General features: G+C 35.9%; 1 protein-coding gene across 1 annotated transcript; it reads right to left on the minus strand.

Moving 5' to 3' along the window:
- Window positions 1-4,329: 4,329 nt before the first annotated feature.
- LOC131037845 (1-phosphatidylinositol-3-phosphate 5-kinase FAB1B) lies at window positions 4,330-39,690 on the minus strand. Its single transcript, XM_057970078.2, has 11 exons — window positions 38,072-39,690; window positions 36,350-37,162; window positions 35,927-36,080; window positions 35,489-35,833; window positions 8,483-9,475; window positions 8,036-8,367; window positions 7,793-7,919; window positions 7,512-7,676; window positions 5,439-7,337; window positions 5,050-5,316; window positions 4,330-4,950 (listed from the first exon to the last, which is right to left on the minus strand). Exons 1-11 carry the CDS (start codon window positions 38,710-38,712, stop codon window positions 4,606-4,608), a joined length of 6,081 nt encoding a protein of 2,026 aa, XP_057826061.2. The 5' UTR covers window positions 38,713-39,690; the 3' UTR covers window positions 4,330-4,605.
- Between the last annotated feature and the right edge of the window lie 32,399 nt (window positions 39,691-72,089).

Below are 72,089 nucleotides of genomic sequence, written 5' to 3' on the forward strand. Positions count from 1 at the left end.
TTCTTGGAACCAACTTTCAAAATAGCTTTTGGAATGAAGAGACGATATTTTGATTGATTATAAAAACCATGTTGAGGCTCAACAAAAATTTTGAAACCTCTTTATGTTCTTGCATTTCCTTTTCCTTTGCTTTGCTTCTCTTTAAACTTTTGAAAACTTGAAGTAGAGAATAAGTTGTGAGTTGGGCTTTGACTATTTCCCCTTGAAGCTTTGACTATTTCCTTTTTCTTTCTTTCCCAGCTAGAGTACTTGAGGTTTTGAGTTATGAGTCAGAGCCCGACAAGGTGTAGGTGTTGAGAACCTTGTCGACTCTTGACTATTGTTTCGAAACCAATTTAAGGCACTGCCTAAGTAAAGAAAACTTGGGATTTTCAAAAGAGTTTTAGATACCAAGGTTAGAATCAACACTTTTCAAGGAAAGGCTTGTGAGTAGGCAGAGTGGAAGTGCATAAGGCTTTGTTGGGGACCACACGAGTTGTGAAAACTTCGTCAAGGCCCGATGGTAGTTGCGAAACCACCATAAAAGACCGAAGTTTTACAGAAGATTTAAGTGTTCAATGACTTGAGAAGATTTTAGTGAAAAAAAAGACTTCTAGGATTTAAGACTTTTTCAAATTGATAAGTAAATGAAGTTTCTAAAGGAAAGACCAATCTAATACAACATTGTCTATCTACCTCTCATTGTTTTGTTTGTGGCATGCCTTTTTGTTGTATAGTAGGAAGGAGGATGGTGGGGGGTGTGACCCATAGGGCTGCTACTACTCTCCCCCACCCCAGGGGTTTACTACCTTATGATACTAGGGGCCCTCCTAGAACTATAGTTTAGCCGAATTGCTCATGCGCCGAATTGCTCGTGTGCCTATCATGTTATTGAAACTTTTGGATTAACGGCTATGACTATAAGGGTTTGAACTATTCAATTTGATATACTCAACTGAACGATAGGGCATTGAACCAACCTCTACTCTATCTCTCAATGAATGATCTATAACTTTCATGGTTATGGGTATCAATTGTTTCAAGTTGCTTAAATTCACATTTTTTGTGGGTTTGATGAGCATAATAGTTTTTGTTTTTGTTGTTGTGAATGCAATTGTTCTATTGTTATGTTGTCACAACATATTTTGATGTATTTGATAACTATTATGAATCAAATAAGGCATTAGAGTTTATTTGCCATTTGTTGAGCCCATTTGTACATCTAAATTATAAATAGTAATGAAAGAATTCTTGAAAAATCTAGGTCTCACAAGTTCTTGTCAAAATAATCAAATCTAAAATTTACTTTGCCAAATTATTTTTGGGTTCTTATAGCCGTAATGAGTAAAAGGTGGAGATCATGTTTCCTTGGCTACCGACCAAAAATGTTTCAAAAATGTTTCTAAGGCAAGCTCATGCTTATGTATTAGGTAACAAAATAATGTAGATAATAATTCCTCCATTGAAAGGAAAAGTATAGAACTGCACAACCCAAATATATGTACAAGCCCCTAACGCAAAACTTGCATCTTCTTTAATATTGCTCTCAACACATTCTCTTTAATTCCCACTTTATTACAAAATTATAAATCCAACTTTTTAAAATACTCAGCATTTTGAAGTCGGTCCAACAAATTATTGATTTGTAATATAGTGTACATGTTCTTCTTGGTTACCTCATTCAAAAACTTAATAATCAATACATAGAATAATTTTTTATTATTACATTAACTATAAGATAAACAAATTTAAAAGTGTTCTAATAGAGTTCACTATGGCCTAACAAAGACTACAAATGCTCTCTTGCACTATTGCATCTATTAGTGATCGTCTATAAAATCAATGGTTGCAATAAAGCAATTTAGTTCACTATGGCCTAACAAAGACTACAAATGCTCTCTTGCACTATTGCATCTATTAGTGATCGTCTATAAAATCAATGGTTGCAATAAAGCAATTTAGCACTAAATGTTTTCTTGCCCTGTTTGCATCTAGTAGTGATCATCTATAAGATTAATGGTTCAACAAAGCAATTTAGCATCAATTGAATCATATGTTCCGCCAACTTTAAAATGCTAACTATTTAAGCACTTGTATACGTGCTCAAAGTGTTGAGAAACGAAGGAAACTATAAACAACACAAAAGCTTAGAATAACACGAGATTTGCCATGTAGACCTCAACGAAGGAAAATCCAAAATAGTAGCAATTCGCCTTCTCCTACTAATATTTACGTTGTGTTAATAGTTTATTAACTTATCCAAGCCCCCCAAGGACATGGACATTCACTATATGAATATATTCACACTTGCAAAACTTTGCAACTTGATCATTTACACCCCTGCTACACTCGACTGAATGCCCTTTTCACTTCCTTCCGGACAAAACTACCACATATAACAAGTTGAAATTGCCACTTGTGAGTGTAACTAACATGGATACATATTGCCATGACACATCCACAATCACAATAACACAGAATTTCCATGTTGCAAATGGCAATTCGACAAATAAAACCCTACTACAAATGGTATGTCATTATCAAAATCGAACATGTATTTGGTGTTTTCTTTGTAAGACCCCACCCAATTCAGTTTTTTTAAATCCCAAGGTTATCTAGATCACCAAAGAACCCTCTTCAACCACATAGAACCATGTGCAACTTCCATGCTTCATTCTTTTCTGAGATTGTCAATTTTAAGAGTTTTGAGAGTGACGTGTTAGTCTGATTGACTAATCAAATTAGTGGCTTTGAGGTGAAATTTTACGAATTACTAATATCCAATACAGATCGTTACATGTCACCGTTCGGCCAAAAACAACTGCACACAGTTTATATCTTGGAAAAGAAACCAACAAACACGCAGGACGATTTTTCTTTTGCACAACCTGCCGACCATAAAATTGGTTCAGCTGGAGATAGGGTCTAGCAGGTGGGAAAACATCACATCTTGCTGTCTCTAGTGCATCTTCAACAGGGCTAGAAAATCATCGAGGTCATACTTATATCCACATCACATCAAGTCTGTAAAGTGTAAATTATCCTGTCCATAAAACAATGTAAGTAAGGCAAGTCGACAAAATAGATCCACTTAGGAAATAGAAAAAAAGTGCTGTTAGCAGGCTGTCTGAGCTGCTACCACAGCAATAGTGGATCATGTTTCCATTGAGGACACAGCATGATGTTTCCTTAAGCAGTGAACAACCAACTCATAACTGGTGTGGACAAAGGAGAATATAACGACTTAGTTATAATAAAGCATTATGATAATACTACAAATTCTGACAAAATGCAAGTTTTGCCTAGTTGCTATGAATGTCAAAAATGAAGAAATTCAAACAAATATGGATTTAATAAAAGTTGATTATGGCTCTCCAAGGTAGACAAATTCCTCATCCATGAAAGTTGTCACATGAAAATACCGACAATTTCCAATCTATAGCAAAACCACAACCGAGGAAGCGGAACTGGCAGAAGCAATGCTGATAAAATAAATGTCTGTCATTCCAGCACAAGGGTAATGATGCTACTATTAAACATTTGATTAGTCCATGAGGTGAATCTAAGGCAATCCCCTTGTTTATTGCCTTAACACCGGCCAAGTGAATATAACAAAGTTACCCAAGAGCTAGTAATAATACCACTCTGATGTCCCTCCTCTCAAGGTGCTCTTATACTGCTCCAACTGTGCTCTCCAAGAAGGGTGTTATTGGTCCAAATTTACTTTTTAAGAGAATTTTACTTTCCGTATAAACCCCCTCCCAAACAGAAGCATTTTGTAATTTTTCCGGTGATTCATGTTTGACTGATTAAACCCAGATTGCTTAGGTTGGCCCTCTTTCTGGGATGATTAACCCTATTTTCTGAATTCAGAATCTTCACTGATCAGTTGATAACAAATGCTTGCTAAAGTCGACATCCTTCCCTTGGCAATTCAGCCTTGTTTTTCTTTACTCAATTTAATACACTAAGTACAGGTTTGATGATTACTTCCATTAATTTGAAGAACCAGCTGATTGTTTACAAATTTAAGTTTATTTTGGGAAATAACTGCTTGATTTGCAAAATGATTTACCAATGCAAATCATTTGGAAAGAATTGAATGGCAACTAAAAAGCAGAAAAATGTCATAGGAAGAACTGTATGTTGATAATATGAGAATAAAGTTGGTGTCCTCATCTCTCGAACACTTGCATGTATGGCCACTGTTATCACATTGTTTAACCAACTACAATATAACTGGTACGGAAGCAGGAATATGTTGGAAGTTCAAACAATTTTGATCGGGATCTATTATTAGCCCAACAAAGCACTGTTGCATAACAAATTTGAGAGGTGATGCAGCAACTCAAAAAAAAACAGAGCTCCAAATAATACATTGTAATCATCTACACAATTTTCAATGGCCTAATATATCGACAGCCCTACAACTTAATGACAATCTGAAAATTAATGGTACAAAGACATTGCAAATGAAATCAAAAAATTGGGACAAATCCTAGGGATAGATAAAAAGCTTCTATGATTCCCATTAGCTTTTCAAGGGGATTTTTTCAATGTACAAAGATGAGCAAGGTCATTGTGCTGGCCGTGTAGCCCTGCATGATGACTGCCTGATAAAATATACTAGACAAGTTGGTCTCCTCCATCATCTCTTGTCAAAAATGAAGAACCACTTTCAGTTACATCAGTATGCGAAGGAGAGGGGATGAAAGCTGGAGGATACCACTGATCAGGGACCATCAGAAAATAATGTGACATTGCCTTGCGGAAGCGCTTCTTGTATTGCTTTGGAGAAATAACTGTAGGTGATGTGTTTTTAGGACCACCAAGAATACCAGAGGCTTTTACCCATGTCTCCAAGTGTTTGTCCCACGTATATTGCCTCATAAAATCAATAATACCTAAAACCAGCTCACATCGATCTTCATCAACTCCAACAAGCAGTGAATAATCCATAACATCAATTGACTGCATTAACACCATATACAAAATCATGTGACTTGTTAAGCCAAAAAACAATAAATATTTCATATATGTCAAATACAATTAAAGAGTAGCAAATCTTACCGCTAGAAATGAAGTATCATTCCAGACAGCTCTCTCCAGAAGGCGCTTGGCTTTATTACCGAGAAATATTGGAGCCGTTGGCATAGCCTCTAAAAGGTTTTGGTCCAAAAGAACTTTATTGCTTCCTGTTGAATCTGAATTGTAACGGGAGCGACCAGAGCCTTTGAGATCATACACTCGTGTGACATTCCTTCGAAACAAGAGATTCTCCATTACCATCAGATCCATCCTAATCTCTCTGCCACCTTTTGCATGCTTCATGATGACCTGCAAGATGAGCAAATTATGTAGTATCAAGAGACAAAAAAGAAAAACAAGCCCAATAAACTCTTTAAAAGATCTCCGAGGGCAATATCTAATGTAAAATACACAATAGCAAGAGCACTTACCTGATAAATACCAAGGATCTTTGCCAAACATGTAGGGCTTCCAGAACTTAATGAGTCTGTGAGATATTTGAAATATTCCGGTGCAAACTTGATGAAGGAATCCAATTCTGTCCTTGTTACTTGCTTGATAACAAATCTATCATCTAAAGATTTTGCAAAAAACACATTACTCTTACCACCTTGTGCTCCCCATTTCTTGCAGCGACTTAGTGACAGTCTAAAGTCTGTTTCTGTTGGACAACACTTTCTTCTAAGGGCATCAAACTCTCTTGCAAAGTAACATGTTACCGTGTACTTGGTTTTTCCAGGAAGACCCTCATCAGTAAATGATACTTTTACATGCACTGGCCTTGATAAGTCTGAAATCCCACTATTACTGCCTTTCAAACTATATGAGTACATATCCTCCGATCCAGAACCTCTCTCTTTCGAAAGAAAGTCAACTAAGTCTGAGGAGCTATCTGAGGAAGAAATAGGATATGAGATGCCTATCGGCATGCCTAATGATTCTGCATATTCCTTCTCCTTATCTCTATCTTTCTCTTTTTGTTTCTCATTATCAGGTCCATTGTCATATAGGGAGGCCTGATATTCATGTGATGACAGTGCATATGATATTATGCTTGTAGGCTCATCATCATAAACAGCAATAACTGTGTTATTGACACCAGATGGTAGAACTAGCCTTCCTCCATTACTACCCAGATTACTAAACAAGGATACAAATTTAGGACTGTAGCCAATGAGAGAATCTAGTCTAATTGACCCTAACACAGTTCCCTTAAAACTTCTGCTGTGCCTTTTTGATAAATTTGACAAAGGAGCTCCAATCCAGCTTCCGAAATCTTCAGACTGATTGCATAATTTGACTGGTGAGGTAGGTGTGCTTGTGTCAGACACCTCCATTCCACCTTTATCTTGACCATTTAAGATAGAGTCACATGTAGTCTTTCCCCCTGCCACAGTTTGTTGGAAGGGTTGGAAATCTTTTCTAGCAGCAGGCTCACCTCCACATGCAACGACAGTCCCATTCACAGGAGAGATATCTAGCACCTGTGATGTCGCAAGCATGGCTTGAACACTTGCCGACTGACCCTCACCTGTCCATGCTGCATCTAATGTATCAGAAAGATCAGCCAAGACCCGAAAATGTCCCTCTACAGGCACTGTATGCATTCCATGATCACCCTCTGAATCACCTTGGCTGTATTTACTAGCAACTGTTTCAACAGACATCTTTTCAGAAACTCTGGCATGAGTACAACATTCACCATTCTCTACATCTAAATTATCAAGCATACCCTCAGTTATAGCAGACAAATCTCTTGTGCAATGATCTGAACATTCCATATCATCCACATTAGGGGTCACTCTGTTCACTGCCACTTCAAAAGTTTTGACACCATCATCTAATTTTCCATTCATGCTGCAAGATTCCTTTAATTTGTTATCAAAGGGTTTGTGGAAATCATTTGCCAAGGCAGGTTGCACCAATCCATCACATATAGCATTTCCATCACCAGACTGAATAACTGTACTATGCAGATTCCCAGACATGTCAGCTTTGTCCGGGTTATTTCCGTCAAATTTAGAGTCAAATTCCTCAATCCCTGGACAGCCAAGGCCACCAGTATTGCAGTTCCCTTTAGATGTGATCTGGAGTTCTACAAGCTCTTTTAAGCTGGAGCTGTCTTTTAAATGAGGAGTCCTAACATTCTCAGGGGGATTAGATTCTATCCTGACATCTTTTGTTGTAAGTGATGAATCTAAATCCCTAAGCTGGCGATCCCATGAATAGGATAGACAAAGAAGATACCGCCTTAGACGATTTAGCTCTAAAACATCAGCAACGGGTTTCCCTTGCTGCCAATCACTTGGGATGGCCCTTTGCAATATTTCCTGTTTAAATTGATAGATGGCATCATACAAAGTATTAATTAAAGAAGCGATTTCTAATTGTGTAGAAAATCCTCCATTACAAAGTAAATCAATACAAGTTATTCTACATATCATCGCATTAAACATTTTGACATAGTGTAAACAACATCAAATTAGATCGTCAACAATGGTTACCTCAATAGCAGCTTTTTGCATCTGCAACAGTTCTTCCAGTTCTGCAATTTGTCTTCTTGATTCTGAAACTTTTGTATACAATGATCCAGAACTGGCAATTTTTTGCCCCATCTCACGGAGAAAGTCAAAGACTTCTGCATAAAACAATTCCACTTTATCTGCAACCTGCTCACATGCATGAACACGTCATTTTGGATCTGATCCTTATATGACAACCATGAAAGGCATATCAATTAACTCGGAAACATTCTCCCAAAATTATAAAACCTATATTAAAGTACCTCCTTAGCTTCTTTCCTAAGCCATTCTTGTTGATTGGGGTCATTGAATTCTAACTTTGAAGGTGGTAAATACACCGATAGAACATTGATGGAAGAATATCGGAAGCATGCTATCATACTTCCAAACCTGCCACATTGAGTTAAGGAAGCAATTTAGGGCAGAAAGTATATAAAAAGCTTCCGAGTACTATCAACAAGCTCAGAAAATTAAAATATCACAAAACCTAATATTTAGTGGTATACCCATAAAAGCGCAGGCAGTCTCTATGTAAAGAATGACCACAGCTGGCAACTCTACTTGCTGCTGCATGATTGGAGAAACTGAGCTCTAAGAATTTTCCAAAGGATAATCCCCATGCAGCATCAGACATTACTACTCTTCGGGTGGCTTCTGGAACTCCATCTTTACGTGCACATTTGAGACAACGATGCCACATCCATATTTTTCCTTCACGTTCACCAGGCAATGTCAACAGTAGAGGCACACGCTTCACAGATATTGTGAGGCTACCCTGACGGTGTGTATAGCAAAGGACATGTGCCTCTGATGGTTCACCACAGCAACGACGAGGTTCCTGCATGTATTATATTGTTACACCCAAACTAATTATTACTGTACAGTTCAAAGTTTCCCAGATACCAAAAATAAGACTAAATAGGAAGAAAAAGAAGGTGCAGCAGACATTCTACCTGACCAAATAAATCATCCCGAAGGTACCTTCCAAGAGGTTTGTCAAAACTGCCATAATACTTAATGCGAAAAAGTTGAGATCGCTCACACACTGTCCCCTTCAACACACAACGACTTGATAACAAAACCAATATACTTTGATGATCAGATGGGGAAGGTGGAAAATCTTCTTTTGAGAGAACTTGTTCTTGATTCCTATATCCTGCATTTTGCTTATCAAATTTCTTGGAATTCATTTCATTCTCCACAATTTCTTGATTCTCCTTCAGCAGTTCCAAAGATGGTTCCTCTGCAGTCATTTGAAAAGCAAGACAAGCTCTGGAAGCAACAGAAGTCACAAAACCATTCACTGTATTTGAAAACTTTGCCTCCTTAATTTCAAAATCTGAGGTGATTTTTTCAAATGCATCTGAGTCTACTGGAGCCCCCATTTCATCCAAGCCTGCCCTTAGCGATGCTGACAGAGCAGATACACTACCTAAAGGAGCAGATAGAAGAGGATGCCACTGACCTATTGGGAATACATCTTGCTTTTCCCTAGTACTTTCATCATATGCAGATTCTGAAGATGTCCTAAAACCAATTCTTGTTTCAACGGGACCATTAGAAAGGGAACTCGATTTATCGGTCAATTGTGACAAAGACCCAGATGAACCATTTCCTTCATTATCAAGAATTGGAGATTTAGCAGCCAACAAGGAGGGATTTGGCATTGAATTGTCTACTTTAAAGGTTTGTAATTCTCCTGAAAAAATTTGCTCTGGAACAGGAACAGTGAATCCAGGGATTGTAGAAATAGACCTATCTAAACTAGATTGTTTGTCTGGCAAGGCAACTGTTATTGGAGATTTCAGAGGAAGCTCTGGCAAGGTAGCACCTTCATCTGCAAGGAATGAGGTCTCGAGGGCTAAATGATAAGCAGCAAAGACTGTATACTGAAGAACATGCTTGATTTTCTTCAATTCATCACGATTGGAACCCATGAGTAAAACCTGAAAGTCAAGTGTAAAGCAAACATTATTAATAGATATTGACAAGAAAGCAAAATATAATATTGTGTCCCTTAATTTCTGCAAATGATTAACAATAAGAATAGCAATCTAGACAAAAAAATTCAAAGCAGTGAGTTTGATGTAATATGAAAACCTGATTTTTCATGTTAGCAAGCATCCCAGAGATAACACTTCCACTAGGAGTTAGATTTTTAAGGGATATGAAGCAAGGCTGCAATAATGCTGTTAACAGTTAACTTATAAATCAGCAAAGATAAAGTCAAGCTCATGTAGGGGTAATTTGCGTAGTGCCACAGTAATTGGTAGTCCAATAGATTACCAACAAAAGAGACAGGAAGCCCCTTCAGATTATAAATGACAGGTGGTCACATGTATAATTATGTTGATATTGAGCAATGTTTTCCCTTCTTGATGGCAAAAAGAATTATAACTGTAAATACAAGTAATCAGGTACTCACACCACTTAAATTATTCCATTGCATGAAGGGCTCTTTATTTCCCAAGGATTAAAGATTATCAAAATATATAGTTCATGGTATGTTGTTATAGCTAAAGCCTCTTTGTAAAATACATGAGAAAGAACCATAAGGATTTTTTCCTCTCATTAATGTCAATAACATAATATGCCCCCCATATTTGTGACTCCCAATGGCAAAATATATTAAAGACCAACCACGAGAGGTGTAAATGTGAACATGTGAACGTAATCGGAGATGTCCAGATATGACTGAAGCATCTTGCTGGTTTGACAAATGTTTTGAAGCTGTAATCAACTACTCATTGAAGGCAACATAACTATAGCATAAATCACAACACTCCGTAATATTTAGCACCTTCACAATCAATCTTCTTCATTGGTTAATTATACATTTGGAGGAACATCTGTCCAGTTGGAATTATATTCATGTATCTTACAAGATATTTTCCATCCCACGTGCTTCTCTTGTCAGGCATGACTCTCACATATGACTCTATATCTTAAATACAGTGTGTAGCCAAAGGGGTTGAGCTCAATCCATTAAAGCACTGGGTTTCTCATTGTAGAGACCCAAGTTCAAATCCCCAAAGTGACATTTGATGAGGAATTCTAAGTTGTGAATCTTGGACTTGCATAGTTGGTTTCTTGTGTGATTGCCCAAAAGAAGCTAGGTAATAGTCAAATGTTAAACCTTGAAAGGAGCTGTGTATTACTCATGTTAATGCTCGGAAGGAGCTAACTCTTAGTCAAATGCTTGCATGAACTGTACAGTTAGCAAATTCAACTTGCACTTTATCAATGGCTATGTATTCCATAGTAGTCTTTTTTCGCATATGAACACTGGCATATCAACCCCTATGAGCAGCTCACCCAAAGTGCACAGAATATTCCTAGATCCACTTTGAAAATTTAGCTAGAGAAATGAATGTACATTCAACCATAATCTCATCCAAATATGCAGTCATATTCAATGGTATAGGAAAAATACCTACTGCAAATACTCAATAACAAAGGAACACAAGGTATATCTGCAAACAAATATGATGATGGAGCTCCAATGTGAGAACTGCTACTTTGAAAGTGGGTAGAAACAACACTTCTGATGAACACATCACCAGAAAATGCTCATAAGCTGAAAACAAAGATAGATGGAAATATCCAAGATGCCAATACATGCATGGGTGTGCATGCTTTTCTCATGCACATTAAACATAGCAACAGACCTCTTAATTACATCTAATGTTTCTAATCCACTTACCAACTCACACCCTTGCCACTAATAATTAATAGAATATCATCCCAAGTGCAACACTTGGTGCACATTTACTATATAATAACCATAACTCCATGCACACATACTTTTCACATAATGGTCCCTATACATGACCAACAATACGTCAATTAATCGCATGGTAGATGCCCCACCAACAACTCTCTCAAATCAATCATGTCTTTTGTTATTGGAAGAAGCACATGTTATTACCATTGACACGTCACTGTGTGGGCATAACATTTGCCCAATCACATCACACCAACCTGCTTTGCTTCCATTCATCCAAAAGGTTCTCAAATATGCATTGTTCAATTGTCCCCCCACCCCATCTCTTCATTCAACAGAGATATCCACGCATTGCTACATGTGGGTAGAACCTATAACATACTCATCAACACATCAAATCCATCATGCACCATCAACACATGCTGAGATACTGAACCTGCATGTGCTCCCCATCATCCTCATACAATCTACAAGGAAGCTGTCAACCATCAAATTCTCTCATCAAACAGCATTACCCCTTATCAATCTGTAAAACTTATACCTATAATCCATAATTTCAAAACTCACCACTAAGTATAAAGCACCAAACCCACTTTTGACTTGCACTTGGCAACTCAACAAATTAAAAAAAAATACTTCAATTCATTAACTTGGCATAACTCCGTTAAGCAATTTACTCAGCTGACAAAATAAGTCATGAGTTAGGCAAGTACTCAGCAAATTCTGAAACAATAATGTAATCTATAATTGGGAGAGTCTGTGTGGTATCCACATCTCATTGGCATTCCCAGGCAACCAGCCACCATGCAGGCCTATATAGCAATGAAAAATGGATACATAGCTCAAACTATGTCTCAATTGGCACAAGCATGGATCACTTTTCAATTCCACACGTAAAATTCATGAATGCTTTAACCGTTAAAACAGCCACATGGAATGAATCTCTGCAACAAAAAGTCTTTTACAAAGGAATAAGCCTTGCGCACATGCACATCACCCTCAAAGAATATGCTAATAACACACATGTAGATACAAATCATTATTCCAATTAAAATTGATATCATGACTTCCTCACCATCCATTGTCCTATACAATACAAAACAGTTCATCTCTAGCTGATTCTCGCCAATGTGGCTAGCATCCAAGGAATTATTGTGCTTTCTCTTAGAAACAGAAAATTTATAAAAAGAACTGCTCCACTTCCACAAAATACACAATAAACAGTCTCCGAATTCAACTTGCAAACACCTTTTTCAGCATAATTTCACATATTTCTTAGCATAAAATTTTATAATGTGCAGTTCTTAACAAGATGCATGAGCTTGAGGAGTACTAACAACTAGTCTCTACATTATTAAAAGCTAAAACTACTACCCTATACCTGCACAAGCATGTGTATGGATGCCCATGCTAACAACTTGCTCTTACTTTCATGCACACTCTATCATAACAAGTACTTGAGCTTGAGAAGTACATCAACTAACATGTGATAAAAAGAACTAAAGCTGCACCCACAAAATCTTTATTCTATCAATGTGCTGTCACGCAATTACCTTATTGCCATAAGCATGCACAGATGTGGACTCTATCTTGCTCTTCCTTTCATGCACTCCCTAATCTTGACATGCACTTGAAAGCTCAATGCGAAAAATAAAAAATTGCATGCACTATATCCTCTTCTCCATTCGCCATTTTCACACAGTGAATTTCTTCAAATGATTCCTGCAAGTCTGCTTCTGTAGTAGCCATAATCTTGCACATTTCTAACATTATTCTTGTAAAGCTCAAACCTCTTCATACCTGAGCAGAAAGAGCACTTCAGTACCCTTCTAATCCTTTGCCATCATTGTCCAAACTAAATGCTTTCATAGTTCTCTTCAATCCACTCTTATTGCATCTCACAATGTTGTCTCTACATATAAATAGCCACAGTGGATCTGCAATGTATGTCACTGAGAGACCCAAACCATCAGGAATATTCTGGCACATCTTACAAATTGTGCTCCTCTTAGACATGCACCCATTTGCTGGCTATTCTTGAGACTCCTAATTTGCAATCCATCATATGCTCATAAACCATGCAATGATATCATTCCCCCATCAATTGCACCCAACATTCCTGCAACAATCATCTTGATTCAACACATATACCTTCAGTATGTATCAGTGTTACAAGACTCAGACTCGGCAAGCTGATTTTTAACCTGGACTCAAACTCAGCACCCAACTCGGCCAAGACTCAGCAAATTGAAAAAACCCTCAAGTATAGAGATTTTTAAGATTTAAAACTTGCTTCATTCAGCCTTTAGTAAACCAACTTTAAAGTAACAATAACATAATCAAATAGAAGCTACTTTCATCACATATACAAGCATACAGCAATCACATGAGTAATAAAAATGGACTTTAGCTAAAGAAAACAACATTTTTAGATATATAAATATTGTCGTGTGTTTAAGGTGTACAAAACTCATAGATTACGACATCCATAGCATAAAAAGCAAAAATCACAATATGGAGTCATAAGCTATGATAGAAAGGAACTTGTATCCCTCAGCCCAACATTACTAGCTCTATGTGGAGTCATGTGCTTGTATCTCAAATAAGTCTACAAATGCTGCTACAACCTTAGAAGTGTTACTTAGGATAGGGTTTGACTTGGCAAACTAAAAGTATAAATGTAATTTATTTACAAGGAATTTTATTGGGACAAGGTAGAAAAGATAAAAAATGTTCCTCTTCCATCCAACATGACCCAAAAAGATTAGAATTAGAGCAAGGATTTGGGAGTAGCACCCCTAATGAAGTCAAGAGGCTATGCCTCTTGTGGGGTTCCCGAGGCAACACCCCCAATGGTGTTGTGGGTCAAGGGGCAGTGCCCCTTGTGAGAGTTGGGGGGCAACACCCCCAATGGTGTTGGGGGTCAAGGGATAGTGTCCCTTGTGGGGGTTGGGAGGCAACACCTCCAATGGGATCAAGAGGCAGTGCCCCTTGTGGGGGTCTCTAGAGGCAACGTTCCCAACTAGCGAAATCCAAGGCCATCCTCCATAAGTCCTCAAAAATCGTAGAAAAACACTTTACTTTCATTTCATGTTTGAGCATTTTCATTTTTTTCTCTTTTTTGAGGGGCAGTGCCCCTAACGAGACCCAAGGCCATCCTCCATAAGTCCTCCAAATTCTTCAAAAAAATCTTGACTTTCATGCTTTTATGTTTAAGCATTTTCATTTTTTTCTTTCTTTTCTCCCCTCATTTTCACAAACCCAACTAAGACTTACCCTGCAGGACTGACCGAGTACCCCAGTCACAAGTCCACAGAACCTATTTTGCTCTGCCCAACTCAGGATTTGCCAGGCATAGACAATTCAGAGGAGTCTTGTAACACTAGTATGCATCTCATTCCACTATAACTTCTTGTGCATCCTGACATAACACATTAAGCATTCTCTCTTTTTTCTTCATGCCTACAAATGCCATATCTTGCATGGATTTCAACATTCACTAATATCTTCTACTAGAGAAATACATCACCATGTGCCATAACATCAAGCACCAAATTTTTGAACTGAAATTTGCAGAAACATTGAAAATTAGAGATCTGTGTTCCAACACCCAGGCAGATACAACACAGCTCCCATTGTGGGATTTAAATATACTGCAATGTGAGATCTCAAACTGTCTTTTTGTCTTGAACACTGAAATTTGTCAAAAGGATGTACTATGCACACAGTTCAACATATTTTCCTGCATATCTAATGTTCCTTTTATCAGTTTCACAGAGTAAATCGTCATTCCATATCTAATCAATCCTGCTCCAAGATTAATCAGATTCACAGAGTTGATGATTACCACACCAACTACCCATGTGTTCAGGCTCCTTATGATATTGATGCACCCCAAAACATTCTCAGATGAAAATATTCTTAGCATGCTCCCCCATGTGGACACATTCCTTGCTTCTTCCAAAGCATCCTTCTTCAACATTCCTATGTGTGCCTGTAGCCACTATGCTAGGTGGCAGGCACATCTTTCTATGTGTTCAGCAACTTGTGTACTGAACATACCATCCAACACAGTCTTCTTCCATGTCCGCAGAAAAAATGCCTCATTGTGCACCTAGCTTTAAATAAACACATTATGTTCACTGGTATCGTTCATTAATTTATGATATACACAAAACAAACATTTTTGAACACTTGAAGAACATTAATAGTCATTTTTACAATCTTCTCATACTTCTGTCCTAGACATGAATTATTTATTCTAAAAGATCTCATCCATGATAATACAAAACATGCATTGGACAAAAGCACTTACAGAGTCACAGACTATTGAGAAGAGCTTTTACAAATGTCTTCTGGTGGAAATCTATTTCTCAAAAAAAACAAAATATGCATCAAAATTGCAAATATTTTCCAGGATCACTAATACAAAACATCCTCGTGCTTTTTAAGGGAGATAACAAAATTTGATTTTTCTTTTTATTAAAATGAGAGATAGATCCACACGAACACTGCAACAGTCGCCAAGAAGAAAGCAATGTAGCGGGGTACCTACTGCCAAATTGCAACCTATTGGGCAAGCCAATTATCCATGTCAGATCTGTTTCTTTCTTTGCCATTTCTCCACCGCTGCAATTAAAACAAGATGGGCTCCCAGTAACATAACCAAAATGGTTCCCAATTTCCTTGAATATTGTGACATTTGCCAAGCATTTTTTGTAGTCATTCACACATGAATGCTAACACATCAACCCCTAACTGCAGCTCGCCAGAAATGTACAATGTGTTCCAGAACCTATCTGTGAAAGATTAGCTATGAAGATAAGCATACAATCCATCCATAATTATATTCAATTAATGCTGCAGCCATATTTCATGTAACGAGATAATGATCATAATTTAATAACTGTTGAAATATCCAACAACAAAAGAAACAAAGATATATATTCAAAATAATATAAATATGTAGCTTTATTATGCAGATTCCTACAAGCTAAAATGATGGCCACTGTTGCCTATGATGAGCAAGTGATTAGCTGAAATAATAATTCTATGGTACTCTTTGCCTAGGACCATGTGTATGGGAAACTCCAAGATGCCAATAAATGCATAGGCAGTTTGCTTTATGTTTTTCTCATGCTCAGAAAATAACAACTATTCCGCTATATTAAATATATCAAACCCATTCACACCTACTCAACTAACCATCCAAATAACACTCATACAATATATGGTGTTCATATTTTACATTACAACTTACAGGCATATAAATTTTATAAGTAAGAACTCAATACATGACCCCTTTGCAGAAGCAATTGGTTAAACACTATGGATAACCAGAACATTACAGCATAGACAATGAAAAGTTAATAGTCACTTGAGACAAGACAATATTCCAAATTTCATTTGATGATGGGACTCAAAAAACAGTTTTCTAATATGAGCATGTGTTTTTCCATACAAAATTATTGGTAACTGCACTTTGTGTCACTTCTAGTGATCATCAAATTTTGTTGGCATTTGTGTCAGTAGTTGTACTTGTATTTAGGTCAGGTGTTGTATTTGGTATCTTGGTGAGACAAACATCACGCCCATATGTGTGCATTTACCATTTGTGTCAGTAGTTGTACTTCTAGTTTGACCTAAAATAAACCATATATAGTATATACCAACATATGGGTGAGTTATTCCAGATTGATATCCGGGGAGATATGGTGGACAACACTCTAAATTGCTAGAATTTGAGTGTGTTATTTACAGAATCAAATTATAAACAAGAAATCAGAAACTAAAATATCAAAAAACATCCAACCATAAATCCCAAAGATATATAAATTATATATCTAAATGTTGCGTAAGTGACAATCTGTTTAACAAGATTAATGACTATCTATCTTGCCTAATTCAATCAATGTACATACATACAAAATGGATGATACAAAAAGCTAAGGAACCACAGTATGGAAGATGAATGGTTGATCTTCCACACATGACTCAGCTTGAGCTGCAGGGCACTGCACCTCAAGCCCGCCAACACAACCCCTCAGGTCATATGGGAGGGTTCTGCCTCACAAAGAAAAGGGGCAAAGTTGAGTCTGCGGAGATCCACAAAAATGCAGCAATGGAAGCAAGAAAGTATAGTTCTCAACTAATTAAAAGATTGGTTCAAATGTTGATATCGACCACAGTTTTGAGTTCAGCATTGCTGTCAACTAGAATCAGAGTTGCTACATGAATCATCGATAACCAAACATTGGTAGCAATAATGAATTTCAATGGTCCATTTATATGTGGGTCAATCCAAGGCATTTGTTACACTGAACAACCCAGTCACAATAGCAAGCCACAATCAGAGATGGTATTTTTTTTTCAGGTCCAGGGTAGTCAAACAAATCTCGAAGACAAATTTAGATTCCAAGGAGATAGTTGAAAGTATTGAACTTCTCACAAGGAGATAGTTGAAAGTATTGAACTTTCAGGTCCAGGGTAGTCAAACAAATCTCTAAGGCTTCTGACAATACCTTAATTTTTCCAATACTTAGAATCCTTCATGGGATTTCGGCATCTAAAACTTGTCATGGAGGTTTGACATATTAAACTTGATATGGACCATCCATATCTGCCAATCTTCCACATGCCTTTGACTAGAAAACTTCAAAATTATGTCATTCAGACACAGATAAACAGAGCATATATCTAATTTCATCACGATATAGACATAATAACAAGATCCCCAAACTGCTAACTCATTCAACAAAATTGTGGTCTTCATATAATCTACATAGGAACTCAGAAACCAAACTCAAGACAACAGAGTATCTAACAGATTTATCGAGTGGAACTTGTATGAAACATCCCTTATTCTAACTGTATAATGTTCATGTACCAGGAAGATTTATGATGATGGCCTTACTCAATTTTGCCAGTTTACAAAGAGAAAAAATCAAAACTCTTATATCTCCTCTCCTAGCATCCCATACTCTACTCCCCAAATTCTTTCTATCTCACTTTCACCATTGACAATTTATCTTAATAAACTACTTAGGATACGACATAAATCAATAGAATGACATTATTGACTTGACTCTTTGCTTTATACAAATGACTCATTTACAAACAATTGCTGCACTGTATTAAAGTTTACATCTTAAACAAGACCTATAAGGACAAGATTAAACAAAAATTAACTTGAACAAAGTAAAAAAGTTGAACTCTTTTCGGCATATGAAGGGGTGTTTAGCAATCCTCAAAAAATTTATTTGAACTTAATTTGATTGTTTTGACAATTCATTTCAAGCTGATATGTCACTTTAAGACCGTTGTAAAGTGATCTAATCACTATTAAGTTATTAACATGCAATAAGTGATCGCAAACAAATAATATGGATCAAATTTAACAACCAACAAGCATCATAATTTCATAAATGATTAAATCATCTTGTGGGTAAAGAGTTTCAAAAACAAGTTGCTACTTCAGGTATAATTCACCAAACTAAAAATTTGAAACCAATTTAATTTTTCTTAAACCACCACACACCATATTTCATTCAATAAATCTGCAACCTCAAATAAGCAGCAATACAAAGAAAGCTCTCTATTTGTCATTGATGTGAAAATCCAAAGAATTGAGAATCAAATATAAAAACAGAGATTCGGAGAAAGTCAAGACACAAAGCATGTGATTTTATTTTATAGAAAACCAAGGCATAAAGCATATGACTTTATAGTATTACCTAATGTTGGATATACATATTGGTGGACAGAGGTGGAACTGTCATGGCAGCATCCAGCCAAACACTACTAACTCAACACTCACCTTAACATATCATTTAGTTATTAATAGAGATTAAGGTAGTTGAACCACTTAACCACTAGTCATAACTGCTACCATTAACCATCTGTCCACAAATCACTTGCCATGTGACATGTATAATATAACTTTACATAGAGAGATCATCATTAGCTAAGAGGGACACAGATTTTATCTGAACCTGTCAAGTTCACTGAATCTCTCTGGAATGAACCCTGAACCTGGGTTTAATCTAATAAAGACAACAAACCAAGTTTAGAATACATAGTAGTACAACTGATGGATCCATGAACATGATACAAGACATACAAATGAAAATTTCAGTCAGTCAAAAAGTATGGAAAAGACTGAAAGGGCTAGTGAAACAAGATGAATAATATGATTAAGCAGTAAATGTAAAATGTAAAGCTAGATTTTTTAGGCCCCCACAGACGCATCATGCCATTTTGATCTATAAGGACTTTAGCCAAGTTTTCATCTCATTGCTTTCTCTGTTTTTATATCTGATTTTCTATTGTTTCATTTTTCCAATTAAATAGCAAGTAGAGAACTTTCTTTGAATTGCTGCTTATTTGAGAATAAAGATCTGGCATCCTCCTGCCTTACATCTGCTAACTAAAAAGTTCATAAAAACAAGTCTATCAGACTCATCAAAAAATAGTATATCAAGCATGACTCCAACTAGTCATTTGTTCCTTTCGAAACATAAAAAATTAGAGACAGATAGCACTCCACTAGTTGCTTTATAACTCAGGGAGCAGCCCATGATTGGTACAGTAATACTCATACCAAATAAATGTATGTAACCTACATATAGCAGACACTTCACACAACCTTTAAAATGCTATGAAAATAAAAAGACAAAAAATAACAACTGCATATATGTGATAGAGCTTAAATTGAAAGATGCTGTGTAAACAGAGCCCTGGCCATGGAGGTACCACCATGTCCATACATCCTCGTACTTACCTAAAGGAGTGCTAAAACTCTGATTTATTTAAGATATAAAATTGCCAAACATACCCACCACTATATCCTCTACATTTGGATTTAGGAAGAGTCTAGTGAATTCTACACTTCAGACAAACTTTAAAATGCTTTGAATAAAGATAAAAAATAACAAAGGCATATTGTGATAGAGATTGCAAGACGCTGTAGGTAAACAGAGCTTTGGCCATAGAGGTACCACCATGTCTAAAGCATACTTTTACTTGTCAAGAAAAGTGCTAAGACTGATTTGTTTAAATATAAAATTTCCAAACTTACCCACCACTGTGTCCTGTATATTTGAAGTTGCGAAGAGTCTAGTGAGTTCTACCTTGTACCCATCACTAACTTCAACATCTCTACACAGTGCCACCCTTTTTTTTCACAATATGTTGTCACTCTCTCGAACAAAAGAAGTGTCTTAGTGTTGTAATATTTGGGCAACAAGCAAATGCTATAAGATGCAAGGGTCTGGTCATCTTCATCCAGCAATCAACTATAGTTTTTTCATTTGTTTTCCAAAATGTTTTCGTGGAGTCATACTCTTTAGCTGGCTATTAGCTTATATATTTTTTCTAGCATTGAGTCCATGTCATATATATTGCCAAACACAATTGACCCATATTTACAACCTTGATCATACTTATGATAGACTCAATGAAATAGACTCTAGCTTGGGCAATCAAAAAGCAATCTCTTATTTTTATGTATTTAATTTTTAAAAAACTCTAGAATATACACCATGTCCATTTTTCTGATTAAGCTTAAAATAATATTTCAAGTTGTCCCGATGACTTTATCTTATGAAAAAGGCAACTCGAATTATTTTATTTTATGTTATCGGGCTCATTGGTATGGGGTCCCAGACTTGTACCCAACTGTCCCAGGAGTGGGAGTAGCGATGGGATCTCCCCAAGAGTGGGTGAAACACTCCCTAGAAGCTTCCAGGCACTCCTGCAGGTCTGCATATGGGATAAGCTGCAATTATTAAAAAAACACTTTTCGAAATAAAATCTAAAAAGCTGCCTAATATCTACAACTCGCCCCACTTTACAAACACAACGCCATTTCACAAAAACAAATTCTTGTTGAGCCACTTTTGCATTTTGAAAGATAGTTGTCTTTTACGAAGGAGAATGATCACAAAGTGCCAAAAAGGTGAATATAACTTGCACTAAGAGGATCTGGTCATCTAAAGTAAGCATTTTAACTGATTTTTTTAGTTTTTAAATGAAAATTTTCAAGGTGGAAAAAAAATCAAGTTAAGATCTTTTATAATATTTTTGGTGTTTGTTTTGAACTTTTTTTAGTTTATACATATTGTAGGGTTGCACTTTTTTTTTCATTTAAAATATGATCAAAAATATCCTCTGTGTAAATATGTTACGATGCTTAATCAACTTCCAGGAGGTGGGGCTTTTATTTAGAATTGTAATGTGTGGTAAGAGCTCAATAGTTGAGTGAAAGCTCACTTATGTTCTATAAGTAGGCATGGAATTAGAATATGTTAAAGACAAAATAAGAAGGGGTTGCCAAAAGAAAAATTATGACATTCATTAAAGAATATTAAAAAGCGATGCTATGAGTGAAAAAGAAAAAACTAAAACCTCGCCCATCAGAAAGGAAAACATCAATAAAGGCACTTACAAACATGGTTTTCTTCCTTTCATGGAGACGCCCTCTATCCAACGAGAAGATCCTTCCCCTCGTTGCAAAAGAGGCCCATTAGTTAAGGCACTTCAAAATGAAACAAGCAACATTGTAGAGGAAAATATTGCATGTTGCATTTATGCCAATTTTCCTTTCAACTTGGTGAGATCACCATATTGGCAAGACATGGTGACGGTAATCAATAATGCACCTTCTAGTTTCATGGTAATCAATTAGGGATTCTCAGATTGAAAAATGAGTGTCTATTATTTCTAATGGATGGAAAGATTCCAAAAACCAACCTTTAATGAATATTATTGCAATGTTCCCCAAAGCGGCAAAATTTTTAAAGGCAGTTGATTGTGAAGGGCAAATGAAAGAAACAAAATTCATTTCTAAGATCCTTATTGAGTCCATAGAGATGGTGGGTACTAAAAATGTTATTTGAGTCATTACAAACAATGCGAAAAAATGCAGGGCAATACATGCTTTGGTTGAGGAAAAATATGCACACATATTTGGACACCATGTACCATACACTCCCTTAAATTGGTGATGCAAGTAACTGCAACTCAAATAGTGAAAGCTATATGCACTAACGTTGAGGAGATCCAAGTGTTTGTGACAAACCATCAATGTCAAAGGGCATTTTTGAGACTTCCTCGAATTTGGAATTGTTGAAATTAAATTTATTTAATTAATTTTACCATGTTTACTTATACTTTAATGTGTTATTAACTTATTTTTTACACGGCAATAGGTAATTGAGACCCAATATGCATCACACTGTCGTTTTGAAATGACTTGTGAGGTGCAAGAGGCATTGGGCGCCATGGTCATTACCCACCAATGGTGTATTTGGAAGCAATCAAATTCAAAGAGGGCCCACAAGGTCAAGTCATTGTTCCTAGATGATTATAGATGGGCTTATGTGAACTGTCTTGAGTTTCACCAAGCCTATCATGAGTATGATTAGGTTTGCTGATATAGAGCAGCCATGTTTGGAGGAAAGATATGATGGCATTAACTCCATGATAGAAAAAATAAAGCTCATAATAGCACAAAAAGAGAATGACACCAAAGAACATTTTGCCAAAGTGTGGAAAAAACCATTCAGCACCACCAGAAGAAGATGTACACACCATTGCATCTCCTTGCATATGCATTATCCCCCAAAAGCTATAGCACAAAGATGCTTTAGAACTGCACCATATAGAGATAGTGAAAGATAGTGAAGTTGCTAATGGGTACAAGTTGGCATTCCAAAGAATCTTCCCAGATCCAGATGTGGTGGATAGTGTTATGAAAGAGTTTGGCAAGTTCATCTCAAGACGAGATCATAGTATTTGTGCTCTTTGAGACCAATACAAGGAAGAAGCTCATACATGGTGGTACGTCCACGAGCAAGAAAATTTGTTCCTCCAGCATAATGCAATCGAGATTCTATCACAAGTAAGCATTTTTTTTAACATTTGTAAACTTTAGTACTTACCATTCTTTAATTTCTTTAGTACTTACCATTCTCCAGTTTCAACAGGTTGCAAGTTCTTCAGTTTAACAAAATTGAAGTAAATACTCCATCCACTCAGTAAAGCATAACTAGTTGGCTGCAAGAAAACAGTAGACTTGGTTTATAAACATTCAAACTTGCGTCTCCTATCACATAAGCAAGATGACTACGAGGAAGGGGCAACGAAGAATTGGGATATAAACCCTAAGTGTACCAACTTGGATGCATCTATTGTAGAGCTTACTAGAGTTGGATGCATATGTTGTAGAGCCTGCTAGAGTCAATATGGATGTCGTCCTAAACATATGTGATATATGACATAATATTTAAATTTTGAACTATCAATTGACATTTATCTTTATCACTATCATTGATCAATGATGAATGGTTGTAGCTAAACATACCATACCAAAGAAATAAAATTGTTGTACCAATGTACCAAAACCAACAACTTAGATTTTATTTAAAAAGAAAGGTCCAATGTAATGTTGAATGGTGGACCTATAAAGTGTAGTTAGGAAAAGGGGTTGAAAGTGATGTTTTATAAAAAAGCCTTTCTACACACTTCTAAAATAAAGACTTGGCAGAACAAGGGAAACATGAAATATAATAGCCAATAAAAGGCGAGGTTTGGTACAGAAAAAAGCATCCATTGTATTGTTGCCAAAACCCCGTTCTCAAAGATCAAGCACTAGAATTCATCTCTTAGCCAAAGAATGAAAAAACTTTTGGCATTGAAATTAGAGAATGAAAACCCTCTTAGTTTTTGGATTGAATTTGGAAATTAAAACACTCATGCACATTGGAGGCGATTCATATGGTGGGTCAACTCTATAAAGAGTAAGTAATACTTGTTTCCAAGCTGCCCTACCAATCAATTGTGGTGCAAATCATATGGGGTCAACTTTATAGTGAGGCAAATATTTATCATCAATAGTCATGTTATACATTTGTTTAAGGAAGTCTGCTGCCTATAAAGCTGCAAGTTTATATTGTACAGCCTGTTGTACAATCATGGTATGCAGCCATACAGATTAGTTGTTACTTTGAATCTTTTGGGAAGTAGCAAATCAGTATGGTTTGATATTGGAATCTCATTTGCAATATTTGATCATTACTATAAATTCTGTTATTTAGCTAATTTAAAAGAACATGTAAAAACTTTGGGGTTCTCCGCCAATTAGTATAATCTTGTATTGTTCTGGAAGACTTGTCACTAACAGCTGCAGACTTTATACTGTTATAGTGTAATTTGTGTGCCTCACCGCCAAATTTAGCATTTATTTTGTAGATTGTTCTAGAAGGCTTTCCGCCAAAACTAGCTTCAATTATTTTAATTTTCAATTTGAATTAATCTAGAAGGCTTGCCACCAGAATAAGCATTTTACTAATTCCAAATTTTCTTACAGTTGCAATATTGAGTTGTGTGGCTTGCCACCAACAAGCATTTTAGTGTAATATTGTTCTAACTCTTGCCACCAACAATTATTTTACCATATGCTCTCACCTTGCCCACATTGAGATCTTCGTGATCAAAAGGTGTTAAGAAAAAACTAAAAATATGACCATCCACCCAACAAAAATCTAAGAATATGACTGCTGTCCACCCAAAATAAGGCAGCAACATCCAAAATGATCTAAAATGGAAATTACCAAAAAACTATAAAATAGGGCCTCTGATTTCTCTTAATTTTCCCTCCACCAGATCACAACTTGAGCAACCCCTAAAAAATTAACACTCCCCTCTCCACAATGATGTTGTTTTCCATCAACTCCAACTTCACTTTTCAGTAATTCAAACTTCACTTTTAGAAGGGCTCTGTAAAAATGTCTATAATCTGATCATCTTAAGCAAGAACTTCAACAAATATCAACACCCTCTTTCTTATAGAATCATTCAGCAATAAATTTGTCCACGTTCTCTTCAATACTCCCATTGATTGCATGCATGGAATCAATCTATGATTCCATAGCAAGTTTAGAAATTGTTTTCACAAAGCTTAATCACTCTTCCATCATGGCATCTTGCCATACCTACTTGATTATATTAGTAAGAAGCTTGTACAGGCCACCATCATAAACTCCTCTAGCCAAAAAGTGGACCAACTTAAAAGCTATGCTTTTTAACTAAGTTGCCAGTCCGGGTTCAGGTTCGAAGAACCAGTTTGCCGGTACAGCGAAATTTTGAAATGGGGTTTCGGTTTGTTTGGGTTCGTTAGTACAAAAAACATGTAAAATTCACACACACACACACACACACACACACACACACACACACACACACACACACACACAGATATATATATATATATATATTATAATGTACATTTGTATTGTATTGTATTGTATTGTATTCTATAGTACTATATTATTTATATTATAATATAATATATTATATATATTATATTATAATGTATATTTGTATTGTATTGTATTGTATTATATAGTACTATATTATTTATATAGTAATATAATATATTATATATATTACTTTATAATATATATTATTATATATTATATATCATATATATATTATAATATTATACATCATATATATTATAATATTATATATCATATATATATATGATATATAATATCATAATTATATATTATAATATTATAATTATATATTATAATATAATATATTATATAATAACATATATTATTAATATATACCAATGAACTATAAGTTTATAAAAAAACTTTAAAGTTTTAAATTATCCCTTGACCAGTAATGAATTATCCGCCACTCATATCCTCCTAGCCATGTTTCATGTGAGGTCGAAGGCATTTGTTGATCCTCATTTGAGGATTCAATTCAGCACTTTCCGAGAAGCATCCACATCGGTAATGTCTCTGATTTGTTAGACCGTATGTTTTTACCCACAGGAAAGTTAAGTCAGAACCAACACAGGGTAGACTGTCGAACTGAACCTAAACACGAATCGAATGTGAACCGGGACCCATCTCGAACATAGCTTTTGAATAATTGCTTATTGACCATCAAATAACAATACATTGTATATCTATCATGCAAGAAATTGAAAAAAGACTATTCATCAAACCAAAATATACTAGACATCACCTAACTCAATAGCATCACACGAGGGCATGCGGAAGGAAACAAATTTTGTCCTAGTAACAAGATATGTGGCATCATCACCAAGTTCTACTTGTATTCCAACCTTCTATCCCTGAAGAAGGCTGAAAGACTTCTTATTGAAGATTTGTGCCTTGATTTTCGATGTTCGCATAACATCCTACACCAAAAATAGTGTCAATGGATCCACATGATATTGTTGTGGGAAGTCTACTTCAGCTTTTCTACACCGTGCAAACCCCTGCCATTGCTACTTGGATTTTTTCTTCTCAAGACACTAAGATGTATGGTGGCAAATTTAGTGGCATTGAGAACACTTCACATGACTAAAGTCTTTCTTCATCATGTTCAAAGAACCTAATTTTTCTCCATGCCCTTCTAACCATTCCTTCATCCTCCTTTCTTTCCATTGTTCCTCATCTTCCTAATGAAGGCTAGGTTCTAACTCTCTCTTGTTCTAGCTGAAATAATCTCCAATCTAGTCTATGGGTATCAAAAGCTAGAAGCTTCTAGTGAGAACCCATTTAAGGCTATGGGTATCATCTCTTCATCCTCCACCATAATCCTAATCATCACAAGTTGATCATTGAGTTATACAATCTACATTAGGTAGGTGGCTACAAGGTTTGTATCCTCATGCATAGGCACCAAGTTTGTTCTTCAGCAACATCTTCCAAGAGATTTTCACTCTACTAAAGAGCTATGTTGTCTGATTCTTCTGAACCTAGTCTAAATCTTGTACCCATCTACTCCAAGCTTGGGACCGACAACAAGGGCACCCTGGGAGTGTCCTAGATACACCAAGTTCCTTGTGGGTATGTAGTTGAGTTCTCCTAAACCTAGCCTCATTCTTGTACCCATCCAAGCCGATCTTGGGAGCAACAACAGGGGTACCCTGGGAGTGTCCCAGCCAAACTAGGTTCTTTATGGGCATACCCACAGGGGACCCGGGGTAGCTAGGGCACTCCCAGGGTGCTCCCAAACACTCTGAAACAACCCCAAGCACTCTCACATGCAGGGAAAGACAACACGCACCCAAAAACAGTTTTAAAGTGTTTTTTTTAACTCTAAAACATAAAACTGATGACTGCCTCAAAGAAGTACTAGATTCTATGAAAGATTTTATGCTATTGTGATTGTGACAACCTTGGCTTCTACATTAAAGTTGCTAAGAGTCCTGGGACAATGGAAAGGTATCAAGACTTTGTCAAGATTATCTTGTCAACGTTGAGTTTATGTTGGTGGAATTACTGATGCTTTGCTCTTTGTGCAAGAATAACATCAACCCATTCTCTTCTTGTGAAACGGTTCTTGTAATCTTAGTGTTGGGTCATGGGTTGTAAAAATCAAAACTTAGTGAAGTCATTAGTTGTAATTAATCTTGCCATTGTATTTAGTTTTGGTGTTGTTGGAAAAGGTTTGTTCAATGTTTCCTTCAAAGTAGAACATTTCTCTCTAGCTAGGATTTGTTTGATCAAAATCTTGTAACCTTACCCTTTTCACTCTCAATGAGTCATTGATCATGCCCTAACTCACAAAGAAAAAGTGAAATAGTGATATAAATTACTCTTTCCACCTTGAGTTTCATCTACATTTACAATAATTACTAGGCATAATAGTTAACAAGTGTATCCAATCCTCCACTCCGATACAAATAAATAGGCAAAGAACTTTCTCAAATTTACTGTCTCAAATTCAAACATGCAACAATTTGAATCTTTGCCAACATACCAACAAGATCAACTTCAAGATCCACTAGACCTCGAACTCTTATCAAATTTTCAAGAGTGGTGGTGCGATATGGGCCGAACCATAGGACCACCATGGTTCAAGTACACAATTGCAACAAATCTCTAATGATCATAGAACAACATTATATAATACAATCATACCCAAACATACCATACCCAAGAGAGAAGAAATTGTCATACCGGTGTACCAAAACCAGCAACTTGGCTAAAGAGTGATCACAGCATTAAGCATCTCCTTTGCTGAATTATTTTCAGCAATGCAAGAAATCAAATGGTCCTTCACAAAATCCAAGATGATACAATTTGCCTTGGCCATCTTCCTGTTATGATCAGCCAACTAAGCAAAATCAATTGGAGATGTCAACATGATTTCCACAAAAACCCACAGATCTACTTCTTCCAACAACGTTTACAGCCTACACTTCCAAGGAGTAAAATTTGAAGCTTCCTCTGAGCAATCACACTCACTAAACCAAGAGTAATCATGTCTGCACTTACTAGAACGTGCTAAAACTGAACAAATCAGTTGAAATAAAATCAGACCAACAACCTATCATAGGTGCAGATCAACACTCCAATCACTGCAGCAACTACGGCATCTCACTCTACAACCTCTCATCTCCAAATCTCTTCAATCACTAAAGAAGACTCTTGGGCATCACATCCAATAAAATAAATCAGCCACCTTCTCAAGTCAAAAACAACCTCCCAATCATTGGAGAATCCAGGGCATCAAACCAAACAACCTATCACAGGTCCTTACACTTCACACAGTCACGAAACAATTTCAATCATTGAAACTTGGCCATCACAGCCATCGATATTTAAAATCCTCCGACAATTCCCTGTTACATTCAGCAATTGTTTCTAAGTTAAGGCGATTTTAATAGTTTTTTTGAGTTGATTTTAGACTGTTCTCAGGCACTACTGCTTTATTCTGGGTAGACAGCAGTCATATATACTTTTAGACTTTTTATGTCTTATTCTGGGAGGTCAACAATACTATATATTTAGAGATATATTTGGTTAAAGACATCTAAAAATAAGACATTGTTTTTGTTGTTTGATCACCCAAGTTGCATTCTATTTAGGACCCTAGGCGTTCATTAGTTTGCATCATAACTGCAAGACCAAATTCTAAATAATCAAATATTTGAACAGGAAGTGTTACATATTCTGATTTCAGTATTATTTTAATTTTCTTCTTCTACTTTCAAAAGTTTGTGTATGCAGATTTAGCACTTATATTTGCAAGTATGATTGAAAAAGTGAGACAGTTTATGTCAAACTTTAGGGTATAGAATTCACATAGCATATTCTGAATTCTAACATGGCATTTGCATTCAAACTCAAATGGTATGTAAAGGGATTTGGAAGATTGTCACTTAAAAATGATTCTAAGGAGAAACAAAGGGACTGTTCAATGAAATCTATCACGGATATATTCTTTTAAGTAACACGACAACAATTTCTACACTTTAATTACGTTCAATCACTCCAACAAGATAGAAAATGATGGTTCATAGAGTGACAATGGCCAAAAAGAGCCTATCAATGAGGACATTTAAAGGGACTCTGAAGAATTCATCAGCTTTCTATCCGATGTTTGTCACACTTTGTCAATTCCTTGACTGCTAGAAGAAGTTGAGTTGGTCACAGTTTCTTCCACTCGGTAAAAATATATAAAATGACCTCTACAAGAGCAAAATCAGTATATGTATAGAGCATCCTCTATCCCAATAAAATTTGATGAGGTACGGGCAGTTTTATATCGGCTTGAGGAAGACAACCAAGGAGATTGCATTCAGATTCACTGTTTGTAAATTGCATACTATTATTTTTTTCATAGATAATACCGAGTATCAACACTGTGAATAGGATTTGGCATTGTTGTACCTATATTGAAACATTATTCATAAATATGCTGTATTATTGTTCTGTTTATTTCCATTTTTATTACTGATAAAATCGATTATCCATTGTTGTAAAACTTCATTTTAATATTTACAAGATTTTCTTTTATTCAATGGCAATAAACATGCATACCAACTGCATTGTTATTGATCAATTTTTTACTTAAATAATTTTCTAGAGGAAATCCTCTATTGCTCAAAACAAATATGCTTGAACAGGCCTATCACTCATTGATTTGGTGAAGGCATTGGTGAAAGTATATTGAAACATTATTTGTAGATATGTTGTATCACATTCCCCATTTATTTCCATTTTCATCGATGTTAAAATGAATTGATTACCTATTGTAAATCATCTAGTTTTGAGGAACGTCGTTCATGTCTATTCTCTAGATTTTGCAGGGATCATCTAAGCCATCTCCAAAACTTGTTCAGTCACCACCCTCATATATGCATCACAGATTAAGACTAACATTGGCTTGTAAAAAATTATTATACTCGAACAGGCCTATCACTCATGTACTTTGTTACCACAGTTACAGCTAGGCACAAGCTTCTATGTAAATGATGTTTGTGCCCGTAATTAACAGAGAACTAAGTCAAAAGTTAATATTATATTTGGTCCCCTCTATTTTATTAAATAATGGATAATTAAAGCTTACAAACTGATTAAGCAAGTGTGTACATAATTCTATAAAAAGGGAAAAAATCCAAAGGAACTGTAAAGTTCTATGGGTATTCAACAGGGATTGTATGCCTCTGAAAGACAATCGATCTCTTAGATAATGAAACAAATATCAAGATTTTATCTGTAATGTGAAGGAGGGTTTTGAGCTATTACAATCGATAAAGGCACTGTCTTGGTATTGATGTTTGCCATATCAGACTCTTTGGACAATATCATTTTCCAGGCATGCCTTTTGTATCATATGACTTTCAACAGATATAGTCAGCTAATTCATCAACTGCAACATAAATGTAAATGTGATTATTAAATAAAGCAACTGTTCTTTCTTTAATATAGTTTGCATATATTGTATTAATATAGAAAAACGTGTTCAAAACTTAAACCCAAAGTCAGGCCATGAGATTTGGCAGAGTGCATATCTTGAAACAAAAATTACATAGACAGCAGAGAGTAGATAAAGTAATTGAATCTATGTGTACCGGCATCTGTCTGATCAATTCAATTGCCCACCCAATCAGATTGTGAATCTGCTAAGATCAACCAAATCCATAAGTTTACCATACCCTTTGGCAAGGATTATGTTCTCCGAATAGCTGTAAACGACAAAATGGAGGTCTCAGGCATTACAAGAAGCTATATCCCAGTTCCCCATGTCTTTGATTGGGGTTTAAACAACTCTTGCTTTTATTTGGTTTACATCAATCTGCTCTTTTGCATTATACATATGCACACAAGGCACACTGTCGACATCAAAGACTGCATAGATCTCCCACACAATCATTGACTGGATTGGGGTGAACTCAAACCAATACCTGAACCACATTTAGCTGGTCCCCAGCCTTACTTCCTCAGGCCATCAGTGTCCTTAGTTCATTTCATCCATTCATCACCAGCTTCTGACCACCACCTAAGCCAGCCATTCATTCAGTCTATAGGTATCATTGTTTGCTACAAAATATGCATCTACGAATACAATACAGTATAAGCCTGATAACATATTTCAATACATCATAAGCCTAATAACATATTCCAATACAGCATAAGACCGATAACATATTCCAATGTATCTGAATATGAGCCCATATCTCGGTTGCATCTGTACATCCAGATGGCTAGGTCTCTAAAGCCATATCTGGATTAAAGTTATGAAAAAACATACAAAAACTAACAAAAAAAAAAGAAAAATTGAAACAAACTGTTCTAGACATTATATAGATCACAAAAAATATAAATAACCTAGGGATGATAAATGAGAAAACGAATCTAGCCTTGGAAGCCAACATAGCTTGAAGATTATGTACTGAAAGTGACTCTTTTAAGAGAAGAGTTCTAAAGAAACGGTACCGGTATTCTCTATGGTTCTTGAATATATCTTACAGCTCAAAATCATCATAGAATAGAACTTGGTCACCGCATTCGCCGAATTTTCGGCTTCAGGTTCGATATCCAGCAAACTTATAAAAACCATATGAAATTCGCAAAAATTTGTTAAAAATTCGCTGGATAACAGGCAGAGGTTTTTGCCATCGGCAGATGACCACTTCGCTAATGCCGTCGGGAGGTATGCGGGCCGCAGAAGGGCCGCAGGTCGATGATATGCTCGGTCGTCGATAGGGTTTGTAGCGGCGTCGGGAGACGCAGGAAATAAATTTATAATCTTGCCCGATACCATGCTAACTAAAATGTCTGACATCTTAGTATAATGTTGTTGCCCAATATAATATAAATGTTAACTAATATATTAACATTTATTATAAAAGTTGTAGATTTAACATTAATATACTAAAAATTAAATATTTTTTATTATTTATATTTAAAATTTGTCAAATTTAAATTAAAATATATAATTATAATTAAACAAATTTAATTTTGTTTATTATGATATTTTTTAGATATATTATTTTTTTTTTTTTTAAATCAAAATTATATAAAGTGAATTTAATGGCGATTTTATTTTCGAATTTTTTCCTCCTGCCGAATTTCATCCGAATTTTATTGTTTGGTTATCACAAACCCTCTTCTTTGTTGGCAAGTTAGCAGAAAAGACTGCCTCTTATTGAAAAGAGACTTGGATTTGTAGCTCTAAACTTGAAAGCCTTGGAATCTTTGAGAAGCCTGCAGGGTTGGTATTTTTAAAAGAAAGTGGGAGATGAAGGAAGAGGAATCAAGCAGTAGTTACCACTGACACTTCAGGATGCTGCTGGAGGTCTCAACAAACTTTTACCCTCTATTTCTTGAAAGCTTCAAACTAGTTAATATGGATGGGCTCCAAGTTTGGCGACTGCTGGTAAAGGAAGAAAGTGAGATTGCTATCATTCAGGAGGGTGCTCAATTTGAGGAAACACCCAGCATTTGATTTGGAATAAATAGAAACTCTCAAAGGTCAACTCCTTTCGGTGGTTAGGCTTTCAGATAAAGATCCTTAGTTAGTCCACCTTAGCAAAAAGAGATTTTTACAGCCCATTTTGGTGGTCTTTGCTAGAAAGCAACAGACAAGATGCTAAAAAACTTCCAATCCACTGTCTATTTGCTAATATTAATTATGGTCCAAAGTGATTGAATAGTCCTGTCTATCCTAGGTTGTACTAAAGAGTCTGGAAGATGTGAGATGATCTTGTCTTCTAGACTTCCAAGTTGAATCCTTCACCTCTCAAAAAAATTTGGAGCATAATCTCTGCTGTCATTTGTTAAAACCATTGGAAAACGCCAAGTACTCACAGCTTTTTTTCTTCAAACGAGTACCCTCACAATTAACTCACAGATCAGACAAGCCAATTTTTTGGCAGCTCATTGCAATGGAAATTGGCGAATACTTTCTGAGTTTTGATGAGTCCATCAAGAAAACTCGCAAGGGCACAGTTATGGCACGGGCACTATTTGGACATGGAAAAAACCATCTTCCAGCATTTCAGGTTTGTTGTGTGAAGTAGAGTGAAAATACATGATTTTTTGCCTCCTTAAAAAGTATAAAAATGGTATGAGCCATGAAGTTCTGTGTGATTTCAAAAGTCTTCATTTGGGCTTGGTACACATCAAAAAGGAGCATATCAATGTTGTAAAGGAATCCAAATTACAAAATACTACAAGTAGAGTAATGTCATACTCCAAACATGTGGACAAACTATAATGATGATAATAATCAAGGCCAACAAGACCCCTTGCTAGTCTCGTGCCAATTAACTAGAACCCTTCATGTCATGCAATGGTAATACAAAAATGGCCACTAGAAGCAGATGGCAAAAGACTGTTACTTATAATGAACAACAGGCAGTTTTCTTTATATGATGAGATAAAAGACCTGCAAACAGTGTAGCACAAGATTAAGCTTAATCAGAAATACACTATAGTATCAACCGAAGTCACAAGGTTTGAATTTGAATTCGAATTCGACAGCCATGAAATTCGGATGAAATTCGACAAGGGAAAAATCAAAAAAAAAAAATCGGATAAAATTCGCCTTCTATATTTTTATTTTTTTTTAAATATATGTATACTTCTAATAAATTATCAGAATAGCGACCCTTGTTGGAGAAAATCCGAGGGCAACCCAGCAGTTGCAGACACCCATGACCCAATAGATACAAAGCATATACAAAGAATACCCACGACCAGCTGAGTTGTGTTCAGAGGCGGATAGCAGTGCTTTATAGAGGAAATTCGATTAAATTCAATTTTTTTTATAGAAGTTTGAAATTCGATTAAATTCAATTTTTTTTATAGAAGTTTGAAATTCGATTAAATTCGAACCTCATCCATGAAAACACTTTCTTAAGCGAGGAATTTTCTAAAAATAACTCCCAAAGAAACTATTTTTCTTAAATGGAAATTTCCATTAAATAACTCAAGTTAGAATCAAAGTTGATTATTGATAGCATCGAAAAGTTATTATAGAATCATGCAATTTTCAGTAGGCCACCATCAGCTTCACCCTGAAAATGAATCCATCATTTAAGACTTGAGTACAAAGTAAAATGTAATTCAACATCAATTCACATTACACCTTACCCATAAAGTAAAGTGCAGGGTGGATAAGAAAACCAAAAACTTGCTAACATCAAGAATTAAGTTTATCGCATTGGTAATTAATAAAGCAAAATTACTTTATACAAGAGAACAGAATCAAACATATACCTCTGCCAAATGCAAAATGCCATGGGATAAATAAGATAAATTCAAAACATAATATAAAGAACAGTCATGTGAAAAGAGTCAAAAAAAAGTACAGTAATACATGGTAAAATGCATAGAATGGACTTGCATCATATGCTTTAATCAAATCAAACTATATGCAAAACTAACTCAACTTTTAAAAGAAGACAAATACATAAAAATAACATTGCAAATTATTTTTTATCATGTGACTGCCTTTATTCAGTGACCTAAAAAACCAAGTACAGAAAATCTCGCACAATAGCAAGCAAGAAAAGCTTATAATGTAATTTATTTTACACCTTACTTATTCATTGTATCCTCAACCACAGTACATATACAAGAAAAATTACTTTAGCTTTTGCAGGGGAAGTTAGGTGCTGACATACTCTAAATATTGATTGTTACATGATACAAGAATTTGCAAGACCGTAAAATATACTATTTGAACAGAAAAGGAATATGCATTAGACAAAGTCTATTTAAAAGGACAAAATATATGAATGGCATATCAGAAAAACAGACTATAATATGTAAACAGCCAAAACCCATGAAAAAGCATAAGAGAATTATGAAATGGCTCTTCAACCTACAAAATAATGGAATAAAAAATCCTTAAATAAATTAAAAGCACAGCAATGCATGAAGATCACATAATAAGAGCATAAACCCCTCACCGTGCATCCCAAACGTTTTGGACAACCCTCAAAGAACATCAAAGTTTTTGTTTGTCTCCTTCCCACTTGGCCTGCACTTTCATGCTCCTCTAAAAATTTCTCTACATGAAATAGTTCACAGTGTCCCACTTTAGGTGCAGCAAGATTGTCAAGAGAAGGGACAATTTGTGCACCAGTACAGCGGGCTATACGCTCCAAAAGTGGCTTCTTGACATTCAATACCAAAGATATTTCCCTTGTCAAGAGATATTCTTGTGCATGATGAGAAACTGTTTTCTCTACCAGTAGCACATTAGGATGGTGTGCCTCTATCCTTGACACAGTCATCTTAAGATGGTCCATCTCCTACAAGCATAGAAAAAAAGAGCTTAAGATGCAGATTCCGATATGTATTAATTAATGATAGGAAAATGCCTGCAAGGCCAAGATTAATCTAACCTGCTGCAGCAGAGTATCAAGAGATGACAGCTGGTTTGAAATGCGTTGATATTCAAGTGCTCCTGCCAAGAGCAGCAACCTAGGATTTTTGTACCTTTGTGTCATACGCTTATGCTTTACATTCTTTGAACAGACGACTCCCTTAACGACCTTGCTGTTAAAGGATAATCCTTTGTTAACATTCAGACAGATCTATAAGCAACTACAACATGCAAAAAAGGTAACCAGAGAGCAGACAATTAAAGCATATCAAGAACAAAAACAAATATTTGGACCTTCTTGGCCCAGGGAAAAAAATGAGAGCAACAATTATCTTTCATTATGATGCCCAAAAAGGTAGACAGCAAGTAAACAAACTAAAGAATATTAAAAACAAATATGTGAGATTTCTTGCCCCAAGCAAACAATAAAAACATACATCACCTTTCACTACGACGCCCAGAAGCTACGCATTTGACCTTCACATAGAGACCAGGATCCATTCCTCCTCCTTTGCTTGTATCTGGCTTGACAAAAGTTGCCGCTTGCCATGATAGTGAAGTGACTATTTCAAGCCAACTTTCAGAATCATTCTCCTCACCTACAAACACCTCCTCTCCTTTTAGCAGTTGTGCAACAAGTGCTCTGAAATGCCCATCCACTACTGATCTCAGAGCATCCCTGTGTTCCTCAATTGACCTGTCCTTGCTCTTATATTCATTGCTGCTAAAACTACCTGATGAACGTGGCAAACCCCAACCTCCTTCATCATCGTCATCATCATCATCAAGCATACTGCTTTCTATTTCATCCTCAGCATCTACTGGTTCAGGTGGCATCCATATTGCACCATTATTCTCAAAATCAAAAGGTTGTTCTATTTCTGGGCTTTGGCTCTGAAACATAGCCGAATCATCATTGCAATCATTAACATTCTCAGTATCCTCTGACTCTTCTCCTGACCTTTCAGATCTACCAGACATTTGGCGTTCCACAAGTGTATCAGACTGAAAGCTTGGAATTTTCTCAGATAGGTTTTTGCCATAATTTTCATTTTGGTTTAAACCTTTGTGGTAGACTGAATGTTCCATAGAATTCTGGAGGCTCAAACTATCATCCGCATGAATATCATGTAAAATGTATCCACGATCAAGATCTATACTACCATGGTTTCCAAAATATTCCTGTGAATCTTTTAAGACACTTTGTTGGGTGTCTTCTAAGTCTTTACCATATTCATCGCGTTCGTCATCACTCCTACATCACAGGGATGTTGCAAACACCCAAAGTGAGATACTAATGACTTTTTAGATCATCCCAGAAAAAAACCTGCATTGTATCTAGCACACAGATTGATGATCCTTTTTAACCAAAAGTAAATAAACATTTAGACTGTAAGCAAATGAATTAGGCAAAAACTTTTTGTGACTTATATCTAGTATACATTTTCATGATCCTTTGTGGTCCACCAACAAAGTTGCTTGGCTATTTGTGCGGCCCATCAGCGTTCCATTCAAGCAGCAGGGTAAAAGTTGTTTATGTAAGTGATCCAATAAGGGGAAAAGGGGACAAGGCCAGGTGCATATTTTTAGTATAATAGTTACCTCTCAGACCGTGGCTTCTGAGATGAAAGTTTTCCCAATAAGAGAAAAAAAAAGTTAAAAATAAAAACCAAACAGATAGGCCACACCACTATAAAACTTAAGAGCCTGGCAGATAGGCTGCACCAATATCATTTTTGCGAGACCAACAGATATGTCACACCGATATCGAATTTAACTACATCTTTTCTCAAATATGTGCCTCTAGTATACATATTTTCCTTATTTTTGAAACAGACGAATATAAGACTGTTCTATACTTCTCAAAGAAAACACCCCCACCAAACAATTCAATTATCTAAAAGCTTGCATCATGCCTTCACGTTTTCCCTGCTACAAACATCTCAAAAAGATATGTAAAAATGTCAAATGGGATAACCTCAACTGTTGGGGGACTTTCATATGGAACCCCAAATCCCAGGTGTTGCGATTGTACAAAACATCACACCCAACTTTGGAGGGGGCGCAAGGACACTCCTCAGTCATGGAATCTAAGCAAAAAAAATCACCCACGGACAGAATTTGCTGAACCAATAAACAAAAGAAAAAGTCTCTATTGATGTACCTGCTTGGAGAGGAGGCTCCTCCTTCAATGGATGATACAACTCTGCCATTGCTTTGTAGGTGAGGAACACCCTGCTCTCTTTCCAGCAAAGCATCCTCCATTTGATGTGCCTTAACACGAGGGCTGGAAATATGCTGATAAGGCCCAGTTGGATATGGCATGGTAGAAGCAATATTTGTTGTAAAGCTGTTACCACTATGACTGCTAGAATTGCCACTCGTTCCTGAATGCGATGACGGGCTGTTTGCCAATTGTGTTTCGTCACCATTACCATTACCATTCCACTGAGACGGTGATGCCGATGATGATGATGACGACGATGTTATTATCTCCCGGGTGCAAATCTTGAAACAGAAATTGCAAACTCGAATTCTCTCCCCTTCTTCTCCACTACTACGCCCATCCGATGGCACAGGAATTGTGTTCTGTGTGCACTTCCTGCAAAACACACGGCCACAAATTCGGCAGTGGTGGCGGCGATTAAATATTGTGAACTGCGAATCACATTCGTAGCAAACCCTACAGCTGTGATCGGGCATCCAAAAGTCCCTCGAGATCTTAGATGGATCGGCCCTCCGCGGTATCCATGCCCTCACTCTCTCAACAAAGTCCAACAGCGTAGTGCTTTCTAAATTTTCCATGAAAATTTCTACTCCACCTGTTCTTTTCCCTCCCCGGCATGATGTGCTAATCACTTCTCACTGTCTCCATTCAAGAAATAATATAAGAGGCCACTACCTCCTTGGCAACAAAGAGCGCACAAAATTTCACCAAATCAAGCGCTCAATATCTACTCATCATAGCCAATTTTCTCCTGTATATACTAAACACCCAAAAAATCTCACAGTTCCTGCTCGGATTCAATCCAGGGTTTCACTTTCGCCACAAAAATCTAACAATTCCTACTCGGATTTGACTCCGGAGCTTACCCAAAAGAAAACTTTACAGCAGCTCAAGGAATCATTGTAATTAAAGCATTTCACTACACACTATCTACTATATATACCACGCACTTGTCAAAAATTCTTTCTTTTAACTAATCTCAGGGTTTTGAAAAACAACCCTAGCATATACGCTAACCTCAAATTATATTGTATCCACTGCGTCCCTGACAATAAAGAACATAAATAACCATTCTTCCCTGTTTGCACCAAAATGAATCTCTGATAATTCTACCCGGATTAAACACACAACCTCCCATAACGACTCCGCATCGAGATTACAAACCCAAAAAAACCTTCACTGCTTAATTTCTGTCCTGCTCTCCGCAGTTCCCGTGATCGCACTCTCAAATTGATTTCAATACACTCAACTACATCAGATAAAGATCAGTGCAAACCCAACAATTATATACAGATTTCCTTACATCCGGCTCATTGCTTGCACGGAAAGATTTCTTCTTACTAGGGTTTGAAGAACAATAAAATTAATTTAAAACTTCAAAATTCGGACTGGTTTTGATTCACAACGGCTTCACTGTACCCAGCTACAACATGAATCTGTCTTTCATTCCTCCCAACAAATCATAACTTCAGATGTTTTTTTTCACTCCTAGGTAATCCCACTTTTCAATTGCTTCGCATCTCATTTGCATCTCTTCTGTTTTTGTTGGCAGTTTTTATAACTTCTTTTTTAAAAATCGTTATTTTTCCCCTCTTTTTTCTGTTTTTGTTGTTGGTTTTTAATTAAATCCTTATTATTATTATTACTATTACTATTTTCTCTCTCCACCGCCTACTGAGAGGATGTGCCATGTGTAACATGGGCATGTGACTGAGTATGTTAAGTGTGGATAAAAAGAAGGGAGAACAAATCAAACTTGCCTTTAACTTTTTGACCCACACAACAACTACCTACCTAAATAAAAAGTCAATAAGTTACTTTGTTTGTGACTAGTTGGACTTAGACCCATCAAAAGTGCTTTTTATGCATTCATCTCATGATGGTAAGGAGAAGGATATCTCACCAACAAACACCATTTGCATCATGGGTGGGAAGACTTCTTTTTTTTAAAATGCTTTAATTAAAAAACAAATATTGATGTATTATGACTTTGCATGGTTGCATACAACTCTTTGGGTGTTTAATATCATAAAGTGAGTGGAAAATTGAGCATATTAAAAATTGTGTTTGATAAAGGAAGTTATAAAGTTTTAAGGTTATCTGGTTGGTTGTGTGTGATTTGAAAATTAGGTTGGATGAAGTTGGATAAGTGGGGTTGTGGAAAACTATTTTAATTAAGATGGTGGTTAGTGGTATTAAGATAAGAAATTGATATATATTTATAGTAATTTATTGTGAATAAAGTTGTTAACATATCAAGAGTGTGTTTTAGGTGATTCAAAGAATCTTAGGAGTCTTTGTAGCAAGTTGAAAATTTTATCTTAAATTAAGGATGGTAAATTTGTCACTTGTTGCAATTGGTAAGTGCATAGATTAGGCATGTCTAAAGTGACCAAAGCGGCATAATTTAGGTAAAGTGGAATATGAAGAGTTTTGGATCTTGAATTTGCTTTATCAATATATGTTCTTCCATTTTAGTGTCTCGAGAGGATAAAGAGGTGTGATATATTGTGCAAACCTAGAGTTGGAAGAGTTGATTCATGTGATAGCTTTCATTTTGTATGCTCTTTATGAAATTGCAAGTGAAAATTTATAGGGTTTCATAAAAAATGTGAAAGAGTTTCAAAGCATTGTAATGGCTTTAAGTATCCTCATCAGCATTATAACACTTGTATGATTGACTAAGAGAGGGGATGGAGAGCAATATACTCACCCTTGTGTTACTATTTACTAAGTTGTCATTAGTTTTATGTCCAAAGTCATTCTATATACCCTAGTCGGTTATTACTACCGAAATATTCAGTCGGTAAGCACAGAGCAGTCAGTTACAGAAGTTACAAGTCACAAAGTCTAGTATACACCGAGCTGTCTACCGAGTAACGTTCTATGACTACCGAGCAGCAAAGATGGCATACTGAGTTCATACACACCGAGTAAAACGAGTTACCAGATTCATTGAAACTAGACACATATGTGGAAACGTGTTACAGAGATCGAGGAACAAGAAACCGTTAACACATTGGAAACTGCACTTATAGATTTTATATGATTTTGAGGACATATGTCCAATGAAATAATTTTGTATGGTTATTCATTTAATGAATCATGTTTGTAAGATCGAAGCATGAACAAGATCGTCATTACAAGAGATCTATTTATACAGCATGAATTGAGGATCAAATGTGTGTGTGGAGCAAGACTTATGTGAAAAAAAAAAATCATGGGAAAGCACTGAGTGTTATGACTGTTACGATTAACAGAGATACACAAAGGTCACCAAGAAGGATTTAAGAGAACAGTCAAGGAACAGAGTAAACATAAAGGTTTACCGAGTAAATTTATGGGTTACCGAGGTATGCTATAAGCAAGGTAATCTCATTTTGAGCACATAGAATCTGCTATAACATTTCAAATGTGAAGTTGCAGATATTTTGTAAGATTTTGATTGTAATATTTTGAGTTGTAAGAGAAACCTTTAACAGGGTAAAAGACTCTAACCAAGTCTATAAATTGTAAAGCCTTTAACCAGGTGCAGCATTTAGAATAAGTGTTGTAAAATCCTTTAGCAAGGTAGATCTAAAGATCTTGATACTCCTAACAGGGTAAGCTATCAGAAATAGCTAAACATGTAGCTCTAACCGAGCAACCTTTATTATTGCAGTAGTGAAGTTGTGGGTGTCATTCCCACAGCAGTTTTTCTCTCTAACCAAGAGTTTATGCGTAACCAAAATGTATGTGTTATGGAGTGAATCATGTATGATTGTTATTTATTTGTTTTAGCATTATATTATGTTACCGCAGTTTTTAGTTTATGCTTAACAGTAAAGTTATTGTTGAAGAAAAGATTTGAAGTATTGATTCACCCCTCCCCTCTCAGTACATTAGCTTTCCATATTGGGCCTAACACCTTGTTGGAGTACTCGCCCTTTAGGATTTCTCTAAGTAATTGGTGTTTCAATCTTATGTGTTTCCTTATAAAATTACTCTCTTTTTTTATGTTTCTTATATGTTGCATCATGTCGAACATATGTTGTTGTAGTTTACATCTTTGAAATGTGTTGAAATAGTTGTTTTGAATGTTAGTTATTGAGTTGACATGATGTTACCTATTATTAGTAATGGCAAGGATATTATCTCCTATGTTTTTATAAATCAAGTGGCATCAAAGCTTTGATAAGATCACAAGATAATAATTATGCATAGGATGTGCCATCCACAAGGTCAAGTGGAAGTGGAAATTCGATTCCTTATGAACTCAAGATTGGCACAAGAGTAGTTAGGTTGATGGAGAGAGAGGAAAGAGATGGTGAATGAATTTCAAAAGACTTTAGAATAAGATATTAAGGATGAACCTCAATTGAGAATATCAATAGACTTGAGAGCATCATATTAGCCTTGATTGAGAAGCTAGGAATTGTTATTGTAAGTTTGTAATTTTTAGCATATTTTGTTCCTACAATTTTATTTAAGCTTTCTTAGATTAATAAAGTGAGTATTAATGTTAGCAAAGAGTGAGGCGTTGGCATCTTCCGCGGGAGTTACAATTCCTATTTTTTAATTCTCGGTCATATTTGTCATGTCCTCCCTCTTACCATGTCATATTTGGATGAATTTGTTATTTCTCTTACCAAGGAATATGATGATATCATTTAGATAGGAACTCTTAAAACTTGTAACTCACATGCCCAATTTTTAACCAAGACACAAAAGAATATAAACAAATAGGTGATAAGGATAAAAAATTAAAATGGCAAGGAGAGAAAGGATAAAAAATTAGCTACCACGATAGCTCAACCAATGAGGCTCATTCTTGAAAAGGTGAGAAATCTCATAAGGAAAAGATCAAATGTTCCTATTGCAAAAGACCTAGTCATGATGAACATGAATGTTTAAAGAAATAGATAGATCACAAAGAATAATATTAGTGTTCTTGAGTTAGAAAAGTAAATTTCACATAAGGGATCTACAAGGAAAAAGATAAAGATAATAGTAAGGGAGAAGGAAAGGGCAAGGCCTAGCATTGACTTTTAAACCATCCACTTGGGTTCTTGATTTGATTGTTTTGCACCGCATGGCTTCTATTGGCATTATGAAGGAATTGATTATGTGTCGCATTGATGTTTTGTCATTGATGTCAACACTAGCTGTTATGGTTGGTTACCGGCACTAGCTGTTATCGGCAGACAGGTTTTGGTTACTGGCAGAAGAGACTATCTATTGGACACTTCTGGCATGTTTGGATCAACAAAGCATGTTTGATTTTATGTGTTACATGCTTCTCGAGCATGGTTTGGTTAGTTGGTATTGACTTGGTAATCTGATGCTATCATACACTCTTGTAAACCCATACCGGCATTGGTTTAAGGTTTAACCGGTAGAGCTTTTACTAAGAATTCTTGACAGGATGCATAAGTGGTGTTGGTGTGGCTTCTAGATGGATTTCAGGATGCTGAAGATGTTCTCTGATTGTGCTTCAACTGCTTGAAGACATTCCTTTGGTGTGGTGGACCCATAATAGGTTCAGTACCTATCTAGGTTATGGACCGGTATCATGTTAACGTGTACTCTACACGTTATCGGGATGTTTTGGGATGTTTTATGGATTATTTATTATTGTTTTGGTCTCAAGCCGACATGGCATATCATTGTAATATGGATGTATGTAATGATCTTATTGTACTATCTTTTAGGTGGCCGACCTAATTGGTTTAGGCCTTAGGGTTGGTATAAATTGATGTAAGATCCCATTATAGATCGTGTGGAATATGTACAGTGGTCGTGAAATGTAATATCATATGCGAAGGAAATTTGGTTGATCATAGGTGATCAAATTGGGTTCAAGGAAGAGGTCAAAGGCCTCCAATATTGAGCTTAACCGAGACTGTCATCGGGCATGGTAGATGTTATCTCTGGTAGTTCACTCTACTGGATTGTTGTCCAATTATCTTGAGGTGGTTATAACCTCTTCGTAGTCAGTGAGACTCTTTTGTAATGAGCAGTACGCTCTAGGCAGTGTGTCTTCCTGTATGTGTAGGCCCCTCATTGTATCACATACTTTCTGCAGAAGTATCATCTAACTGTGGGTAGGCTTCCCATCGTGGTTTTTCCCTTTCTAGGTTTTCCACGTACAAATCATGGTGTTATGTGGTATGGTTGCATTATGTTAGTTAATTGTTTTATTCTTAAGTTTTATTGCTTACCAGCATCAGTTTCTGGTATTTTGGTACTTAATGTATATGTGCTCCGATTTAAGGTTGTAAAGTGGATTAATTGATATAATATGTTAACAACTGATTCACCCCCCCCCCTCTCAGTTGTTCACCGGTTATTCTAACAATTGGTATCAGAGCTTTGGTCCTCTTTTGCAGAAGCTTAACCGCTTGAGGTAGATCCTATGGCAGCTAATACTTCTAATCCACCGGCAACTATTTTTAGAAGAGAAATCCCTAAGCTTGATGGAACAAATTATGGGATATGGAAAATATGAATGGAGACTCATCTTATATGTCTTGGCAAGGATATTTGGGAGATCACTAAGAAAGGATACACACCTTATGATCCAGCATTTGGCAATCCTGCTCCTGCTGACTTGGACAAGAATATTGAGAATGATTGCAGAGCTAGAGAAGTGCTCTTGTGTGCACTTACTGATCAGCAATCATGGGATTAACTGATAAATCATCAGCAAAGGTTATGTGGGATAAATTGCAAACTCTGAATGAAGGCGATCCTACTGTCAAAATTGCTAAACTTGATGGTTACCGGGTAAGGTATGAAAACTTGAAAATGGAAGATAAAGAAAGAATTGTTGTATTTATGGAAAGAGTAAATGAGATTGTCATGGGAATTCAATGTTGTGGAGTGAAGATGAAATAGTTTCCAAAGCCTTGAGAGCCCTTCCACCGGCTTACAAGATGAAGACAACTACAATTAATGAGCTGAGAACAATGGCAAACACTTTAGTTAACAGAGACATTCTGATTGGGAAATTTATCTGCTTTTGAGCTTGAAGAATTTGGACCCTCTGGAGCTACAAAATCTGAACCTGCTTTTCATGCATCAATATCTACCGGCAAGAGTGATTGGAAAGCCTTATATGCAAAGGAATTGGAAGATATGAGGAAAGAGGATGAATAATTTGAGCAACTTGAAGACTTATTTGCTAGAAGAGTACATAAAGGATCGACAGGAAGTAAGTATGAAGGAAAAGCACCTTTTAAATGTTTTGCATGTAATAAGATTGGTCATTTTGCATCTAGATGTCCTGAAAGAAATGCAAGATTTGAAGAGAGAGTTAAGCAATCATTTAAGCCTAATCAGAACACATATAGATTCAAGAAAAGTAAATAATGCTACATAGCGGATGAGGAAGGAGTAAGTGATGACTCTGAGGATGAACCGACAGCAGACTCTGCTAGTGGATCCGGCAATGGAAAGGAATGGGTGTTCTATGCTTTAAAGGAAGATGAACCGACACCGGCTATAGAGAATGAAGAAAAGGCCCTGGCAGCAAAATTTGAAGACAAGGATGAATGGGTAATTGATAGTGGATGCTCACATCATATGACTGGTGATAAAAGAAAAATGTTGTCCTTACAAGAATACAATGGCGGTCAAGTCAGATTTGGAGATGACAAATCATGTACGATCAAAGGTAGAGGTATTATTTCTTTGGATGGCAAGCATAATACTGATAATGTCTAATATGTAGAAGGTTTAAAGTATAATATTTTGAGTGTTGGTCAATTGGTGGACAAGGGTTTCCAACTTCAGTTTAAAGATAGAAAATACAAAATCATTAACAAGACTGGTTTGGAGGTTGCAATCGGTATTCAAACTAGAGTTAATATCTTTCACTTGAACACTGGTAATAAGACATGTTTGATTGCTCATATTGATGAGAGTTGGTTATGGCATAAGAGGTTGTGTCGTGTTAATTTTGATTGTATTGTTAAGATAAGTTCAACAAAGGCAGTTAGAGATATACCTAAGATTATGAAACCTCATAATCTGATATGTAAGGAATTTTAATTGGGAAAGCAAGTTAGAACTTATTTTAAGAGCATACATTATAAATCTATTGATGTACTTGATTTGATTCACACTGATTTATGTGGTCCAGCAAGGACTAGAAGCTTTCAAGGTGATAAGTATTTCATGTTGATAATTGATGACTATTCTAGAATGATGTGGGTGACTTTTCTTAGGGAGAAGTCTGAAGCTTTTGAGAAATTCAAGGTCTTTAAAGCAAAGGTAGAAACAGACACTGGATTGAAAATCAAATGTCTAAGATCAGATCAAGGCGGTGGGTTCACTTCTCATGAATTTAACAGTTATTGTGAGACAAATGGAATTAGGAGACAGTTATCTACACGTAGGACTCCTCAGCAGAATGGAGTCGTGGAAAGGAAGAACATAACCATTTTGGATGCAACAAGAACTATGATGATGGAAGCCAAATTGCATCACTTCTACTGGAGAGGAGCAGTGAGTACAACAGTCTACACATTCAACAGAGTTCACATCAAAGGTGAAACTGGTAAGACCCCTTATGAACTATGGTTTGGACATACACCTACTGTTAAATATTTCAGAATTTTTGGAAGTAAATGCTATATCAAAAGGGATGATTCAATTGGAAAGTTTGATCCTAGATGTGATGAAGGGATATTTCTTGGTTATTTAATTCAAAGCAAAGTATATAGATGTTATAACAAAAGATTGCAGAAAATTGTGGAGAGCACAAATGTGAAAGTGGATGAGCAATACAGAAATCACTCTATATCATATGATAGGGAACCTGTAGTGGAAATGATCATAATTGAACTAACAATGCCTCAACAGGTATAGGAAACTGAGATAGTTACACTGACACAATTAGAAAATTCAACTGTGACTGATGATCAGATCAGTGAACCTGAAGTTCAGAAGACACCAAGGTATGTAAGGTTAAATCACTCTGAAGATAAAATCATTGGAGATAGGAACAAGGGAGTTATGACAAGAAGGAGACTCGAAAATGAAGAAGTGTGTCTTATTTCTCAACTTGAACCGGCATCTGTTATTGAAGCTTGTAAAGATAAACATTGGTTAAAGGCTATGGAAGATGAATTAGATCAGATAGAGAAGAATGAGACTTGGACTTTAGTTCCCCGACCTAAAAATAAGAATGTTATTGGAACTAAATGGGTTTTTAGGAATAAACTAAATGAAGATGGTCAAGTTGTAAGAAACAAGGCTAGATTGGTTTGTAAAGGATATTCTCAAATGGAAGGAATTGATTATGGTGAAACATTTGCACCTATAGCTAGAATTGAAGTTGTTAGACTATTTCTTGCCTACGCAGCTTATAAGAACTATAAGGTCTATCAAATGGATGTTAAATGTGCATTTTTGAATGGTGAACTTGAGGAAGGAGTATACATTGAGCAGCTTGATGGATTTTCACTAACAGATGATAAAGATATGGTTTGCAGATTGAAGAAAGTTTTATATGGACTGAAACAAGCTCCTAGAGCTTGGTATGCAAGGCTGGATAAATATCTTTTGAAGCTTGGTTTTACTAAAGGCAGTGCTAATAGTAATTTATATTATAAGATCATTGATGATGGTATTCTGATTATTGAAGTATTTGTTGATGATATCATTTTTGGAGGTGAAGATAAATTGTGCATGGAATTTTCTAATAATATGAAGAATGAATTTAAAATGTCCATGATTGGTGAGATGAGATTTTTCTTAGATTTTCAGATTAATCAAACTGACAAAGGCATTTTTATCTGTCAAACTAAGTATCTGAGGGAATTGTTGAAGAAGTTTGGTATGGATAATTCCAAACCGATAAGTACTCCTATGGTGACAAGTGAGAAATTATCTATCAAAGACACATCTACACCAGTAAATTCAACAAGGTATAAGTCTATGATTGGTGGATTGTTATATCTAACTCAGACTAGACCAAATATTATGAATGCAGTAAGTATTGTTTCAAGATATCAAAGTAATCCTAAATAAAATCATGAATGTGCAGTAAAGAGGATACGGTATTTACAAGGAACAACAGAATTTGGCTTATGGTATTTTAGAGACGATGACTTCACTTTATGTGCATATACAGATTCAGATTGGGCAGGTGATACTAATGACAGATAGAGCACTTCTAGTGGAGCTTTCTTTCTTGGAAAGAATTTGGTTTCATGGATCAACAAAAAACAATCATGCATTTCTTTATCTACTGCAGAAGCTGAGTATGTTGCAGCAGCAACAAATTGCACTCAAGTCTTGTGGATGAAGCAAATGTTGAAGGATATCAAGGCAAATTATAGTCAAGTGGTAGTTATCTATTGTGATAACTCTGTAGCTATTGACATGTCTATGAATTTGGTATTTAACTCTAAGACTAAACACATATCAATAAAGTATAACTTTCTGAAGGACAATGTAGAAGAAAAGGAAGTTAAATTGGTTTATGTGAACACTAAAGAATAGATTGCGGATATATTCACTAAACCATTGTCTAAGGAATCATTTGAGTGTTTGAGAGACAGGTTAGGGGTTTTTGCTCCTCCAGCAGAGACTTGATTGATGTGGTTTGGCATCAGTCTAACATGTATTATCAGAGATACTATTCATTTTGGCACTGATGTGTGGAGCTAATACTCAGGGGGAGTAGTCAGCTTTGAGATTCAGAGGCTTACATTCTTGCTTTGATATTTTTGTCAGATTTATGGCATTGATGTCAGAGGGGGAGAGATAGTGATGTGAAAAATAAATTCAGAACTTTATAGAGATATCATTTACAGGGGGAGAGTTATTGATATTCAGGAGATTATTGGTTGTCTTCCACAAGGGGGGACTTTTTTGGCATTTATTGGTACTTAGATGTTTTTTCACGTCAAGTGTTGCCATCAATGTCAAAGGGGGAGATTGTTGGCATTATGAAGGAATTGATTATGTGTTGCATTGATTTTCTGTCATTGATGTCAACACTAGCTGTTATGGTTGGTTACCGGCACTAGCTGTTACCAGTAGACAGGTTTTGGTTACCGGTAGAAGAGACTATCTGTTGGACACTTCCGACATGTTTGGATCAACGAAGTATGTTTGATTTTATGTGTTACATGCTTCTGGAGCATGTTTTGGTCAGTTTGTATTGACTCGGTAATCGGATGCTATCATACACTCTTGTAAACCCATACCGGCATTGGTTTAAGGTTTAACCAACAGAGCTTTTACTGAGAATTCTTGACAGGATGCATACGTGGTGTTGGTGCGGCTTCTAGATGGATTTCAGGATGCTGAAGATGTTCTTTAATCATGATTTAACTTCTTGAAGACATTGCTTTGGCATGGTGGACCCAAAATAGGTCTGGTACCTATCTAGGTTATGGACCGGTATCATGTTAACATGTACTCTACATGTTATCGGGATGTTTTATGGATTGGTTATTGTTGTTTTGATCTTAATCCGACATGGCATATCATTGTAATATGGATGTATGTAATGATCTTATTGCAATATCTTTTAGGTGGACGACCTAATTGGTTTAGGCCTTAGGGTTGGTATAAATTAATGTAAGATCTCATTATAGATCGTGTGGAATATGTATCGTGGTTGTGAAATGTAATATCATATGCGAAGGAGATTTTATCGATCAGAGGTGATCGAATTGGGTTCAAGGAAGAGGTCAAAGGCCTCCAGTATTAAGCTTAACCAAGACTATAATCGGGCATGGTAGATGCTATCTTTGGCAGTTCACTCTACTAGATTATTGTCCAATTATCTTGAGGTGGTTATAACCTCTCTAGAGTCAGTGAGACTCTTTTGTAATGAGCAGTACGCTCTAGATAGTGTGCCTTCCTGCATGTGCAGGTCCCTCATTAAATCACATACTTTCTGTACAAGTATCATCTGACTGTGGGTAGGCTTCCCATCGTGGTTTTTCTCTTTCTGGGTTTTCCACGTACAAATCATGGTGTTATGTGGTATGGTTGCATTGTGTTAGTTCTTTGTTTTATTCTTAAGTTTTATTGCTTGCCGGTATTTGTTTCTAGTATACCGGTACTTAATGTATATGTGCTCCGGTTTAAGGTTGTAAAGTGGATTAATTGATATAATTTGTTAACAACTGATTCACCCCCCCCCCTCTCAGTTGTTCACCGGTTATTCTAACAGCTTCATCTTAGGATGAGTTCACATTTTTTCAACCTTTTTTCTATGTAGACTATTTAGATGGGTCATAACACTCCTATTGAGGTGTGCGAGAGAGGGTATGTTGATATGGAGGATGGGACATTTTGTTGGGATTAACTAGAATCTTAAAGTAAATACCAAACCACAAATCATTAGAAAACAAATCCAAATTGATAATGTCAAAGAGTTAACTAAATTGCATATAATTGGCTTGCATATGTAGGCAAGCAAGTGAAGTGATAAGTAAGGCAACAACTATTGACTACCCCTACATAGGTGTGACACTTATAAGCAAAGTGACATGTGCTCATGCAAGTGGCAAACCAAGATGAAATAGGTGTCTCCAAAAGCAAGTACACGTGTCTACACCACATGAGGTGAGACAAAAGACTAAAATGCCTAAGTAAGCTTGATCTTGTGTGTGAATAGGTCAATCTATAAAGTGCTAACAAGTAACTAGTTAGGTAGTTGCACTATTTACACTAACACATTTTAATATGTTCTTTATATGCCCTATTTTAACTAAAATCATATCAATTTATTAGATCACTAATACAATTTATTGAAAGAGGTTTGATATCACTCTCAATTCAATGACTATCAATGAGTTGTATAGTGGTTCTATAGTTATAGTGGGGAGAGAATAATATTAGCCTCAACTAGATATCTCTTTTCTCAATTCATCATTGATGTTCTTTTGATTAGTTTTCTCACTTGTACTAATGGTGTAAGTTATGGTATGAGTGGTTTAGCTATTTTAACTACCCCTACTGGTAACAACTCAACTAATAGAAGATGGTTATGAGGTTTCCTTCTATTCACTTTCCTAATGGTGTTTGTTTTGGATGCATCCTTAGTAAGAATCCTAAAGAGAAGTTTGATAAAGGCAAGGCATGATAGCTTCACAAATATTGGCATTAGTTCATAGTGATTTTTTTGGTCAATTGATTTCCACATCCTTCCTTTAGTAAGACTAGATATATTTTGGCATTCATTGATGACTTTTTCAAGTATACTTAGTGTAGTATCGTAAATTGTATCCCTATACAATTTTTTCCTCACCTAGGCCTCACCTTCACGTTTCGGCCTTTAGTGATCAGTATTTGCTCTGATTCTACTCACACCCTCTTTAAATCTACATTTTCAACTCCTTATATAGTCTCTGTCCAATTTTGAGTCCCAAACGACAAGACTAGGATGTCCTGGGTGCCTTGGTTCTCCCAATCAAGACCCAAAATAGGGCCTCACAATGGCCACTTTATGTGGGCAATAAATTTGGCTTCGTGTTATCCCGTCCTAAAAATTCAAACATCTAATGCATAGTTAGGTATAAAAGGAAGCCTACCCCCTCATTTGGGAACCTAGAGAGATAATAATGAACTAGAAGGAAATTATGAGTGAGCTCTTAATTACAAAATCAATTCAAGCCTAAGTGAGCAAGCAGTCAAGCATTGAAGAAGTTAAATCAAGTTCAAGCATTCGTGATCGACATTCTATGAAGACATTTTACATGGTATCCTAAACCCTTATGTGAGGATTGAAGAAAGCTTCACCAAGGTACCAAGTTCAATTTCAACCATTTTCATATTAGATCTAGCCTTTCCCTCAAAATGAAAGCATTCTACTTCAATTCCATTTCAATTATCATTTTAATTTCAAGGTTAATTCCTAAACTAGGGTTTAACCTAAGGCAAAACCCCATCAACAAACCTATTTCCTTCTTTTTGTGTGTTGTAAATTGTCTTAGGAGATGTGAGTGTGGAATCCAACAAAGTAGATGACCAAAATGGTGCAAAAATTGTATTTGAGACTAAAATTTTGAAGGTGCAAAAATAAAAGGACCAAAATGGTCACCCCCCCCCAACATCAAGAATTTTTTACAACTTTCTAACAATAGATATCGTGTGTCATCCTAATCTCAAAAATATCAAGTTTGTGTACACCTCATATTGGAAGGACTAGGACGGTCCACCCCTTGGTCCCAACAATTGTAAATACGTAAATCGTTCTAACTTCAATAATAGCCAAAATACTCTTTATTCTTAAATAAACTCATAAATCAGTTAGTAAGTCTATTTCATTCCATTTATATCGTAAAAAACATGAAATTTCTATAAAAGATAAAGATTCTTCATTCAATAAATCGATATAAGTAGTATCTCAATCATACAATACTTAGGCATTTCAAGTTGTCGTAAGTTCAATAATAAAATAATACAAAGTAAGGGGTGAGATGTGTCATTTGATCTACAACCCAAGCTATCTTCAAATGCAATCTTTAGCATGAAGACGAGAACAAGATTCGGGCACTTTTTCTGCTCAACCTTGAAGCTTACACTTCCCTAGAATTCTTAGTCAATCAAGAATACCCGACCCTGCATGAATTGCTTAGCAAAAGAATTCAAAAGACAAGATGAAATCTAGTGCGTGCCTAGGTGATACATGCAATTCATTTTTCTAATTCTATTAAGAAACATGCAAGATCAATCAAGGATGTGATAAGAGTGGATAAATAAAAGAGTTCCATCCATTTCAATGGTTATTCAATTGATTACTCGACCAAGTATAATGCCATGCATAGCAAATAATATAGTTTGGAAAAAGCAAACTCTCTCTCTATAATCCACATTCGACACCCGTCCTGGAAGGTAACTTTCCATAAACACAAGCCTATCTATCTTTGTTCATGTAATTCTAGAATAAATATACACAGAAGACAATCTTTCGCTTCTCAATTCTAGCTTTCTATTTCTTGCAAGATAAAAATACAGTGATAAAGAAGACAATCTTTCGTTGAATAGAAATAGAAATAATCAATCTTTTATTACAACCAACCCTATATGACAGGAAGCAATCTTTCATGGATAAACAAATATACATCTGAAAAGAAACAACCTTTCGCTTCCATCTTTCAAGCAATTTAAAGACAAGAATTAAATATTAAGAAGGTGTAACACATGTATGTAGCTTTACATATAAATTGAATAAAACAAGTACACATTATTTTATTCAATTATCAAAGCATTTAAATAGCATAATCATTAACATGCATTCCATTTCTTATGGTTTAGACTTCTAAGTTTATATTGTCTAAGCTCTCTATCTTTGCATGTGTCTTGGATCATTTACCTCTTTTCTCGAACAACATTTTTAGTTTAATACTAATATGTGACTTTCATGATATAAGAACAACAATATAATATGATGAAAAATCATAAGCGCATATTTATATGGCTTTTCAAATGCGACACCCAATAATCATCTTTACTTTTAATGCAAGGATCAAATCCAGAAGTGTAAGTCTTTCTTCACAGATCAAAATAAGCTTTACTACTTAATAATTCGTTATCCTAGAATTTCATCTTCTTTGTGGTTAAAATTCAAAGTTTCTCTTCCTCCAACCTCTTACTCTGTTTCTAGAGGGTTTGGTGATCTAAATTTCTAAGAGTTTCACTTTGTTTATTAACAAACTTTAAGAAAATATTTCATTATTGCATCTATATTTACATGAATGTAATTTAAAGCAATTAAAATGGTTCATATCATGATTCTAATTCTTTCATTATAATATTGCATAAATCTAAAACTAGAACATTCTTTATCTCTTAGACCTCTACAACAAAACATGCTAGATTTGAGCCTACCTCAAGCAACGCGATCCAAGTCTATTATGATCCCTAATAACTTAAACTGTCTGCAATACGTCCAGATTCCAATGCTTTCCACCTCTGCGCTATTCTATCTCATGAGTTCTCTATTCTTAGTTCTTATCTTTTCTATGTTATGAGAATTTTTCTAATAATAATAAAACAACAAATGCTCATTTAAGAGCCTAACTCTTAAGTTCGACACTAAATTAGAGATGATCATAACCAATCCTCTACACTTGGTCGTCATTCTCCTAAATATCGAATTCCTATTCTCTTTTATCTTCCATTCTCTATTCCTTTGTTGCATCCCTCTCCTCTATTCTCTTCCCACTCGATGGTCTATATATAGTGATCCAATCTACCTTCTTTCCTATATTCGGGCTATCTCTCTTAGTGGCAGACTGATTCGAAATGACACCACTCATGATTTAATTGCAACATAACAGTCCTAAATAGTTTTGAACACTTATGTGTTCTCCACGAAATGTTATTCATTAACTTCTTCGTGACATCAAACTACTAAAGTTGTTAAGATATTAATTATTGATGATTCATGTGGTTTTTAACTCTCATACCAAGTCGACTTTACTATAAACGACTTTCCTAAAACATGCAAAGTTGAATAAAACTAACTTCTTACTACACATGTCGATCAAGGTATAGACATCAGTGGCTTTATGGGGCTGGTAAACCACGTTACTTGTTGATCATTCCATGTTATATGGTAATGCGAAAGTACCTCGTAGGTGTGGTTATTTGCAGGACAGAGTCACTATGCATGCCAACTTTACCTCCTATTCAAACTCAATGAGTTTGTTGTAATAACAAACACTGCTGGAATTTTGCTGAGTCGACACACATGTTGACTTCCTTCTGTTATAAATGAGATTATGTGGGGTAGTCAGTGCTTGTAATCGACCCCCACTCTTTTCCATTAGTATGCTATGTGGCTTTAACTATGACTAGCATTAAATACACCCAACCGTTGCAACAGTCAACTCTTCTCATTCAAATTAAATGAGTTTGATTCTTTTGCAAGACGTTTAGCTACGTGTCTAGTAATTTTCCAAGTCTTAGTGGCTGCAATGAGGGGTTAAGGATAATATTACACATCGATTTGTTTATGGAAGAGGAGGAGTGGTTGGTGGTAATACCAACCCCTCCCTTTGAATATGGGGAGTGGTCGATATTACTATCGACCTCCCTCTTATAACATTCTTTTTTTTAAACTCAACCGCCACGACCATCCTTTGTGGTCGTTAAGTTTTCAATTTAAGTTGCTTTCTACTATATTATTATTTATTTTATTTTATTTTTATTATATTTTTAATTTTATTTATATTTATATATAAATAATAGTGACTTTTCATTTATATATATTTTAAACATTAAACTCATTAACAAATTCTTTAATAAACCGTTCCTATGATTATCTATATATAATATGGATTTTCATAAAATAATTTAATTATGTAAATCTATTTACATATTTGATAATTACATATGTATTTATAAGTCCATGATCGAATTATTATTATAACTCGTATACATATATATAGATAATACATATACATATTTAATCTCAAATGATTATGTATAGGTAAAAACAAAATTCATGAAGTAATTAAATTTCACGATCATATATAATAACTACATAGATATGTATGTATATCATTGAATCAATATCTCATATACATATATATGTTATACTATTATCAAATTACCAAATTAAATTTATAAGTATGATATTTCATATATTTATACATATCTATACATAAAGAACGTATAAACCTACGATCAATATTCATATCTAACCCATTAACAAAACAATCTTACTTTAAAATGAGACATAATATTTCACATTCACTCATGCAACTTAGATTTAATTCAATCACCGCTCAAATCATGCAATAAATGCGCATGTATAAACATATTTAAATCAATCTTCTACTCATTCCAATTTAAACAAACACTCAAATAAGGTTATTTAAATCATCCATCTTTTCAAGATGCAAATTAAAAATTCTAATGTGGTGTGTGAGAGATTCCATCTATTATAACAAAATACAAGAGCTAAGAAAACTCTACCTAAACCATGTTCTCACCTTCATCTACGTTCACCTTTTCTTGCATTCACTTGCACTCAATTGCTCATTAGCAATGATGATCCCTATTTTACAATAAAAAATATTACTGATCATTCAATTGTATATAAATCATTTCAGTGCATTCGATCTCCTATCTTATTTCATTAACGGTTCCATTTTCATTTCATTTGAAAAATAAACATTATTTTCCTAATTAAATAATTATGGAAAAATAGGGTTCGTGACAACAATTTGCCTAAAATTTTTATATAGGTTATGATCCATTCTCCATTCTCATATTTAAGTTTACAACTCTACATGATATCTAGAACATTCTGTTACTGTTATTTTATGTCAATTTCTCATTGTTTTCAACACCAACCCTCTTCTCTAAAGAATTGAGGTTGGGTTTATTGGGTTTACTTCCCTTTTAAATGTAATGGTATGTGAAAGTAGGTTTTTTCTTGGTTTACATTGGTATGCTTGTGTAACCCTACATTTTCCAACACCATACATTTTTGTGAATCCAACATTCTTACATTTACAATACTTATGATTTTTAGTCTGAATTCTAATTTCAATTTATCATATAGGCACATAAATTTAGAGGTTCAATTCAAAAAAACCTAATTTATGTTCCTAAAATTGATTTGTCAGTGGCATAAGTTTTTAATAAAAATTTGATGGTTATGGCATGCTATTTTCATACTTAGAAGCATCTAGTGTTTAATTTCACAATTCACATCACTTAATTCATTGGTTAATCAATCATTTTACAAATAAATTGCATTGTTTAATCATACATATAGCTTGCATTATCAAAAAAACTGTGATTTCAAATCTTTTGCATTCAATATTTCCCTCCTTGTGCGTGAGTTTTGTTATCCTTAGTCCTACATCCCATATTCTAGTGAGAAGAAGTTATAGACTTGAAGCTTCCCAAAGTTTAAATACCAAGGATATGGAGCTTGAGTTGAATAATCTAGTATTCCATGTGAGTATGCACACTTTCTCTAATCCAACGCGTGACATACCTAACATCATGGAGCCCCATTCACCTCACACTTCTCATGATAATTGAGGAAGCTTGAAATTGAGTTGGAAAATCTTCAACAATGGATGGGCCAAGAACACCTGAATAGTGAGGCAATCTCCTTGATTGAAAGGTTGAAGAGAATGGTTCAAAGTGATAAGATATATGGATGTGTTAAATGGCATTGCTCATATTATTGATACCAATAGTATGCCTATCAAAAGTATGCTAGATATCTTGGTTATTACAATCCTATTGGTCAAGATGAGCATTTAATTCCTATACCTACATCCTTGCATAGTGTGCCTACATATTCATCTCCTATCATGACTACCTCTACACAATGTGCTAATCTTATACATGTTAGTCATGGGGGCATTCCTACTAATCAATATTCTTACATACCTCCTTTTGTGAGTCTTACATTTGTTTCCCAACCTTCTCCTATACCAACATATCATAATGTTCCCCCTCCATATTCTCAACCTCCAACTACCTACAATAACAATACTCCTCCATCATAATCCAATATGTCCAACTCTAATCCATCGACCAAAACTATTGTTAATAACTTAGCTCAAAGTATTTCATCCTTGCAACAACAATTGACTTCTTTAACTCAATCCAAATTCAATGTTCCCACTTATGATGTAGAAAGCCCACTATCTGATGTGATTGTCCATACAGGTTCTCCTAAGAACGTGAAAATCTCTCAAATAGAGATATACAATGGAAAACGTGATCCCTTGACTCATGTGAAGACATTTTAAACCTTATGTAGTGAGTTTTCTCGTGATCAAAGACTCAAGAAAAAATTATTTACTTGAACCTTTAGAGACAAAGCTTTCCAATGGTATTGTTTTTTGCCTCCTTATTCCATTGCTTCTTTTAAACAATTGGCTAATGCTTTCATTTGACAATTTCAAAATGACATTGGTCCTAAAATTACTTTGACTTATTTGATCCATTGTAAGCAATGAGTTAAAGAAAAAGTGACTAATTTTATTAGTAGATATAAATATTTGCATTCATAAATTGCTTATCATGTGCCTGATCATGATGTTAAAATAATTTTCATTACTAATTTGCAAAAAGATATTAGACATTAGCTTCTATTTTCTAAATTTACCTCTTTCATGCAATTGTGTGCAGTGCTTCATAACTATCAACTTCAAATGAGCCAATTCAAATCATCTCCTTCAATGGGTCTGGTTGATAAAAAGGAGAGTGCTCAATAATCATTTCCAAAATTCAACAAACATGACAAAGGTTTCATAACGATAAATGATAACTCTTCCAACAACGTCAACACACAAGTGGCAACCACAACACCAGGTTTGGCCCCCTTCATCCAAATACTTTTAAAAAGAATTAACTCCTCTTTTTGAGTCTTTACATATAGTATAATATTGAGGTTGGTTAATGCTAATGTGTTCCTCCCATCAAACCTAGAGATACCTCTAAGCCTCTAACACCTTCCTATGACAACAAAACCTTTTACCAATACCATCGTCAAGCAGGTCATGATACTGTTATAAGTTGAGGTATAAGATTGAAGACCTTGTTGATAACAATATTTTATCTATAGATGGTGTGAATGATAAAGGGAATAAATTCATTGAACCTTCTAATCAAAACCTCCAAATCTTCACCAATCATTTGTCTTATCACTCTACCAATGTTGTTGAGTCTAAGCCACTTACATTATTTCCCAATGACTTTGGTGTAGAGTCTAATAATATTGTGAACCTCATTGAAAGACCTAAACCTAAACCATAATTATGCATCACCTTTGATCCTAGTGAGACTATTGTTGCACTTGATGACCCATTATACATTATAGTGAAAATTAAAGACCAAACTCTCATGAGGGGTGCTAATTGATCTAGTATGTATGGTGAATGCCATTACTGGAGACCACCTTTTTAGTCAACAATTGCATCAATTTACATATGATAAATCTGATGTTATGATCAAGGTGTATGATGGTTTCTCTTGTCGTACTATTGGTTCTATTACTCTTCTTATTGAGGTTAGTATTAAGTTCTTATATGTTACCTTTGCTATTATTCATAGATCAGATCAATTTTGTGTGAATTTGGGACATCCTTGGCTCTCATCCATGAAATCTATTCCTTCTATAATTCATAAATGCTTGAAGTTCCCTCACAATGGGAGTATTGTAACAATCAATCAAAACATTTTTCTAACCCACAATGAAGTGTGGAAATTTTACTCTTGATTTATTTTTTCCTAAGCAACTTGAACCTTTAAAACCTCGAAATGATATTCTTTTTCTATCTGATAAAAAAATTAAAACTAATATGATATTAGACTTAAGTAAACCTAGATATCTTTAACCCATGGATATTTCTTCTCCTCGCTCTAGACCTATACTTCTTCCTACACCTTCTATTCCTCCTCTATATCCTACAGTCCCACATCCTACGTCTTATAAAGTAAATTTCCTAACATGTTATATCTCTCAACCTAATATGATTTCTTTTGTTCACCCCCCTACAAGGGAAGAAAAGAATCCTATGTTGATTGACCCTTATTAGCCTTTGTAGACCTCTCAAGTAAAACTCAAATAAATTGTAGTGCAAGAGAATGTTGATGAAGATGTCGTGCCAAAGATCATGAACTTTCTTCCCAAACTATTTCCTCCCCAAAGACACCAATAGTTGACTTGGTCCCATTTGTCCAACCTTCACCTTATCTTAGGGAGGAAGTTCAACTTAAATCACCAAAGTTAAAGATGCTTAAGAAATCTGATGGTTCAATTTATTTTCATCTTAAAGATCCTATTATGATTTATTTAGATGATGATATGGATGATGATGATAATGTTTTTCATGCTAACAATTTTGATCCTAATTATTTAGATGATATTTATGAGCTTATTTATATTAATCATGAAATATATTCATACTTTTTAAAAGCATTAATCCTATCTCTTAGTGATAAACAAAGTGACACATCATTAGAGCATGGTCCTTATTTGGACAATAGCACATGTACAACATAATATTGATATGACATATAGAAGAACTGAGATACAAATAGAGGAATGTCACAACAAATTCCACCTTTTTATTACCTTACATAATGGAGTAAAAAGGGTCATCCAAAGAGAATCTAAGATAACATAAAAATATATTAAGCAACATATCATGGGGGACACAAATCATGTACAAGCAAACACACAAACACATAAGAATCTACGATATAGATGAAGCTAGTCAAGAAAATCATCTATCTTACAATCTTGCTTAACATCATTTAGGGATAGTGGACAAGATGCAAGAGGAGAAACAACGAGCGCAATAGATGGAGCTAAATATGCCTTTGTATTGTTTACTTGGGGATGATGAAAAGTGTTGGGATATCTTTTTGGTCTCTTCCATGTTGACTCTTGTTTGTTCATCTTACGTGATTTTCTTCTATTGTGGTAATAGTTCCACTATCTTTGGGGAATGAGGTCAATTCAATGCAGTTATTCTTGATATACATTGTTTATTAAAAGTGCATACTAACCACAACTAGTGGATACCTTATGTGATTTTTCTTATATGTTTTGTGACCATTTCCCTTTGATTTGTCCTTTCTTAGGGGCATCTCATTGTTGCAAATGTGCTTCTCTTTTGGATGCATATATGCTACCTTGAAGCTATTGTTCCTGGTATGGCGTGCACAATTGCTTTAACGTGGGGGAATACACTCCACTCAATGTTACACTTTGTGCACATACTACAAGACTTAATTTATACAATTTAATCACACACCGTGACATGTTGCACTACCCATTTTCCAATCAATTCAATTAAATGTTTAGGTTACTTTGCAAATCGAGTCTTTTCCTTTGTAATATTTTGCATTGATTTTTTGATTTCAAATTTTTCAATCTAACATGACTCATGGTAAGCACACACCTTACTAGGCCAAGTATAGTCACACTCTTTCCATCCTCTTCATGTGTTTCAATGTGACTTTGTACTTTACCATGAGTATGGACATAGGCTTGTACTCCTACAAAAGTGAGGGCTAAATATAGCATCATAAATTATATTCCTATACAATTTTGACCTCACTTAGGCCTCACCTTGGTGTTCTAGCCTTCAATGACCAATGCTTGCTTTGATTATGCTCACACCCTCTTGATATCTGCATTTTCAACTCCTTATCCTATCTCTGTCCAATTTTAAGTCATGATTGATAGGACTAAGATGCTTTGGGCTGCCCCGGTCCTAGTTTGGGACTAGGATGTCCTAGGTCCCCTTGTCCTCCTATAACTCCATGAGGGGCTCTTTGTCATAAGGGGTGATTCTATTTCAATTACAATCATCTCGGGGCAGCAACATAGTTCATTCTTGCCTCTATGCTTGGGGGGCAAGAATATTATCCTATTTCTTCTCCCTATCTAAGGTTTCACTATTCCCTTTATGGGTTGCATTTTTCATACTTTGATGTCCTTTATTGCATGGAATGGTATATCTCTTATGATTAATCTCTCCTTAGGGGAGTTTGTGATCCTTCTTCTAATTCTCTCTTTTTCTTTTAAGATTACCTCTTCTTTAGAGTTGCATTTTTCATATTTGGATGTCTTTTCTTGCATTGAATATTCCTTCATGTGAGTACATTGTGCATTTTCTTATGTTTAATCTCTCTTTAAGAGGTTGTATAATTATTCTTATTGTCCATACACTCGAGGTGGCATTGATCTCTCCTATCCTTTCTAAGGATCCACTTTTCTTTTTGTTGAGTCGTGTTTGCTTATGATTTGATGTCATTTCTTGTGTGAAGTTGTTGTTTGGTTAAGGATTATCTCCTATGCAAGAGGTGTGTATCCTTGACTACAACCTATTTTACACTTGGCAATGTTTATCTATTATAAGCAAACCCTTCACATTGGGTCAAAAGTGTGTCATCCTTCATCAAGAGTCCCTTTCACCTAGAAATAGGAGGAAGTTATGCATTCTTGTTCCCCCTTCCCTTATTTTGGTAGAAGATGTTATGTTTGTTCAAAAAAATCCTCTTGGAGGTAGATGTATTTTGAGAAAATATCTCTCCTCCTCCAAGGATTCTATTACACTTGTTGCAAGATATCTCTTTTTCAACTATCTTATCCTTGATGGTAAGAGTATTGCCTCTTTAGCTTGGATTTAAGAGCATTGTTGCCTGAGATATCTCCTTGTTGTTGAAGGTGGGTATTGTTGTTTATAGCTCTTCCTTGAGACACCAACATAGGCCTATGTTGATATCTTAAGGGGGGGCATACATATTGCCCTCTTTCGTACTATATTGTACTATATTTTTGCATGTCTTAAACAGGGTGTTTATTCTTGAAACCAGAGAAAACAAACACTTAAACAAGATGCTTCATGCCTAAAACCAGATCCAACATTTATATATGTCTTATACAAGGCAACCACACATTCTAGAAACTAGAGCAAACAAAATCTTATACGAGATGTCCTCGAAATCAGAGATATATTTGTCATACACGGGGTTACACATTCTTAAAACCAGAGCAAACAAACTCTTATACGAGATGTTCTCAATACCAGAGATACATTTTCATTTTCATTTCATGTCTTACACAGGTTGTTACATGCTCGAAACTAGAGAAAACAAACTCTTATATAGGATGGTTAATACCTAAAACCAAACATCACTTGCACACACAAAACAAGATGAGTGGAACTAGCAAAACACAATTAGACTATTCCTAATCTCCTCCCCAACATGGATCACCTAGAAAAACACATCTATAATGTGTATCCATGTCGTCTTTCATTCTTCTTCACATGGATCTGTTAGACACAATTCACCACTGAGAGGGGGGTGAATCAATGGTTCTCAATCTTTTCCCATTAACTATCCTATGTGAGCATATTGATTAACACATCTAGCTGAATGCAAACTTAACAGTTAGAGAGGAGACTAAACACAAATGCATTCACACAAAGGGACATCACATAACACCAGGATGTACGAGGAAAACCCAAGATGGGAAAAACCTCGGTGAGCAATGCTGTTGGAGTCCACTGCTCCAATCCAGTCTCACAATGAAAACATTGTTACAAAGTTTAGGGCACAAACCCAAGGAGCACCAACCCCTGACTTTATAGGCTACAACCCAAAGGAGCTACAACCCCTAACTTTAGGGCACCTACCCAAGGAGCACCAACCTCTGCACCGAGCTACAACTCAGTGTTCACAACATAAACATCAAATACAGAAGTAGTTATCTTGTTACAAGTGAATCTAGCAACCATTTCACATATGCCTCACTCTACCAGTGAGATACCTTCTTCGCTACACTGACTCACTTCTCTTGTTGCTCTTCACCTGCTGCTTCTCTATTGGTAAGCCCTACCAGTACACCTCTTCTACTCTTCTTCTCTGCAGAATTTCCTCCTCACTGCTCTGCACTTTACCAGTGCTCAACTTTACCATTCCACTGTCTGCCTTCTCTGCAGCTCTCTTCAGTTTTGCTATGTCGGTATAACCACTACTGGTTCTTCTCTCCTACCGGTTGAACGCTTCAACCAGGTTCTCCCTCACTCTCGCTCACTTCTCAAATGCTCGTTAAGCACTTGGCTGATTTTCTCTTACATGTAGAAGTATCACACTTCATAGTAGCACAATATTCTTCTATACAACAACAACAACCAATCTCTTAGGCTTGCATATTTATAACCCAAACTTCTCGCCAAAATCCAATTTCAAACTTGGCGCTGTAGCGTCGTAAATTGTACGCACTTGCTAAAGCAGTACAATTTCACACCTAGTTTAGCACCCGCCTTGGCGCATTTTGCATTTTGCATTGCATTTCCCCTTTAGCACTTAATTAATCAAATTGATTAGGTCTAAGGTCCTATTTCATCATCTTCCACATTATAAAGTTGGGCCCTTTCATTAAAGTGTGCCCCTTTCATTTTATTCTTCCAATACATCATTTAATCAAAAACCCTAATTAGGTCCTATTTTGAACTTGGGGGCTTGATTTCGAGGGTCAAAACATCTCGAAATCAGCTGTAACTTCGGGATTCTCTCTAAAATCATCATATCCGACGACCCTAAAAATTTGGTGAAAAGTTGTCGGGACCATGGCGCCCGGAGAGGACCATGGCGCCCGGAGTGCACATGGTCCTGGACATTTTTCCCAAAATTTTAGGAGCGCAATCCAATCATAAAATAAAGCTTAACCCCAAGAAATTGGCAGGAGATTCAATCTCTAGGTCGACCAAAAGTTGAAATTAAGACCTAGGGTTTCATATATAAGAGCTCTCTTTCTTCATTTGAAAGGATCAGAATTTTTGGTTTCAAGGACCTTCTATGCAGCGAAAGAGCAGATCTTTGAAGACTTCAACAACATTCAACATACATCCATCAAGCATCTATCAATTTCATTCATCCATTTAGGGCTTTGAAGGCATTGAAGAACAATAAGGGATCACCGACTGAAGATTGGCTTGTACCCCTCCCTTGGGGTTGGGTATGATTTCATGTTGTTTTCATGTCTTTGCATAAGCTTCATCATATCATTTGTATTCATGCTTTAGATCACTTTGCATCTTGATCTGGAGCATTTACATTATCATTTACAAGCAATTAGGGTTTACTTTCTAGGTTGCTCTAGTTTGCTTACTTGCATTTTAGGATCTTGCACACACACAAGGTCTGCACACACACTACTTTTACAATACAACTTGGCTATTCATGGAGGTGGAAACCACCAAAGTGGGGGTTTGACTAAGGCAAAACCCTATATAGCCGCCCACCATACCTTTTCAGATATAAGTGCAGGTTTAAGGATTCAGACGACGCCGCAAGTTGTAGATCCGACGGAAGCAGACGGAGACTGAACTTCACACCAAATTGTAGAGCAAAAGACCAGGACAGGGGTGTGGGGCGCCCTGGTCCTGCCAGGACAGGGGCGCTGGGCGCCCTGGTCCTTCTGTCAGACAGCAGTTTCAGCATTTTTCTAACAGCTTTTCAGGTTGCAAAACAACAGTTTCAGGTGCAGAATCAGGACAGTGGCGCCCGTGCCCCCGTCCTGAACATTTCCACTTAGATTTTAACCCCAGGTACATATCTGCATTCCCCTTTTATCCTTGTGTTTACAGCTTTTCATCACTTAATCTCAATCTTGCAATCTTGTTACTAGTTCATACTTGCATTCTAGGGCTAGTAGTTGAACTTGCATCATTTTATCTATCATTTGCAACAAAGGAATAGAAATCCTAATAGGTAGCCTGTGGCTCTCTCTTCTACAAAAAGAAGTAGCCAATTGCGTGATACCTCTAGGCTCTTTCGTATTCCACAAGTGTGTGATTGAAAGTGAGATTAGGGCATGTTTTCTTAGTGTCACTTTTTCCCCCACACATTTTTGGTGAACCCGACGTGAAGTCCAATCTTCTCTAATTCTGATTTATGTTTTCAAATTTGATTGTTTATGCTATTTCAAATTCAAATTTTTATTTACAAGTTTTAATTTCTTGCAAGATTCAAAAAATTCAAGAGGAAATTTTTGCTAAAACCCTAATTTTTCAATTAAAAGTTGAACTTGTGGATAGCTTAATTGGGATAAATAATTTCAAATCTTATTTAGGAACTCATTTGAATCATAAATTTCATTTTCTAAATCTACATTCTAAGTGCTTGCATTGGTTAAAATTAAACATTTCCTTCTATTTTGCATGTGTTATCATTTGAAAGAGGAAAATTGTTGTTATGATGCATTCATTTCATAGATGTGATAATGGGTTAGCTTCCCTTGTTTCAATTTTTCCTTCTCCTAAAGAACCTCCCCCCATCTATAACAACATTTTAGTGCCTAAAAGAATTGCTACCAATCCCTTTGAGACTCTCCCGTGCTCTAAGGATGAAGACTTTAAGAGTGATCTTGACAATTCTCCTAAAATGTGCCCTTCCTATTTAGCTATCCTAGAGGAAGAGAATGATATCATAAACACCTTTCTTAATGTTACTTCACCTTCCCTACATGATGCCTCTCTAAGTGAAAAGGTGCTGATGGACATTGCCTTATTTTCTCCTAAAGTTGGTCCTTCCAATGGGGGCATGTTAGTGCAACAAGAGGTTATGAACACTTCTTTCAAAGATCTCCTTCCTAAGCATGAATCTTTGGAGAAATATGTCCATGTTCCTCCTAAAAAACACTCCCCTCATGAGGATCCTTTTGTGCAAGAAGATGACATTATCCCTACATTTCCTAGTGATGGCATTTCCTTTTCCAACAAAATTCCCACTAGAGATGATGAATTAATGATAAATGCTTACCCTTCTCCTAAAGTTGGTCTTACCCATAAGCATCCCTTAGAGAAAGAAGATGAAATAATAAGCAATTTCCTTAATTCTCTCTCCCCTAAAGATCATATTGAACATATTTTGAGGAAAGAGGATGAGTTTAACACATCTATTGATGTTTTCCCTCCTAAGGATGAGGAATTAATAAACAATGTTATCTCCTCTCCCGAAATTGACAATACTTCAAACATTCCTTTCAACAACCTCACTATTTGGGATGAACCATTAGAAGAAGGTGTAGATTATTCTCTTCCCCATGAGAGAACCCTAACCGAAGGGGATGAAATCAAGATTGAAAACTTCCTTGAATCTCAATCATTCTCCCTCTAAAAATAAAGCATCTCCCTCTCCTCAACTTGGTTCTACTCATAAGGAAACCCTAGTTCAAAGCAAGATGGTTAACATCTCTTTCAAAGATCTCCCTCTCAAAAGTGAGACTTTAGAGAGTAATGTTGATCCTTCTCCTAGAGAGTTTATTCCCCATGTAGATCCTTTGATGATAGAGGATGATATGACCTTTCCTAGTATTACTCTTCCTACTAGAATATCAATGCCTACCCCTTGTCTCTCTCCTAAAATTGATTTAATCCGTGATAAGATTTTAGTGCAAGAGAAGACTATCAATAATTCTTCCAACACTTTTTGTTCATTCCCCTAAACCATCCTCAATCAATTTGATACATGTGAATGAAACACCTAACAAACCTCTCTTCACTATCCAAGGTGCTTGCCCTTCTCAAAATTCTCAACCTTTAAATAAGCCTATCTTAGTGGTTCAAGGTGGTTATGCTAATAATTCTTTTTGCACTCCTAACAAACCTATTATTATTGTGCAAGGAGGTTATTCTACTAAGAGCCCTTATGAATATGCTAAGCAACTGACTAGAGAGAGTTATAATGCGGTTGCTCATACCTATAACACAAGAAACAATAGGCAACCTAATCCTCCTCCAGTTATCCCAACTTCACTTCCTCCTTCCCAACCTATTCTTCCTCAAGCTCCTCGTATTTCACAAATTCTTGGTAAGGAATATGATCTCATAGAACAACTTAAAGCTACCCCTGCTAAGATATCCCTTTGGGATTTGATCCAAACTTCTTCCACTCATCATGGAATGTTACAAGATGCCTTGAAAGATTTGAATGTTCCTCCACCTAATACATCTAGTAATATAGTGTCTTTGGTTAACTCTGTGATGAATCCTAAAGCTCAAATTGTGTTTACTCAAGATGAGTTGCCTACTAGTGAAATTCAACATCAATATGATCCCTTGATGATTGTGGTTATCATAAATGACACTGCTATAAGACAAACACTAGTAGATAATGGTTCTGGCCTTAATGTGTGTAGCATTAATCTATTGCATAAGATGAATGTGGATACATCCCTTATTGAGCCTGACTCTCGTCCCATTCGAGGCTTTGATAATGTGGCTAAGTCTTCATTAGGTATTATCACCTTACCCATCACAGTGGGACCTGTTACTTTGCCTACTCCTATCCATGTTATGTCGGGAAATCTAACATACAACTTGTTATTAGGGAGACCTTGGATTCATAGTATGCAAGCTGTCCCCTCTACATTGCATAGACAAGTTAAATTTATTTATAATAATAAGACATATACCTTGATAGGTGATACTAATTTTCAAGCTTGTTTGCAAACATCTACTTCCAAAGGGAGTTCTTCTAAGCCTTCCTCTTCTAGTGATGACTCGTTAAACATGATACTTATGGATGGATCATTACCCTTTGATAATCAAAATTCTTTGGATGAGTCTGAAGTTCCTGAAGAAGATTCTTCTCAACTTGAATCTACACATGAAAAGGCTTTTGATCCTGAGAAGGTTCTTGCAGAAGACGATTGGGGATCTCTTGATTTCAATCCCACCTTTGTAGGTGAGTATAGGGTTCCTCCTAGAGAGCTTAAAGTTAAAAAGAAGGAAGAAACTAGAGATCAGTCAGTCTTACCTGAACCTATGAGCAATAATTTTGTGGCTGCTTCTCAAACTTCTTCTCCTCACACCTCTAATTCTGAAGAATTTGATTCTTTGTCTTATGAAAAACCACCTTTTCTTTCTGAAATGGCTAATCGTTATGGTTGTGGTTTTCATATTTTGGCTAAGAGTGGCTATAGTGGAAATGGTTGTGGCGCAAATGAACAAGGAATTAAAGTTCCTTTAGAACATAACATGCATGAATATTCATTTGGACTTGGATATAATCTTTCTAAGCCTACCAAAGCATCTAAAAGACCATCTCTTAATGTGAATGCTATATTTAGTAGTGATGATGATCTCACTTCAACTAAAGCATCTTCTACTTCTATCAACTCTCATTCCCCTCATAAGGAAATCTTGGCAATGAACAAATCTCTTTATGACTCCCCTCAAATTTCTAAATCCACTTATGAATCTTTATCTCCTATTCATCATAAAGTCCTTTCCTCTAGGGATAAGGCTCTAATAAATTACACTCATCCCTCTTCTAAGATTTCTTGTGACTTTTCTTCTTCAATTTTTATCACTTTATACATGTTGTTGATCTCACTTATAGTTGAGCATTTAGCATGTCATATTCAAATACCTCATTCAACCTATCATGTCTTTAAATAACATTAATGGCTATTATGTTGCTCATCATTATGTGACATTGGTAGCTCATTTACTGGGGGCTCGTTGTCATTCATGATGGTACAATTTCAAGTGCAATCATATTTTTGAAGCAACATAATAGCCTAATTTTTCTATGTTATCTCTTGTTCCTATGGGGTAATAATGTGGAAATATTGATCATCTTTTCTTTAGAATCCTCTTTTCCTAGATATGGGAGAAGATGTGTATTCTCTTTCTTAACTTACCCACTTCTTATGAGGAGCATTTTACATACACTAATGTCTTGCTTGCATGAACTCATGTGAGTATGTAGTACATTTTGCTTATGTCTAAATCTCTCCCTAGAAGATTGTGTAAGTCCTTCTCATTGTCCTTATCCTTGGGAGGCAATGATATTTCCTTATTTTTATCTAAGGATCCACTTTTTCCTATTTCGTGGATGGTGTGAACTTTATTACTTGATGTTATTCCTTGTATACATTTGTTGTTGTTTGTTCAAGGATTCTCTCTTACAAGAGGTGTAAGTCCTTGACTACAACCCCTTTTGCACTTGGTAAAATACATCCATAATGAATTCACTCTCCCAATTGGGTTAAAAAGAGCGTCATCCTTCATTAGGAATTACTCTCACCTCGCAAAAGAAGGAAGTATTGCATTCTTATTCTTTGCTTTGTCTTATTCTAGAAGGTTTTATATTTGTCTAAAACAATTCCTCTCGGGATAGGTGTCTTTTATACAAAGATCTCTTCTCCTCTAAGGATCTCCTTTACACATACTACAAGATATCCCTTTTCAACTATCTTATCCTTGCTTAAAGAGTGCAAAACTCTCTTGCTTGGATCTATGACATTGTTGCATTTTTGGGGTATCTTCTTTTGTGATGAAGGCAGGTATCCTTGTTCTACTTTGCTTATGACATAAACATTACACTTTTTGAGCAGTGGGTCATTCTCGGAACCAGAGCACAGACTCTTAGAGTGAGATGTCTCCATTTTTCTTTTATGCAAGGTGATTATTCTCGGAACCAGAGCACAGACTCTTAAAGCGAGATGTCACGCTTTTGTACTATACATATACAGGTTGTAGCATACTCGGGCATAGACTCCTATGAGATGCTTCTAACCTCACTTACACACCCATGCACGAGGTTGAGTGGAACTAGCGGCATAAGGCTAGACTTTCTCACTCTCCTCCCTTACATGGATACCTTAGACAGACTCTAGGGGCTAGTTTTCCATGTCCTTTTTCCCATGGATCACCTAGACAAGATCTAGGGGTGAGAAGTACATGTTTTCTCTCTCACTATTCTTCTCATGGATCACCAATGTGTGTATTCATGGTTTTTTCCTTTCTTTTCTTCTCTTTGCATTTTGTTTCCATTTACATCCTTCATCTTGTGTTAGAGAACTCTCGAATCCTCACACTCTTTGTTGTGTTGGAATTGAGGTTTAGTCCTCTTTCTTACCAAATGATTCTCCATTAGTTTTTGATCTCATATCAAATCTTCTTGTGAGCATTTGTCATCAATATTCTTTAACAATTCAAAGTGGTAAACATGATACCCTGTTTCAACTCACTAAAATTAGCAAGCCGAAACAGGGGGGGGCATATAGCTACCCTCGAATTTTCATCACCTTCCTTAGTAAGCATTAGGTGATTTTGTGATCTAACGTGTGTTTTGTAGGGTGTGGTTCCTAACTGTGTACTGCAGATACCGCTGGGGGCTTCGTTCGACAGACTTATGGATATATCCTTTTTCAAATAATGTTTACTTTTCTGTACTTTAGCTTGCATATGCACGTAGTACTCATATGACCGCTAAAGTGGGGGTTAAATGTAGCATCGTAAATTGTACGCACTTGCTAAAGCAGTACAATTTCACACCTAGTTTAGCACCCGCCTTGGCGCATTTTGCATTTTGCATTGCATTTCCCCTTTAGCACTTAATTAATCAAATTGATTAGGTCTAAGGTCCTATTTCATCATCTTCCACATTATAAAGTTGGGCCCTTTCATTAAAGTGTGCCCCTTTCATTTTATTCTTCCAATACATCATTTAATCAAAAACCCTAATTAGGTCCTATTTTGAACTTGGGGGCTTGATTTCGAGGGTCAAATCATCTCAAAATCAGCTGTAACTTCGGGATTCTCTCTAAAATCATCATATCCAACGGCCCTAAAAATTTGGTGAAAAGTTGTCGGGACCATGGCACCCGGAGAGGACCATGGCGCCCAGAGTGCACATGGTCCTGGACATTTTTCCCAAAATTTTAGGAGCGCAATCCAATCATAAAATAAAGCTTAACCCCAAGAAATTGGCAGGAGATTCAATCTCTAGGTCGGCCAAAAGTTGAAATTAAGACCTAGGGTTTCATATATAAGAGCTCTCTTTCTTCATTTGAAAGGATCAGAATTTTTGGTTTCAAGGACCTTCTATGCAGCGAAAGAGCAGATCTTTGAAGACTTCAACAACATTCAACATACATCCATCAAGCATCTATCAATTTCATTCATCCATTTAGGGCTTTGAAGGCATTGAAGAATAATAAGGGATCACCGACTGAAGATTGGCTTGTACCCCTCCCTTGGGGTTGGGTATGATTTCATGTTGTTTTCATGTCTTTGCATAAGCTTCATCATATCATTTGTATTCATGCTTTAGATCACTTTGCATCTTGATCTGGAGCATTTACATTATCATTTACAAGCAATTAGGGTTTACTTTCTAGGTTGCTCTAGTTTGCTTACTTGCATTTTAGGATCTTGCACACACACAAGGTCTGCACACACACTACTTTTACAATACAACTTGGCTATTCATGGAGGTGGAAACCACCAAAGTGGGGGTTTGACTAAGGCAAAACCCTATATAGCCGCTCACCATACCTTTTCAGATATAAGTGCAGGTTTCAGGATTCGGACGACGTCGCAAGTTGCAGATCTAACGGAAGCAGACGAAGACTGAACTTCACACCAAATTGCAGAGCAAAAGACCAGGACAGGGGCGTGGGGCGCCCTGGTCCTGCCAGGACAGGGGCGCTGGG

This window comes from Cryptomeria japonica, chromosome 3 (genome assembly GCF_030272615.1).
Source record: "Cryptomeria japonica chromosome 3, Sugi_1.0, whole genome shotgun sequence".
Taxonomy (NCBI): Eukaryota; Viridiplantae; Streptophyta; class Pinopsida; order Cupressales; family Cupressaceae; genus Cryptomeria; species Cryptomeria japonica.

Excerpts from the sequence above, each read along its gene's own strand:
- LOC131037845 (XM_057970078.2), bottom strand. The coding sequence starts at position 38,712 with ATGGAAAATTTAGAAAGCACTACGCTGTTGGACTTTGTTGAGAGAGTG. Across the intron at positions 36,081-36,349 it reads TCTGGGCGTCGTAGTGAAAG|CAAGGTCGTTAAGGGAGTCG; the intron begins GTGATGTATGTT and ends ATCCTTTAACAG. Across the intron at positions 4,951-5,049 it reads ATGATACTTCATTTCTAGCG|TCAATTGATGTTATGGATTA; the intron begins GTAAGATTTGCT and ends GTGTTAATGCAG.